The sequence below is a fragment of the Varanus komodoensis genome, unplaced genomic scaffold (genome assembly GCF_004798865.1).
Source record: "Varanus komodoensis strain SLA01 unplaced genomic scaffold, ASM479886v1 scaffold24, whole genome shotgun sequence".
In the NCBI taxonomy this organism is placed as follows: domain Eukaryota; kingdom Metazoa; phylum Chordata; class Lepidosauria; order Squamata; family Varanidae; genus Varanus; species Varanus komodoensis.
The window spans coordinates 8,612,396-8,684,484 of NW_025335641.1; the positions used below are offsets into that span (position 1 = coordinate 8,612,396).

The 72,089-nt window shown below is 42.9% G+C and overlaps 1 protein-coding gene across 2 annotated transcripts; it reads right to left on the reverse strand.

The window, feature by feature from the left end:
* Positions 1-6,231: 6,231 nt before the first annotated feature.
* PLPPR4 (phospholipid phosphatase related 4) lies at positions 6,232-54,350 on the reverse strand. 2 transcript variants are annotated; one of them, XM_044432501.1, is made up of 7 exons: positions 54,234-54,350; positions 27,235-27,420; positions 23,181-23,310; positions 22,034-22,229; positions 18,854-18,911; positions 16,715-16,888; positions 6,232-7,569 (listed from the first exon to the last, which is right to left on the reverse strand). In XM_044432501.1, exons 1-7 carry the CDS (start codon positions 54,342-54,344, stop codon positions 6,232-6,234), a joined length of 2,193 nt encoding a protein of 730 aa, XP_044288436.1. In that variant the 5' UTR covers positions 54,345-54,350. The 2 variants fall into 2 exon arrangements, with proteins under 2 accessions (XP_044288436.1, XP_044288437.1); XM_044432502.1 differs by lacking the exon at positions 16,715-16,888.
* Positions 54,351-72,089: the final 17,739 nt, after the last annotated feature.

Here is a 72,089-nt window from a genome sequence, read left to right on the forward strand (position 1 = left end):
GAATTCTGTCATTAGGTTGCTTTAAATACAGAGCAAAAGATTGTTTAATTGAGTTTCTTTCTGGACTAAAGCCCATAAAGACCCATTGATGAAAATAATTGGTGACATACATCAGCTTCTAAACGAAGAAAACAGACAAAGCTAAGAACACTAGGCATGTTTACATGTCACAGGAACCCACCCTGCAAACAAGCTATGCAGGCTGAGTGTGCCCTTACAGTGGTCCCATATGTTACCTTGTCAAAGTTCTTGTGCATTTCAGCTGTCAAAAGGAGTTACGTCTATTAGGTAACAGGCAGGAAAATTGACAAGGCAAGACTGCCTATAGCCAAGTTTGCACCCGCTTGCCAAAGCCTGGAGGAGAAACACCAGGAGAGAAAGAGGAAAAGGCAGAAAAGTCGGAGTCATAGATAAAACAGCTGCATGTGTGGAATATCTCCCACAAAAGCAAGGTCATGCTGTCTTGTTGAAATTGCCACTATCCTGCTTCCAGTTAACCATTTCCTGAATCTCCAGCAAGTCCAGATGGGGAAGATACTGGCTTCGTACCTCTTCATAGCTTCCTTTCTGTTGGAAATACTCACATATATTTACAGGCAGGGCAATAAATGGAGAAATTTGCAAATCTGGATTTTTGGCAATAAAAATATAAATTTGCACAATTTAAGTCACTTCTCCCATCCTCCCACCCCATTCTGCTCCCCTGGTATTACTTTCCCCCCAAACCTTGGCCACTGTACACAAATTTGCCCACATGAAGCCTTGCCTTGTTCATTTCCTTGTATATTACCTACCACACTTTTCTCGCTATGGTAGATGAAACGTGCAAGGACATATTGGACAACCACAAGTGTGCACTTGCTAAAAATTACCTGCACCAAAAAAATTATGAGGACTTTTGTGCAATGTTCTGGGACTATTTTTTTTAAAAGGTGGTGAACAAGTTTCAGTCCTGTCAAAGTGCTGTTTTGGACATCAGTTTTTACTGAGGAAGCTGAAGGTTGCACTGGCTAGATCAAGAACAGTGGAAAGTGCTTTTGCTGATCCCAGCAAACCATGATAAAATTGCTCTTCTGGGTTCAGACAATATGACATCCCATCGTGGGTAGGTTAACTGTGAAAACAAGCCATGGGTTGTCATAGTGGCTTGTTCCTGAAAATTAAGCCAGTAACAGAAACCAGAAACCAATCCCTGTGACATGACAACATATTGTGGCTAGTTGTCCATAATAGGTTGTTGTGTTGCATTTTATGAGAGTATGCAGGTCAATTCAACAAAACAGTTCTTATCTTTAGCTAAACTTCCTTGTCTTTTACAGCTGCTGAATTTACATCTGTGTGTCTAAACAAGTCTTTCAACCTGGGCTTCCTGTCCTTCAGTAACTTATGAAATTTTTCCTGATTGCAGTGTTAGCATGTCAAAGACAGATCTGGGTGAGAATTTAGTTCATTTTCTTTTGCAATTCACATGTCTTTATACATTGGATGGAAAGAATTCAAATATCTTTATCTATATATAGACACATAGTAAATGCATATTGCAGAAAGCAAAGCTGACAGGTTTGTCCATCATGGCAGAGGACTTGGAAGCTTTTGAAGCTTTGTGTATTAAACCACATTTGTGGTATGCAATTAAGGTTTATTTATTTAAAACATCTGCAGGCCACCCAATTGCGCTGATACTTTTTTCTGAGAGGATCCTTATTTTTATAGGTGTACAGTGTGGTTCCTACTGTGTATTGGGGCAGCTGCACTAATCAAATTTAGCCAGTGCAATTGGGTGAGAAGCTTGTTTGTTCAAGAACTTACCAAGGATTGCAAATGACTTCATGAAGCCATGGATAGTCTATTATAGAGGGAAATAAGGGGACACAGCGAAAATCTAAACTGCTTTGGGGCACAAAGGATACCTCTCACTACTTCAATGAAGAATTTAATATTTATTTTAATGATATTAGCACAATAAACTCACACAGTAGCATTGATTCTGTACTTATTTAACAAAATACATTTATAGCAATTTACAAATAGTTTTCCTTTTCATTTTAAAACAGTGCATAACATTGTATTAGAACACAATACTTTATATAGAATTCTCATTTTAAAACATATTTTGTATTTTACCCAATTTATTTATTTTTTTCTTAGTAAAGCACAGCCTAACAAAGAAATTGGTGCCCATTTTAGCAAGTAAGAAAAACAAAAACCCTAGAAGATGCCACCTGTCCATTTATTTGATTTGTTTGAAATTAAGGTATCAGTGGAATGTAAACAAAGGTTTATTTTACAAAAGGCTCCATAAATGATATAGACACAGAACTCACACAGAGTTCCATTGTATATCTTCATCACATTGTATTTGTTCTTGAACATAATCATGTTTCTGAGAAGCCATTATTAAAAAAGAGTAGCCTTTGGCACTTCTGAGTAAAAAAAGAGTATTCTCAATATTTTATGTAAATAATGTGATTACAATGATTCTGCAAGTGCTTTAAAATCGTTTGTTGTAGTAAATAGGAAAAAGTTTAGATAGGAAAAATAGCACACTGCACTCGAAAGAAGTGCAGTAAATTTCTGAGTCTGAAAGCAACTCATGATACCTTTAATATATGGTAGGTGAACCAAAACAAAGCAAAAAAGTATATTAAAAAATGACTACTTCCACCAAAAACTCTCCCACCCATATGTGCTGTGACAATATAAGCTGCTTCTCTAGAAGGGCTATTTTCTAGTCCTTGCATTATTGCAGTTACATAGCAATCCTGGAGACACTTACCTGGAAGTAAGTCCCATTGAACTCAATGGAACTTACGTCTGAGCAGACCTGCCAAGGATTGTGTTGCTGATGGGCATTTCTTTTTCTTAGGTTAATAACTTATTAACCTCTGTGCTCTCACATTCTATTCTAGACTAGCAGTGACTGAGTCCTACCTATGCTTCAGAAGACCTTTCAACTTGGTCTGCTAAACTAAGCTATCATCCTTCATCAAGCCAAATGTTTCCCCACTATAAAAAGGTGGTAGTGGTAGGAAAAAAAGATAAATACCAAACATTTGCAGATCTGCAACTTTGTTTACAAAAATGCTTGTAAATACTGTAAATGGAAAACAATGCCCCAATCCAGCTAGGGGAATGCTTATCCAGACCTCTAGGCAGATTTGGGATCTGTAGATGCAAGAGGGTATTTGACAGAAAGATCCATTAGCTAGATGCCTGCATCCAGCAATCCGGGCTGCATGCTCGGTTCCTGAGCTGGATTGGGAGTTACATGAGCACAGGGTTGGTGGAACTGGGGAATAATACACCTGGATGTGTCTCTCAAGATACAGCCCTCATTAGCTCAAAGTGGTGTGGGTTAATAGTGCCTTCCCACTGAATGCACCACTAGATGCTCTCCAGACATGGTGCAGTATATTAGCATATGAATGATGACTGCTTGCAAGTGTGGCATGTGGCTAACAATGGATTTCTGAGCTGTTAATCACTGTCTTCTTGTAGGAGGGTGCCCAGGTTCCATTGCACTCATGGCGATATCAAGGATCCTTGGGAGAAATATTGGGAAGGACCTATATTTCAACACCCCGGAGAACCACTGCTACCTGGCAAGACTATGATAGATGGTGTAGTGTCTAACACAGTAAACTCTGGTTTAAATCCTTGCTTTGTGGTTGAACTCTCTGGGGCTCCTTAGGTAAGTCAGTATTTCTTTTCTTCACAGAATTGCTGTGAGGATAAGATGCCACTCTGAGCTACTTGGAAGGAAGGTAGCATAGAAACATGCAAGGGGAGGGGAAGAGTAATTTCAGCCAAACACGCCCTATTTGGGTATAAATATCCAAAAATGTTAGCATCCAAATATTTTGTTAACTGGACTGTGGATCAGGCCACATGTGTCCCAAATGGAAGATGCTCCCCTGACTTCCTGTTGGCTACAGCAAGGGATGCCTGGAGAATCTGAACATGGCCAATGCTGCTATGAACTGACCTATCCACCCTCCCTGGTCACTGTACAGATTGCAAACAAAGTTATTCAACAAGTTTCACACTTCCCAAATGTCCTAAAGCAGGTCTTCACTCCAAAAAAAGTTTAAAAACATGGTTTAAAATATGTATCCATAAAGAAAATATATGTAAAAATGTGAATTTTGAGAGAAATGTTTAGAAATGTATATTTTAATACCTATATAAATTTGAATTTCTGCAGGGTTTAACAATATGAAGAACATAGGAACAGGGCAGGATAAACCCAGAACTGAACATGGAGAGCAACCAGAACTAGGGAAAGATAAATTTGTCCATCCCTAGATGTCACTACCACTAAGCAACCGCAGAGAAAGCTGTATCTCTTTCAAAATATGGTTTGGTATTCTTGCCAGTTGCAAACTAGTCACCTTCCTTAAAAAAAAGTCTCAGTGGCTTCCCACATCCTCAAGGTGAATCCATGGGAAGGAAAAATATTTCAGATGCCTACCTGAAAATTATATTTAATGAGCTATTCATTGAAAGTAGCTTGTTATTCAGTGCAGCATTTGTACATTAATTTGACTGTTATAAACAATTCAGAAATGTAAAATAAAGACTACCCAGTGAACATGCTATGGGTAATATAGTGGCCATTATGTCCCAAGCCAAACAACTAAGGCAAACATGTCCTGATATGAGCTTCAGTGTGGAGCTTTTCATCAGTGTTTTTCCCATGTGATAGGACCAGCCTGACCTTTGGTCCAAGGTAACAAGCCTCCAGAGACTACCAGGTAGCCAGCTACCAGGTGTCTCCATCACTGCTGCCACCTTCATCAGGGTTACCATCTGCCATCTGGGATATTAAGCATTCAAGAAAGCTACTCCACAGTGCAGGAATGTAAGAGTAAAATACCGTGCTTGCTTAATATCACTTTGCTCTGAGGGCAAAAGACTCATCTAAGATGGGTTGTGGCAACATGCACATCAAGGGACTGCATTCCTATCATTTCATTTCTGCCTTCGTCACTGATAGATGTTTTACCTGTCCAAAGGAGGACAAGATAAGTATGATATGATTGCCTTCTGTTCTCCAATCATGCTCCCTAGTTAATCCCAGAAGCATAAAATGCACTTCTGGAAGGACGAGAAAGGAGGGTCCTTCCAGTCTAGCCTCATCTAGGAAGTTCCAATTCTTAAGGCATACCTGCTAATTGATTAGGCAGTCTCACTTGTAATATTATTTTCCTCTTTACAACTCAGTTGCAATTCTTAACATGAAACACTAATTTGTAAATGTGAAAATTAAAAAAGAAAAGATCTGCAATGAGACAAATTGAGAAATTGTTTACAAAAATGAAGAATATGTTGAATTAATGCTGTAAAAGATATCTACTAAGAAACAACAACAACAACAACACAATATTTAAACTAGTCCCAAGTTAGCTCACTAAGAAGCAACCCCTGTGTTTGTAGCACCTGTAATGAAACAAAGTTTGGATAGAAGAAAAAATAACCAGGAGAGAGAATGATTCTATTTTCATGAGACATCATCCACTTTTTGTTTTGTTCTAGTCAACATTTCAAAGAACTACACAAAACCTTTGCAATCTTTTAAAGTGAAAGTTTCACTATAATAAAGCTGCCAATGTTTTTCTATTCTAAATGAATGCAGCCAGCATTGCATTTTCAGTAATATTACTTGGAAAGGAGTTACACATCAAAATGTCATGTGTCTGTAGAGAGGAACAGTTTAGAGTTTGTAATTTTTCTAAAAATGTAAAGTTAGAATCAGCACCGACTTGTATTAAATTTTGGTGCAAAACCTGCAAAGGTGAAGTACAACACCGGTACAGCTTTTACTTTAAAAAAAGCCCCAAAATCATCCACCTCCCATTTGTCCTTGGACAAATATAGATCAAAAAGTTGGCACATTCTGGAAATAAGGTGTCGATATATTTAAGATTGCTGTTTTTGTTGACAATCGTTCCCACTGGAGAACCATTTTGAGTCTGGAGAAAAAAAAACCCAACCCCATAAGGAGATATCCCATTCATTAGGTTCTTATATTGTGCTTTTCCCCCCTGCAACATGAAATCCACAAATTCATGCACAATCACTACACATCAGCAACATCCATAAACGGTCAGGCTGATGGTCGATATTTTGGCACATCAAGAATATTTCGGCATCAGCTCAAAAAATGAAAAAGAGAGCACAAAGCTTGTAACAAAGGGTATCGATTGCCTGGTTCAGCTGATGGACCAGCCCTCACTCTTTGTAAGCTCTCGTGGGAGAAGTTCCCTTGTAGAAGATGTTCCTGGTGTTCTCTGGGCTGCTGCCCCGTTCAGGGATTAAAATGATGTTACCTTTTCTCCGAAGTGTTGAATCGCGACTGGAGGAAATGGACAGAGTCTCCGAGCCAATCTCACTACCTTCCACAGGGGTGACCCTGATTGTGGTTATCCCATGATGGTGGTGCTCCGTGTTATCAAGGTTACTTCTTTTTCTGTCTCCTGATCCATAACTGTCTTTCAAAGACTCACAACTCTCAGAGTCTCTGTTGAGATCATTGAGCTCATAGGTTTGACGAAGGCTTCCTTTCTCAGGTGCTTTCCATTTCCATGAGCCACTCCCTTCCCCCTCTGATGGCATCTGAATGATGGGCCTATTGTTTTCTGGGTGGGCCTCCACTCTTACAATGCCACTTGGCTCGTGATCTGTCAAGGTTTTGTAACGGATTGATCCAGTACAGGTGACCGTGCTCCCATCAGAGCTCTTCGGGCTGCCCTGAAGGACACCTTGTTGTTTTGACATGGCTATGACCTGCATGATCCTTGGCTGGCTGTTGCTTCTGCATCCAACAGTCTTCTCGGCGGCTTTCAGCCACTTGGCACGAGCTGAGCTTGTTTTTGGAGATGTATTCACATTCTCCTGTGTCTCTTCGGGAATATGCACTAGTTGTGAAGAACCTGGCCGTGACTGAATAGAAACCCGTGGGCCACCAGAAAGGCCCGCACTATTACAGCCTGGCATACTACCAGGCTGAAGTTTCAGGTACTGATTGGGAGGGCCATGGTGATCTCCATTAACTCCCACTCTTGATGGTTCAGAGCTTGATCTCATTTCAATAGCTCTAGGTGGTGACTGTCCAGAATCTGTCTCTATAACCTGCAAAGACAACTTCCGACTTTCGTTCTTGTTCTTCCACTGGGAAAGTAGCTGCTTCGAACGGGCCGAATCCATGGATGCATGAATTGTTGTGTTCCGTCGAGCTGACTCTTCCACTGCAGGTGTGTTGGCTCTTGGCAATGTGTTGCTGAAGGTGACCATGTTCTCCTTTCCCATTGGACTTCGCGGTGTTATAATCTCCACATCAGCATTTGTTCTTTTGAGGTTAGTCAGGGAGCCAGTGTCTCTGTTGTTCCTTGTCAAGATACTCTCAGCATGATGAGTTGAGATGGCATTGTTGCTGCTACCATTTTTCCCTGGTAAAATCTGACTAGCATCTTGACTCAGGTCAGTCAAAGACCTTAATGGTTCTCGGTGTGGGTTTGGATGAAACAGGTTGTCTTCACTTGGCAGAAAGTTCCCCACAGCATAAAAACCCTGTTAGTGGGAGAAAAAACAGGACTCTGTTATGGAAAACAAGTGTTCCTAGGCTTTCTGACTATGGACAGCTCGTTTCTTATGCTTGTTGCTGCAGGTGCAGCCTGGTGTCATTGTATCTATTCCCGTTTTTTAATGTGGTATGACTCAGGACAACCCTCCCAATGAGAAGCTGAATCCTTCACTGCCTGTTGTAGGATCTTGAAGAATGGAAAAGCAGGTTGCTTACCTGTAACTGATGTTCGAGTGGCCATCTGTGCATCACACATATGGGTGCTGCGCCTGCACAGTGCTTAAGGCCGGAAAGATTAGAAAGCTAACAGTTTTTGGCCAGAAACGCCGCTCCCCTCCCCCTCCATACTATAAATAGAGCGGAGTGTCTGCCATTTTCTCAGTCTTTGTAAAACCGAATGTTCGCCCCCTCTCGGGAGAAAGATATATTACCAAAAAAAAAAAAAAAAAAAATTATTGCAGACCATGACTATCAATAAGACATGGTACCGACAGAAAGCATCCACTCACCGACACCAAGTGGGGCAGGCGGGTGGGTTGTGTGAATGCACAGATGGCCACTCGAAGAACATCAGTTACAGGATAGCAACCTGCTTTTCTTTGTCATGGCCTCTGTGCATCACACATATGGGTGGCTAGCAAGCTTACCAGACTCGGAGGAGGGCAGTGTTGTCAGTGAAGGATAGCGGAAAGGACTGCTCTGCCAAAGGAACAATCCTGTCTGGCATGCACATCAAGACGATAATGCTTGGCAAAAGTACATGGAGCAGCCCAAGTTGCAGCTCAGCAGATGTCCTGAATTGGGATTCCCGCGGCAAAGGCAGATGAAGCCGCTACTGCTCTCGTGGAGTGACCCCTTGGAGCGACAAGTAAGTCCATCTTGGCAAGTTGATATGCCAAAACAATAGTTTGTACAATCCATTTTGAAGGTCTCTGCAATGTGACCGGAGAGCCCTTGTCTTGTTCAGAATATTTCATGAAGAGTCGATTAGAACGCCAAAAAGACTCTGTGCGTAATCTGTAGAAAGCCAAGCAATGCTGCACATCGAGGGTATGTAGTGATCTTTCAATCGGGTTAAATGGTGATGGAAAAAAAGCAGGTAAGATGATCTCTTGATTCATATGGAACAGAGTAGCTACTTTAGGTAAAAATGTTGAATCCATCCAAAGAACCACCTTTTCTTTATGGAAATTCAAATACGGTGGATCTACTCGAAGAGCACAAAGTTCACTAGCTCTCCGAGCCGACGTGATGGCTATGAGAAAGGCCGTCTTCCAGGATATGAGACGTAAGTCAATAGTCGCCAAAGGTTCAAAGGGAGCTCTGGTAAGTGCCTGAAGTACAACTGAGAGACTCCAAGTAAGCATGACAGGGCAAATTGATGGGTGAAGATTATGCAGTCCTTTGATGAATCATCTAACTATTGGTTGTGAGAAGACCGATGAACCTTGTATCACCCCACGGTAATGTGAAATCGCAGCTGCATAAACCTTTAAAGACGAAGGTTTAAGTCCCGAACAATGTAGTTCTAATAGAAACTGTAATATGTTCTCTATAGAAACCAATTCAGGAGCAAATGAATGGGATTCAGTGAAAGATGAGAATCGATGCGACTTCACTGCATAAGATCTCCGTGTTGACGGTCGTAGAGCAGATTCAAGAATCCTCTGAATATCTGGATCAGGAATGCCCAATCCCGAGGTAACTCCCATTGGGTCCGAGGAAGTAAGCAGCGCCTTGGTTCTGTAAATGGGAGTTTCAGGTGCTCGAGATGTTGTCGGTATCGAGTCGGTATCGAGGGTCAGCGGATCCGCCACGCTGTGAGGTTCAGAGAAGCTAGATCTGGGTGACGAACTGCTCCGTCTTGTTGCATTATTAGATGTGGTATTGATGGGAGATGAAGAAAGGTGTTGTCTGACAGCTGTAGAAGAGTGGAGAACCACGGTTGATGGGGCCACCAGGGAGTAATCAAAATTCCCGTGGCGTTGTCGTGGGCAATCTTCGATACTACTTTCGTTAAGAGTGGAATCGGAGGGAAAGCATAAAAGTTGATGCTGCCCCATGGGATCATAAGGGCATCTCCTGCTGATTCCGGTCTGATGCCTGCCCTGGAGCAGAACATTTCGCATACCCTGTTCGCATGGGTAGCGAACAAGTCCATGTCTGGGTGTCCCCATCAACGGAAAAGCTGATTGCAAATCTGTCGATCCAACTCCCACTCGTGAGTTGTCGACATTTGCCTGCTCAACATGTCGGCTTCTTCATTGTCAGTACCAGCTAGATGAACCGCCAGAAGAGTTATGTCCCTCGGGATGCACCAGTCCCAAATCCTCATCGACAGCCGAGCCAGGGCGGCCGATTTCGTTCTGTCCTGTTTGTTCACATAGAACACAGCAGCTATGCTGTTGGATGCGATCTGAACTACTTGTCGCCGAAGCGTATCCTCGAAAGATCGAAGAGCTTTGAAGATCACTAACAGTTCGAGAAAATTGATGTGTCTGGTTGATTCCTGTTGGTCCCAAGTGCCCTGAGTGCGAAGTCCTGCACATAGAGCACCCCAATCGATCAACAATGCATCGGTGTAAAGAGTCGGTTGGTTGAGGCGGTCGAAATGGGACACCCACATTCAAGTTGTCTGGTATTGTGCACCATGTCAAAGAATGTAGAACAGACAGTGGGAGTCGGATTGGTTTGTTAGGTGACTCCCGCTGTGGATGAAACATTCTGTTGAAGCACAGCTGAAGAGGTCATAGTCGAAGTCTGGCATATGGAACGATGGCAACTGAAGCAGCCATATGGCCCAGAAGCTTTTGAACAGAAAAAGCAGGTACAGTCCGGTCTTGTCGAATCCGATGAATCCATGAGCAAAGACTGTCTTGGCGATTCGGAGGAAGAAAAGCCCTCACTAGGGTAGAATCGAGATGAACTCCAATGAAGTCGATCACCTGCGCGGGAACAAGGGACAATTTTTCATGATTAATACGCAGTCCCAGATCATCCAGCAGAGCATAAGTTGTATCGACGGCTGAAAGAAGACCATCCTGGGTCTGGGAAACTATTAGCCAGTCGTCTAGGTAAGGGTATACTTGGATACCCTGAAGCTGAAGGTGCGCGCACACTGGAGCCATGCATTTTGTGAATACTCGTGGAGCAGTGGCTAATCCAAATGAGAGGACATTAAATTCGAATATGTCGGACCCGACAGTGAAGTGTAAGAGATGCCTATGACAAGGATGAATAGAGATGTGAATGTAGGCATCTCTCAAGTCCAGGGAGGTGAACCAATCCTCTCTCTTCACCAACGGAAGGATATTTGAAGGGTGGTCATCCGAAATTTCTTGGGTTTGATAAACCTATTAATATCTCGCAAGTCCAGGATTGGATGGAGACCACCATCCTGTTTAGGGACTGTAAAATATCTTGAATAGAATCCTTGAAGTCCCTCAGAACAAGAGATGTGATGAATCGCTCCTTTATGAAGTAGTTGGCGAACTTCGTCTAGTAACACCGGCAAGCGTGGTGTAAATCGAATCGGGCTTGACGGAGGAACGATGTCGAATTCTATTCTGTATCCGAGCTGGATGATGGATAAAACCCACCGATCAGATGTGATGGACTCCCAAATGGGGAGTCGGCTTTGCAGCCGATCCCCAAATGGGAGGGAGAAGGATGGGAGATGGAGAGGAGGAGAGGTTCACTGGGCCCGTCAGCGCTGACGCTTGTCTGAGTCAAAGCGGCGACGGCCTTGCTGGAACCGTTGCTGCGGCTGTTGTTTTCGACGCTGCTGGCACTGTTGAAATTGCTGCCTGGGTGGGAACTGCTGGCGGTACGATGGACAAGACCAGGACCACTTACGTCTCGGCTGGGTCGGAATTTCCATTCAACGCGCTGTCATCCATGACTCATGGATGGGTTTTAACTTATGGTCTGTCCTGGCATGGTATAGTCCTGATCCCTCAAGCAGCATCTCGTCAATCTGCCACTTCATCTCCTCTGGGAAATTACAGCTTCTGAGCCATGCATGTCGACGGAGAGAGATGGCACTGACAAGAGCTCTGGAATTGGTGTCGACATGATGCCGCGCTGTTGAAAGCTGCTGGATGGCAACTTGCATGGCTTCTTTGATGAAGACCTTGGCCAAGCCTCCCTGATGGTCGAGCAGAGAAGCGGCGATGTTGTCGAGCTTCTGCATTATAAAATATTGATATCTGGCAAGCGTCGCCTCGTAGTTTGAAATACGAAGGCCGAGTCCACAGGCCGCATAGACTTGGTGTGCCAGCATATCAATTTTTCTGCCCTCCTTATCACGAGGAGCTGTGTGGCCCCTCAATTCTCTGCCCTGGGATGACTCAACAACTACCGAGTTCAGTTTTGGATGGTGCAGGAGGAATGGTATATCCTGCTCCCGAACTTGGTACATCGCTTCATAGTGCCGTGATGTGGCCTGTGGCTGGGCTGGCAGGTCCCAGGGCTGAACCATCGCCTGTCGGAATGTGGCTATCAGGGGCAGCACAATGGCTGCTGACTGCTCGCCCCTAACGTAAAATTTGTCAGTGCTAGGATCGGCCTGATGTTGTGCCTCGATCTCTAGCGACCGAACAAGTCTCGACATCAATTCCCCAAAGGTGATGTGGGGCTCCTCTGGAGATCCTGGGCCTTGCAATGTGATGGCCACATCCGGGGAAGTAGAGTCTGCCTCCAACTCGTCCAAATCGGCCTCATAGCGGTAAGGTCCGCTTGATGAGGAGTTCCCTGGCGATGTGGGGTGTCTCTGCTCCGCACATCCAGATGTGGACGGGGCCTCTCTCAGAACCGGTGGTGATAGACGGTCCCGTGTTAATGGGTAGAATCTGAAAGAATGGTAGTCCTCCCAACCCGTGTAACTTCCATAATGGGGTTGGTCCCATTCCTCCATATGTTGGTCAGCAGAACGACGCCGGTACCGTGGCGGAGAAACAGAAGATTCCGTGGCTGGTCTAGAGGGCGGCATCGGCGTGGGCGAGTGAACTCTCGGTGGGGAGCCATGGATTTCCCCATCCGAAATCGACTCACGCAATGGTGCCTCAGGTTGTTCGGGAGATGCACTTTCCGCACGTGCAACCCGTCTAGGGGACCCTGGCAGAGTAACCTGCATAGCAGATTGTAGGGTCAGTCCTGATGGGGTCAGGACCGTTGCAGCTGCCAGGACCGAGGGCACTGATGAACCCGAGTCACGATGTTTAGTGTGGCTGGGTTTCTTCGCCTTGTGGGCTGTCTTTTCTGCTTTGTCCTTTCTTGCCTTTCTGTGGCTGGAGGACTTATCCGAGCTGCCATGTTTTCTCTTCTCCCTTTGTTTACGAGGGAGAGAAGGGAGTTGTCCCAGGGCGCGGTGGAGGCGTGGCCGAGGCAGAGGTAGGGTTCTGTAGAGGCGCGGCCGAGGCAGAACCAGATTTTGTAACCAACTGGTCTGACTGCGTAAGGGCCTGGTCCCAAAGCAGCTTTCGCAGGCAGTTTTCCCAATTTTTCTGGGCCTGCTTAGTAAAGGCCAAGCAGTGGACACTCTTGTCCGTTCTGTGCCCCTCGCCTAAGCAAAGGAGACACAGATCGTGCGGGTCAGCAGGGGACTTTTTAGACCCACACTTGGCACATTTACGAAACGCTGCTCGCTGCGCCATCGGAAAATGGAAAGGGAGAAGATAGTGAAGAGGGAAAGATAATCTTTTTGTTTTTTGTTTTTTTTCGAAAGAAGAACGAGAGAGATAATCGAACAGGGGAGAAAAAACTTGGAACTACAGGAGAACGATTAACAAGAACAGGGAACAAAGGGATCAATAATGTGAGAGCGAAGAGGCACAAGGCACAGCGAACGGCGGTCGCAAAAGACTGAGAAAATGGCAGACACTCTGCTCTATTTATAGTATGGAGAGGGAGGGGAGCAGAGTTTCCCGCCAAAAACCGTTAGCTTTCTAATCTTTCCGGCCTTAGGCACTGCGCAGGCGCAGCACCCATATGTGTGATGTACAGAGGCCACGACGAAGAACAAATTTTCCAGCACCCAGAAGAGCCAAAGAAGGACATGGGGATGGTGCAGAAAGCCGTTTTCAAGGAACCCAGCCTAATTTAGTCTGGCTGCAGTGGTCTTGTCTAAAACTAAGGGGAAAGAAGCGGTAGCCAGAGTCAAAACAGAAGTCAGCTTTGAATGGGGTAGGAGGAATTGGGACGTTGTATTGTTTAGAGCTGTTCCTCTAGGCCAGTGGTGGCGAACCCATGGCACGCGTGCCACAGTGGGCACGCAGAGTCCTCCCTGTCGGCACATGAGCCAAGTCATTCCAGCATCCAAGCATCAGATAACAGTGCACATAAGGGCCATGCGCATGCTTGGAAAGGAGTAGCAGTGGCAGGCGATGACGTCACAAGCCACAACTCAGTAGCTGCGACTCGCCCAAGCTTTTGCATGGCCAGTCAGTGTACTGCCAAGGATATATATGCAAGTATATTTGCTTGGACTTGCTATGAGTTGTTTTTTTCTAAACTAAAACCTCAGTATTCAGGTCTGATTGCAGTGTTGGCACTTTGCGATAAATAAGCAGGTTTTGGGTTGCAGTTTGGGCACTTGGTCTCTAACAGGTTCGCCATCACTGCTCTAGGCAATGTAGAAAAAGGGCACAGGAATAGCAATTCTTAGGGTTTCTCTATCCATTCCTGTCTTTTTTGGCAGCTGGTAAAAAGGGCCTGTTTTCCATTTCTTTTAAGAACACCAGAGCCCTCCTATTGTTCATACATATTGTTTCCATGTGTACATAGACAAGGGAAACACTGCAATTATTCAGTGACTACTGGTGCAAAAACTAACACGAGAAGCCATCCAATTCACTTTGGGTTCAAATATGCCTTGAGAGATGAGCACAGGTGTGCCTGAAAATGAAAGAATCTTCTAGAAAAGGTTATGCTCAAACCTTGCTCAAAAGCATGCTCAAACCTTGGGCATGTCCAGTGGGATATTAAAAATTCCCCTCCTACCTTTTTCTTTGAGCAGCTGGCATCACACATTAATTTGAAACACTACTTTCAAAAGTCACTTGCATGTGGCATGTAGGGTATTCGGATGCATTTTATGCAAATGACATCATCATCAACAAAAACAAACATGGAGCTTGGCCACTATGGTGGGAACTCTGCTCTGTGTAAGTTAGAGGGCTTAGAATAATCTCTGATTCCTGTGCATTACAACTGCTGTTCCAACAGGATTTACGGAATAAAGTGACTTAAAAGATTGGAATCACATGAAATGAAAAGTAAAAATCTGCTAGAAATAGCATAGTTAACTATTTAAATAAGTGGTCAGATTATGCAGTCTCACAATTTATCAGTAAATATGTTAAGACAACATCCATTCAAGAAAAGTGAACAATGTGACCAACTATACATTTAAAGAATTCTCAAATGATGCTTTTATATATATAGGAATATTGATATTTTCTATTACTTTCAGCTTTGTTTGGGAGCAACTCCTGCCTTCTGTATTTTATTTGACAGCCACACAGCCCGATTTACTGATCCCTGCCTCAACCTGATTAGTTTTCTGTTCAAAGGTTATGCCCTTTCTGTTGCTGAACAGCCATGTAATGCAATATCTTGGTGAGAGACAAATTCATCAGTTTTAAATCAGTTTGTGTGGAGCCTCCACAGGGGTTTGAATTTCAGTCTATTTGCACATTCATGGTCCATTAAAAAGCACAGCACATTGCATTTTTTTTCCTGCTGGGAGTTTGGAGTGGGAGCTGTATTCTAAAGCCTTAAGAATATCATGGGATTTTTCAGGTTCATCACACATGTACTCTGAAAGGGCTTATTTTGGATAATGCCATCTACTAATTAGACCCCTACTCGTAAATGGCTTGGGGTCAAGTTGGCTGAAGGACAGTCTCATCTCATGTACATCTTCCCAGACTCTAAGACTTTCTGTAGTGGCCCTTCTTAGGAGACCCCAAAGGGGTAAATGGCCACTAGGGAAGAGGGCCTTTTCTACTGTGGCACCCCAGGGAAGCTCACTTGCCTCCAATGTTGTGTTCTTCCCAGAGGCATTTTAGTCCTTAGGTTCTTGCTGTTTTAAATCTCTATTTTATTTTCAAAATGCAATACTCTAGGTTTTATTTTGGTGTGCATGTGTGTGTGTGTGCGCGCGTGCCGGGGGCAGGGAGGGTCAAACTTTTATATTGTGTTTTATCATGTTATATTTTATGGATTTAATTACTGTGAACTGTCTAGAGCTTTGGTTATTGGACAGTATAGAAAAGAAATACAAAAATAAATTAATAGGAAGAGGGAAAAAAGGCCACTGATGACCAACCCATCCCTTTGCCACAGTCAAATAGTTCTACTTCCTCCCAACCCAAGAAGGTGAGGCTGACGGGAAAGAAAGCAGAGTTCTCCGTGCCCCTTCCCTGATGGAATAGGAACTCCGCCTCTACTGGAGTCTGGCTCAGGCTAGAACTTGGCGCAGTGGTCCAGGGTCCCACTCAGCAGAATGAGGCTTGCTCCCGAACTCAGCGAGGCTGGCTTATCACCTTTGGAAGTGAAGGAGGAAATATGACCACCTGAAGAGCCTCCTGCCCCAGTAGAAACATTGGCCTGAGGGCAGATGTGATGCTCCACAGGTGGTTCCCAGGGCTGCATTTTGTGCAGTCCCTACTGAGCAGTTTCGTAGGTTCCAAAATGTGCTTATTACAATAGTGACCCACCTCTCCTCCAAGGAGCTTAATGGATCTGCTGTCCCTGCCCCATTTTAGCCTCACAGCAACTCCCTAAGGTAGACCAAGCTGAGGGGTCACAACTACTTCATGAGTTTTATGGCTGGACAGACACTTATATGCAGCCCACTGCATCATACAAGTCCTAAAGATACAATTTAGTTTACATCACATTTGTTTCAGTGGCTCTTCTCTAATAGGATTAACAGTTAGGACCCATTGAAATTCTTACCCCAACAGTTTATTAACTCACTTCTTTGTTTTGAGTATCACACCGAGCATGATCTATTATACATCCAAAAGCAATACAAATGTTTTTATTATAAGGCATAATAATGGCATAATACCACCCCCACCCCCCCAAAACTCCCAAACCCTAAGAGTTTCTGAGCAGTATGCTTACCAAGTAAAGGGCAATTCCACCCCCAATTAAAAATCCACAATAAACATCGACTGGATGGTTTTTATACTGGGTGATGCGCGTCAGTCCACATATAATCCCACAGATGATAAAAGCGAATACTAGAAGTGGTTTCAGAAGTTTAGAGGAGTCAGTCAATGTAGAATTGAAGTACATCTTTAAAAGAAACACATTAAAAGAATTTACTAAAAAGTACCAGATATAGAATGCTTTCCTTTCCTTTCTTTTTTCCTTAATGTGGCAGTAAGAAAATCAAACATGGCATTAGGCAGTTGGTCTAAGTTGTCAGGATGACCGGGGTGGCCAATGTTTACAACCTTGATGGCTGCGTGAGGCGTCGAGCATGAATGGGGGAGAGTGTGTGTATGTGTACGCACACACACACGCACACACAGAGCAGCTCTTCCCCAGGAGCACATGCTGACTGTGGTATGGTGGTTGGCTATGAAGGAGGGCTCCTTTTCAGTGATGGCAGCCAAGTTGTGGAATGTCGTTTGCCAGGCCAGATACTGGCCTGGCATCTACAGTGTGGGCTTTGTGGCACCAGGCAAAGCCAATTTTCCCAGGGTTTTTAGCCTTTGATTTTAAAAATTGTGTTAAGGCACAATCCTAAGCATTTTTAGACAGAACCATGTCCCGGCTTTGCCAGCTATCAGTGGTGCTTATGCCTGGGAGAAAATAAAGGCCTGTTTACTGGAAAAGATAACAGTGTAGGTACCCGGTAAACCTTCTTGAGGTGGGTATTCTATAAATGAGGAGCTACAACCAAGAAGACCTCTTCTCTTAGTTTTTGTCAGTTCAGCAAATAGTAGGAAGAGACAGGGCAAAACTAGACTAATGTAGCATACAAAAGGTTGCACTATATGAGTTCAGAATTATCACCTGTAAAACTGCAATATATTCCCCCCCCCCCACATACCTTTTTTAGGATATGGTCAGAAAATAAACCCATCAATAAAATTTATTAAGAAGTTATTAAGTCATACCTCTTGGACTAGAGTCTGTAATACTATTGAGAAAGTTGGGAATATTTAGGGCACAATCCTATGGAAATCTAGACAGGGTCTTGACAGCCTTAGAATTATTTTCAGTCCCGCTTCCACCTTGGGAACTTGTTCTGAGGTCGGAGCTGAAATTCTGAACTCAGAGCATTCTCCCTCTTTCCTCCAAGCCGGCCTGCAGGATGCTGTGCTGGCTATGGCTCTGAGGTCCTAAATGTGACCTTCAAAGTAGCCTTTGGAGGGTGAGGATGAGGGTGGGAGTGGAGAAGACAGACTCTGCCAGCATGGTCAGCATTCTGGTCACTCCTTGACCTCTTCTCCTTCCACTCTGGGGCAAAACCCTAAATCAGTCAGGGCAGGGCAGGAGAAGCACAGAGACAACCTTTGCCTCTGCACTGCTTCGAACATCCATAGGATGTCTGTAATCCTCCCATGTTTGGAGGGTTATGAACAGCTTCATTGAATTGCCCTGTTAAATGCCATGCATAGCCACAAATTACCCATGCTTATTTATGTATTAGATGCAGATCAAAATGAATCTAGGACTGAGGATGCAATCCTATGCTACACTTACCTGGGAGTAAGCACCTCAATGAATGCAGTGTAGCTTATTTCTAAGTAAATTGTATAAGATTGTACTTTGAAAGATCCAAAATGTCTCATTCTGAACTTTCACTTTGGACTCCAGGGGCTTCATAAAATTAAAGGTTTCCATAAACAGAAAGAGGGTTCTCAGTAATTTTTACACATTAGTTTGTTCTCTGATTGCATACATACATTTTCAAACATAATTCAGTTTCTTTCATTGGTGCAGAAGGAGGATAAATCTAAGAGATTAGCATCAGTGTGAATTAGCTGTGTATCAATACGCTGTTTTTAAAAGTCTTTCATTCATTCATTCGGAAAGCAGAAACCATTTCATAAAAGAGGTGGTTTCTACAAATTTCCCCTCAATTTCCAATTTTTCCATTTCAGGTCTCTGAAAAATATGGTGAAAAGAGGAAGGTTTTGCTCATACCCAGCTGGACTTTACATTTTTATTCTTTATCAGCCTGCTTTGCAGCCAACATAAATGACATTCTGACTTTTCCCATTATTACGAAGAGGCTTAATTACTCACCGAAACATACACAGCTGCAAAAGCGGCCAGGGTGGCGTGTTGTGAAGGAAATGACTTTCTGCAAAGGAAGGGCACTCAAATTAAATTTCTCACTTAAAAATACATTCTGCTCAAGCTGGTTTAAAAATAACCAAAGCACTGGGTGGTCCAGTACAGCAGTCATGTTTAACTTACAAGCTGTAATTAGAGAAGTGATTATTACATTATTGAGTTTATTTTTTAAAAAAGAAATCCTTTTAATATTTTGGAGAGAATCATTGCTAAATCCCACATTAGCAAATATTAACAAATAATATATTTTGATAGCAGTGATTAAACTTGTGATCTCAAATAATCTGATGGTTTTTTAAAATAATGAACAGAAATTCTACATTTATACAAGAGAAAGAGTGCAGCACAATGGTCTAGGAACAGGTTATGAACTGGAAGGCATTGATTTTAGCAGTCATTTCAAAAAATCATTTATCTATCAATTAAAATGTTGAATGCACTGCCTCCCAATGGCCTGCAATGATTTTCTATCTGTGATCTGTTCCCCACATGGAGAGGGAGTTTCAGCTAATGGTCACAGTATGGTTGGCTTGAGTGTGCACATCTTGGTCTGCACCATCACCATCACCCATTTATCTGGCTTCTTTCCTCTTCCAAGGAAACTAAGGTGACAGACATGGTCCTCCTCTACCCCATTTTAGCATCACAACAAGAACCCCACCAGGCAGGGGAAGCTGAGAGTAAGTGACTGGTTCAAAGTCAGCTAGTAAGCTTCATGGCCAACTGGGTACTAGAATCTGGATCTCCAGGTCCCCAGACCAACATGCTAATCATCACATCATATATTTAAGGGTTTCATCATTGTTTTCAAAGAAAAGGCAAGTTCTTGGCATAAACTATGGGAAAATATCAGAAGCAGGCACAGGGGATGTCTCTCCACATCCAAGGCCAAGTTCACACATGCACGTGTATCACTTGATTTCTTCACATTCGATTACTCAGCACTGGATTATTCACAGCTGAGTATGTGAATAGAGTCACATATTAGGAAGAAATATGGAAATTCTATATCTTGGAGTTCTTATGGCCCCTTCGAACACACACACAAGTCACTGCTTGATGCTATGCCGATCAACTGATAAATCTGCACGCACGGATCAATCATAACAGAACTCTGGACAGAATTTGCAGCCAGTGGGCCAAAATAACTATATTCTTTCTGCAAATATTTGTAGATAAGATATGACAGAAAGGGGTACGATCCCTGAATGCTAGCCAATTATATAGGATTATTTGATACTGTGGGAACCGCTTCAGTATTCCAGTTCAAAACATCTGTATAATGCTATACAGGTCATTTGAAACACAGATGGAAACCCAAGAAACACAGTGCCATGGCTTGGGAAGCTGGACCGCAGTGTGGAAGGACAGGCCCCACACTTGCCCTTTGAGGCTTGATCTACAGTGCTGCCAGGGACAGAAACAGATTTCAGTAGCACATCACTGACCTGGGACCTCTAGTGGGTGATGAACACCTGAAAAGCAGTCCGGCTATTTCTGGGGGACAAATGGTGCCTTGCCCTTCTCCCACTCATCCCTTTTTGTATTTAGTTTCTGTCTCTTTGAAGTAACATTTTAATACCTCCTTTCTCTAAGAAGCACACCAAAGGGTATTGTTATCAAGTAAGTTTCTGAGATACCAAGGTCTGGTTTCTAAGGCACCTGACTATTAAACAGACACAATGCTGGGGAAAAAGACAACAACCATGAATGGCATATGGAAAGGCAGTAGAATCTGTGGAATATGGAAAATATAAACAGAAAATAGATGTGTGGAAGTGTGCCTCTTTTGATCGTCAAGGCATTATTCTGCATGGCATCAGGGATTTGAAATTAAGTTCTCAGGCTTTTATTTTAGGAACATTTTTGGTGCTCAACTTTCCTGATAATTCATGAAACCCTTGCCCAGTTTGTGCAAGTACTCTCATTTGTAGATCCTGCTTTCCTGCAGCTATAATCCCCAGTACTATTTTTTAATGAACATACAGAAAGACATTTCCATCTCCTTTGCAAATTCCAGGCACGCATCTTTTTCAAACGATGACTGTCTGTGTGTTTTGGGAGATGGAGTGAGAGTGAAAAAAAACTGTGTAGCTTCCTGTGATTGTTAACATGGCATGTTTTGAAGAAAGATCATTTGGACAAGCTTATAGAACAGACATATCTTTGAACACTTTTTCAAATCACACATTTTTGGCGACAGAAGGAACAGAGCTTGCTCCTCACATGTTTCAAGATCCTTGCCAGCTGTAGCCAGTTTACTTGGTACAAGTCTGAGGAACTGAACTGTTCAGCCATTTTTGGGTTGTTCTTAGTTTCTGCATAGGTAACAGTTTGTCCCAGAAGAACCTAAGCTTTAATGGAACCCAGTGAGAAGCAAATCCACTTCTATTGATGTACAAATCAATAGGTATAACTCATACAGGTGTAATCATGCAAATATTAACACATAGCTGGGCCAGAAACAGAACCCTCTTTTCTAGAAATCAGCAAGTATGCCTTCTTGAAATGTCACTGACACTAACCAGGCACCATTCCAGAGAAAGCTACTTGGCACTTGACAGATAAAAGCAGCTTGAACAAAGGGCAATTCACACCAACCCACCCCATCCTCCTCTTCTATCTCTGGAATAACATCCCATCCTCCTCCCCTCTTTTGGAGCATCTTCCTTCTAGTTCGGTATGCAAGCGAGAAAGATCACACCATTGTAAATTTTTTACTTCTCTAACTCATTAGAAAGTGTTAACTGTGTTATTTGTAACCCTTTAATGATCAATGTATAAAAGGGCCAACTGAGGACTGCTTAGGAGTGCCATCTGGAATGACTTGTTGGCAGCCGGTTATTTCCAAGAATAAATCTTTTAAAAGGAAAGAAAACCTTCCCCTGTTGGTTATTTTGGGCATACACACACCAGAACACGGACCATTTGGTCAACAGTATTGTCAACACTTTACCCTTTTGTCTTTCTTATTCTGCCTCTGAACGCTACAAAGACAAGTTCCAGTCTTACAAACACTTAGAGATGTTATGCATAAATGTATCTCCAAAGCTGTGGATAAAAAGAGATGGCAACACATTCTCAACAAAAGAACATACATTCTTTTTAAAGTATCTTTTTGTGTCTAACCTTCCATCATTGATGACCATGGGATCAGAACCTGAGCAAATATCTTCCACAATGTAAGAATTTTCTGAGCAGGATACATTGAGGGATGTATAGTTAGGTTTGCAGACAGTAAGGAAATACGGTGTTTGATATCCAGTTGACAGCTGTATGATATCTGTGATCAGAGCAGTGGCGCAAAGGCCAAACACATGGACACCTAGAAGTGGAGCAGAAGAAGGGTTACGTGTTTGGCTAAAGAGAGAGGGTGCTTTATTCTAGCCTACAAACTCGATTTGGTCTGCTTTCAAAATGTGCATTTTTAGGAGGTGCTTAGTAGTTTATTAAGAGCAATTCTCCCATCCCTTAATTTTAAATATTTTTTATGATTTAGCTGTGCTTTCAGATCTGTGCTGCTCTTACTATTAGATCAAGCACCCCAGTGCAGTTCTCCCCAGATGCTTTTACTACAACTTCCATAATCTCTGACCATTGTCAGGCTGATGGGATTAGAACCCAGAACATTTGGAGAATGTTCCAAGTTGGGGAAGGCTGTGCTAGATGATGCCGGCTTTATCATTCAAGCTGACTATTCATGAAGGGAGAAGCTTGTATAGTAAAGTGCACTTCTCTTTCTAGGTCCATCTGCAAACATCTGTGCCTAGATGCCAGAGTGCCTTCCTTCCTTGAGAACACAAAAACCAGTCATCTCTGCTCGAGTCAATATTGGAGCATCCAATTCAGAGCAGATATGTAGCTACAGGTTGGTATTTTGATCTTAAGTGCAAAATGTTCAATGATTTGGAAACCTCCTAAGCTAGGAAGCAATGTAGCACATGCAAAATAGATCCAGCAGTATACTCAAAACTAGATTTTGGGGCTTAGGTTGTTTTGGCCTTCAGACTTGATGGTTTAAGTTAAGCATCATGCTTGCTAAAGTCTGCCACAGAGGTTTCTTTCTTCCTCCTCCAGTATGGTGCTCAGCATTGCCTGAAAATACCCCCTGGGGCAGATTTTGAAGGTACACCACAGGCTGTAGTGCAAGGGCCAGGGAGTCACAGTCTGACACATCTAGGATCTGCAAGCCAGCACACCTCTGCAGGATGCCAGGTTGGAGAAGGCTGAATTAAACCCAGGAATTCTTCGACAAAAGGCATTAGCCCAAACCCACCAACAAATCGGACGGCTCTCCGGAGGAAGGAGTTGAAATTGCAGCCCCCTGCGTTGATATTGGCCTCGGCTCCGATTCTGCTCCGGCGTTTTGAAAGGCAGCAGTAGAGAATACCTTCACCCACCATAATCTGCAATGACAAAGGAAGGATGCAGGATAACGCTGGCGGGTCTGTGACCAGGGCATGACTTGATCTGAAGGACTTGTATATAATCAAAAAGGGAACAAACATCATTTGTGTGTTAACATTGCTTCGTGGAGATCTCTTCATTCAACTTTCCCGGACAGAGCATATACTCAGTTTTTATTATCTGGAAGCTCTTTGTTTGCTAGGGAGACATTCTGAACTGTTGGCTGAGAGACCGGCTTGCCTAGGATCTGATCCAACCATCTGATGCTGCCTTGTGGATTCTTGGATTGTAAAATAGGACATGAACTATTTTATTAAATATGAACCAACAGATGAACTGAGCTAAAGTCTACATATGACTACAATTCCCAGCATGCACAGATTTTCTCTCCTGTAGCAGTAGTTTAGGGTGCAATCCTATGCATTTTTGGAGAGAGAAAAAAGTCTGATAATTCCTAGCACTGCAGAAGTTGTTGCTTGTCTAAACACATACAAGACTGTGTCTTTAGTCTCATAACTCTGGGATGGTTTGCTTTGAGAGATGGCAACATGCCCAATACTTACCAGGGCTACAAGTACCTGCACATTTACCTATAGTAAGTTTCACTGAAATTGCCATGACTTAGTTCTGAGCAGACAAATTATGGACTGAGCTGTAATTACATCTGTAAGCAGTGTGGGAATATGGGCTCAGATTTGCCTTGGCCAAAGCTACAGTCTAGCAAGTGCTTCAGATTTTGAAAGGCCTTCTTTGGATGCAGTAATCAGGCTGAGCTGAAACAATCTGCCTCACTTTGTATTAGGTTAGGGAATGCCAAAGACACCTCTTGTTTTTGGCCATTTTCAACATGAGTTGCACACGTCTCCACATTGTCACCCCAGTGCTGTTGTGCTCTGCTCTATTTTCCGTCTTGGCTCTCAGTGTTTCCAACCTTGTTTGTGCTCACTGGCAATAAAATGGATTAGCTACGGTGACTGACCTGATTTTGTTAATAATATAATGCCATATCTAGTGCATGGTAATATCACAGATGCCCAGAAACAAAAACATGTGGGTTGCTAAGGAAAGCATCCGCTGCCAGGGGACAAGAAGGGGCACTGAACAGCAATGGAATGATGTGAATATTGAAAAGTTGAGGATTTCCTCGCTAGTCTAGGAAGCTGTTTGCACTGAATAAATTTTAAGGCAAATTTTATTTATCGTAAAATTAACAGCAACTTACAAAATAGCAATAAAGTAAAAATAGGGAAAAACCCTGAAAGCCACTGTGGATTACTCCTGTGTCCATAAGCCAGCCAGCCAGCCAGGCCTGCTTCCATGATGCACCATTCCATTCTTTCAGTTATCCAGGCCCACTGCCAAGAACCAGTCAGCATTCCATGGCTACCAGGCATCCTCAGTTTTCACTGGGCTGTTCCGGGATGTCTCCTTCTCACCTTATGATTTTTTTCCCCTACAGATGTTTTGCACTTCTGTAAATCTTGGGATCTCTTTGCTTATGTTACTAAAACAGCAGCACTCCCATGTAAGATGGAGGTAGCAAAACCACATGACTCCCTGTTGTATGTTGGTGGTGCCATTTTAGTTTACAGAAGCAACAGTACTCGCACCTGAACTTAAAAACTAAAGGAATTGTATGAAGTTCTTCTAGCTGTAACCTCTTCTGGGAGCAGCTGATCTAGGTCCATAAGAACAGTTGTGACCTGGTTATTAAAAAATAAAAAGGGGAATAAAGGGAATATGTTATTCAGGTACTGCTGCCTGCTTTCACACATTGCTTTTTGGGCTATATTCTAGTCCACCTAAAATGCTCCATTTAAAGGATCCTACACTTAACTTGCTCCAGAACAATTTAATCTTCCTCTGGGTGTTGTGAACTGTAAAAGAACTCAGGACCCACACATGGCATGTTCAGCCCTTGACAAAAGCAACTCCCAGAAGGTATACAATGAGTCATTGTTGATTTAACTGCACAAATGGAAAATTCATATCATATGATATTAAAATACATTTCAGCGCTAGTCAGCAAGTGATGTGTATGCATGAACCAGCCCTCATTCACTTAAAGCTGGCTCTTTTAGTTGGAAATTTGATCACAAAGAAGTGAACATGAGTCACCTAATTTATGAAGTATTATTATATATTGAGAGCCAGTGTGGTGTAGCGGTTAAGAGCGTGGGACTGAGACGACCTAGGTTCTAGTCCCCACTCAGCCACGGAGCCAACTGGGCGACTTTGAGCCAGTCATAGACTCTCAGCCCAACCTACCTCACAGGGTTGTTATTGTGGGGATAAGATGGAGGAGGAGAATGATGCAAGCTGCCTTGAGCCCTTTGTAGGAAAAAGGCAGGATATAAATCGGAAAATAAATACATAAAATAAAAGAAGCTGTTTCTGAAGTATTTTAAGTTTAAAGCCTCGGAAGTGAAAACAAAACAAACAGAATCATTCAAAGATCTTGCTTAAAGTTTAAATTAATAATTGTGGAAATCATTGCGACGCTGCTGATAGAGCAGACCTCCTGGTATGCAATGAAGTGAGGACAGTGGTACGACATACTTGCTAGACCCTTAACCCCCTCCCAGCTGCATTGTGTGCTGGGGGAATGGATTTTTCTTACTTCCCCTACAGCAAGAAAAAGGCAGTGAAGGTTGTGTAATTCCATGAGAACATATGGGGGACTTAAAGCCATTGTCAAAAATAGCATCTAACACTATAATCTGTCTCAGTTTAGCCATTATGATGATGAGGCGTTGATTAACAGTAACTACCGGGATATTAAATTAACATTTTCATTTTGCAGAGTTCTCAGTTGCTTTTGGCAATTCTGCCTGCACGCACCTCTCAGAAGAGGTAGATTTTTCTGTTACGGAAAAGCTATTTAATAAACACACCGTATCTCAGCACACCTCCTTGTTGACATTGACTTCTGATGGACAAGAACAAAGGCAGTCCTATTGAGGAACACTGCAGGAGTTCATAGCGCAACCTATTCCAACTAGATACCTCCTGGTTGGTTTGTCCTACAACTCCCATCAATGTTACCAAGTATGGCTAATGCTAAGGGATGATGGGAGTCATAGGCAGAGGGCTCTGAACCAGATCTAGAGATTTTTTTTCCAAACCACGCTGAAGTTCCATACCATTTTTGTATATTGCCTCAGTCTCTTCCTCTGTCAAATATAAATACTGAGGTTTTAATTTAAGCTGAAGCATAACATTGGAACAAATGAAGAAACAATAGAAAGAGTACCCCTAAGCATGTGCACTGTACAGTTCTGTCATTAGGGGCACTACTAAATATTGAAAGCATCTGGGGTTCATGCCCAAAGGACCCCCCCCCCAGCATAATTTTTCACATGCCAATTTGTATATGCTCTAAGGTGGATCCTGTCTCTTAAGGACATCCTGGCTTCAATAAAGGGATTATGTCGCTAAGGAAGAGGAGGAAATTTGACTTCAAGAAAAAATTCAGGCAGGAAGATTCACGGGGCGAAGGCTGCAGGAGGTGAAGCACAAGTAGGCACAAACCTCCAGCTAATCCAAGGGATCAGATGCAACAGAGATAATCAGGGCCCCGGTATCTTTATTTCAGCATGGGCAACAGGATGGTGAGGCAGGTGGGCTCCCAAAAATTCAGGGATCTAAATGAATGATTTAGGGGTTCAGCCGTAGTGACCACCCCCTAACACAACCTCTGCCTCTTATCACTAAGGCAATGCAGTGCAAAGCTGATACTGCAGAGAGAAAGGGGAGAAGCCAGTGGAGTGAAATGCACTTAAGGAAAAATGACAGCTTTGCTTTGAAATTAACCACCTGCTTCTGCATGGATCTGCCTGTGCACTATAGTCACTGTTGCCTTTTTTCTACTGTCAAGGGAACATCGCAAGGCATTAAGAGAAGTGAGATCTTGTAAAACTCACCGTAATAGCAGGTGCAGCGAAAGCCAAACTAAGCAACATTAAAAAAGGGACAGCTTCCTGTGAAGGTTCGATGTATGGCATACTCAGACTCCTGTCATAGCAGCTGAATCCAGCATGAACTGGCTTGAAGACATCAGTAAGCTCAAGGAAATAGAGGCTCACAACGGAAGATGCCAGAATGGGCAGCTGGGAAGGAAAAATGAAAAAGAGCTGTTAAAAGCGATGCATTCACTTTGGCTCAGATCTGCAAGTCTATCTAGAATTCAGGTCACAAAAATCCTTTCCACTTAACATGCTGTGCTAATAGGTTTCCATACTGACCCAAACTCTAAAAAAACGCTGGAAAATCACTGCCATTAAGGCCATATTATTCAGGACCCAGGAATAGGGTTTCTTGTCTGGTTCCAACTTTACAACTTGCCTCAGTGCTGGATGTCTTCCAGTGGTGAGCCTAAGTCACAGATTTGTCTGTACACTGGAATGGATGGATGGAATCCATGCTGCTGAAACTATCAACTGGAGTGACATTTCCACGTTGCAAGCACCCAACTATTACCTGGTTTTACTCAATGTCAGTGCCAGGATTGCGATTTCATTGCACCTGCGATTTCAATGGCAAAATAGTGAACCATTGCATTATGTATTCCTTCGACATCTGCCCCAATCTGGAACAGGCCTGTACGAGTGCCTTAGGTGGAGCAGGTAACTATGGATACTCCGCATTTTGTCCCATTTCCATGGTAATCAGCCACATTCATTCACATTTTATCATCTCCTCCCACTGGAATGGGCAAAAATATTTTTTTATTATAAAAAGTAATTTGCCTCTCTCAGCTACATTGGCTGTGGCTTGAAGTCCAGCCCCTATTCAAAGTGCTAGTGCTAACATTCAAAGCCGTAATCAGCTTGGGCACAGGATATCTAAAAGTTTACTTCATCCCATATGTACCTACCCAGACCCTGAGATCATCTTCAGAGGTCCTTCTCTGGGCACTGCTTCCAAAGGAAGTGAAGCAGGTAGCTACCAGAAGGAGGGCCTTTTTGGTTGTGGCACCCCACTTGTGGAGTACACCAAAGAAGTGTACCGGGCACCTACTTTATATTCTTTCTGGTGCCAGCTGAAGACCTTTTTTTTACTTTCCCAGTATTCTAGCAATTTATATTTTAATACTGCATTTTATTCTCAACCACTGGCATGCTTCTAAGCTGATTCAGTTGCAATTGCTATTGTGGTTTTGTTGTTCAAAAGTAATTTCTGTTTGTGTCCATGTATGTGTATGTGTAACTATTGTTAACTGCTCAGAGAGCCTTGTCTATGGGGTGTATGTAAATGAATGAATGAAATGAATGAATGAATGTTTTTAAAATTATACCTAGAAATGTCTCATAGAGTTATAGAAATGTCTCATAGAGTTATAGAGTATAGAAATGTCTTATAGAAATGTCTTATAGAGTATAGAAATGTCTTATATTAAATGTCAATAGAGCAAAGCACAAATTAGAGATTCCCCCTGACCTGATAGAACAGTCAATTTCCCATAGGAAATGATGCAAACAGGTAACTTTTCTGATACATTTAATCCTGGAAAGTCTAGGAACCACTGCCCCACTTTGAGAATACCTGCTAAACTGCTACAGGTTACTGTAGCAATCTACAATCCTTTCTACCTCCAATCTGGCAAGGGCTATCCTCAGACTGATTAACTCCTACTCTGCCAAATCACAGATGAATCCTTTTGGCTGCTTTCTGAGAATAAGTCACAGACCGCCCCCTGTGCCCTCTGCCCCCAGTTGAAATGTGGTTCAGCCAACACACCCTGTGCCTGGGACCCCTAATCATGAACATCATAAGTTATGATGGATCAAACCATTCAGTCTTAGAGAGCGACCCTGACTGCTCTTTAGAAAGGGAGATCCTGAAGATGAAACTCAAATACTTTGGCCACCTAATGAGAAGGAAGGACTCCCTGGAGAAGAGCCTAATGCTGGGAACAATTGACGGCAAAAGAAGAAGGGGACGGCAGAGAATGAGGTGGCTAGATGGAGTCACTGAAGCAGCCGGTGTGAGCTTAGGTGAACTCCAGGGGATGGTGGAGGACAGGAAGGCCTGGAGGAATGTTGTCTATGGGGTCACGATGGGTCAGTTGTGACTTTGCGACTAGCAACAACAAATAGCCACAACAGGGCTACTGAGAAACAAGAAGGAAATATCAGCTGTTTGGGGAATACCATCCTTTGCAGAAAGAGAAAAATACTTAGAAAAAAGAACTTAAGGGGGTTAGCCCCCCAAAAAACAGATGAACTGGGAGTGAGTCTGCTAAGTGGCCACAGAAATGCTGAGTATCTGTTGGCGTGTGAGTGCAGAAGTGGAAAATTGTGGGGGAGAAAATGAATTGGAGTGTTCTGGATAAAGACCACTCTTCCGAACATTCGTAGCAGTCTTCTGTAACTTGGTGCCTTCTTAATGCTTGCTAGGCATACTGGCAGCTACAGTCCGACATACAGCCAGTGGTTCTGGAATGGTCACAGTGTTGGACTGGGACTCAAGAGATCCAAGTTCTGGTTCCCAGTCAGCCACAGAGCTGAGTGACATTGGGTTGGTTCTGTACTCTCGGCCTAACCTACCTCGAAGGGCTGTTGTTTGGATAAAATGGAGAAGAAAAGCGCTTTGTCAGTTTCCTTGGGTCCCTTGCAAGAGGATGAATGGCAGGGTACTTACCTAATGTGATGTAATAATAATACCTGGAGGGCACCAGTTTCCTTTAAGTATTTCAAGCAAGATAAACATACTTAAAATTAATGTCTCGCCACAGTTGATTTATACATTACAAAATAATGTTTTAGATAATCTCCAAGCATGTTTTCAAATATTTATGCAGTTTATTGGAGTGGGAAGTCTCTTCCCTGTTTTTCATTGAACAGACTGCAGTTGCTAATTAAAGAAGGTAGAATTAATTTTATAGATCTTCGATATCATTAAGCTTATCTATTATTCTACACTCATCTAGTGCTAGCTGGCAGCATATTCCGCTTCAGTGATTGCTGGAGTCTGTCTGTGGACCACCACTGATGAGTTATTTGGCACTTCTTGCATTGCTGGAGCAAACACTTGATCCTTTACTGAAAGCCATGCCAACCATTGCTGTTTATCAAAGTCTTTGGCATGTAGTTAAGTCAATATTCAGGTCAGAGATGAATAGAATGAGGAACTAGAATACTCTCTGCAGTCTGATCGATGGATGGTCTCCTTCACTTCCACGTGTACAATTTCTTTAGATTTAAAAATGAGAGTGATCCAAACAAAAATGGATTTATCATGAATCTTGTACAATAAAGTGGCTCATTAAGAAGAAGCTAGCTAGCTCAGATAGATGCCGCCAATGCAATAAGGACAATGTCTCACTGAGATGACTGATGTGAGCCTGATCCAGAGAGGTTTCTTTTGGGTTGAAAATCATGGCTCATTTTGTTCTTGAAAAATCTGTGATGATACTAGATATCCATGCTTTTGAATTACACCCTTGAGGTGTGCGGATTAACAAATGGATAGCAAGAAGTGATACTAAAAGGTTCTTAGTAGATACTAAACAGTTGCAAAGAGACTGCTAGCTTGGAGGAAAAACTTCTACCACCTATTACTTAATGGTCCGAAGATTGCATGTCTCTTGTTACATTTAAGTATTTCTGTTACATCTGTTGGGAGTTATATGCATGCTTCTTTAGATATATGGACTGCTTCTATTAAGGTACATATTCAAAATGTGTTGTGTTCTTTTTTCTTGATATCAAAGGCAATGTGAATGAGAACGGTGTATTGCAAAGTTTGATTATCTCTCTCCCCCCCCCCCCTTTTTGGGCATTGTTATTTTTGGGTTGCAAACAAAATGCCTTTGAAGAATTGTAATACTGCATGTGGAGCAGCTGGGGTTGTTTTATATATATACATATATAGACTAAGTAGCTTGTTGGTTTTCCCTCCCCCTTTTTAGGGGAAATGGGATCAGTGAGTTTACTCTGGCTATTGTTTAGTAAATATGCCATTGAGTTGGATATATTTTCAGTGCAATCTTATGCATAAAGTACATGTGTCCCACTGAGTTCAATGAGATTTATTCTGGCTAAGTGTGTATAGGACTGCAACCAAATGATCTAATGATCATTAACAATGATCTAATAAGTGACATCCCTTTGGAAGAATTTATCTTCGGTGAGATTTGGTTGCAGTCCTATACACACTTAGCCGGAATAAATCTCATTGAAGTCAGTGGGACACATGTAGAACAGGACTACTTCCTTTGCCCTGTTTTGGTAGTCAGGAATCCTATTAACAAAACAATTCCCTTGAAAATTCAGCACCTGGGACACAAACATGAACAGTTTAAGAGCAGCATGTAGCCATTAGCAATAATACTTTGTAGCATAAGTTTCAGCCACTACATGTATTACTTTAAATAATTCTTGAAGCTATCTTTGAAATTAAACAGAAAACAAAACAAAAAAAAAATGTTATATGAACCTTAAACAATGAAGAGTAGAAAACATTTGAAATTTGCCAGGATTTATAATTTGCCCTTTGGCGTTGTTATACAGAATCTTAAATTAGATGTGAATTTTTATTTTAAAATGTGTGTGCTTTGATACTTTGATGTGTGTGATTTGGGATCTCCTCCTAAGTTGGATTCAAAACACAAACGCCAAATACTACTAAACACAAAACGAGCTCCATGTTGTTGTCTAAGAAGTGGGACCCTCGAACTGTGCATCAAGACATTGGTGTGGCCCTCTTGAATGCTTTCAAATGCTCTTAAAGCCTACACAAACTGGCTATTTTTGAACCCGATGTGAAGCCAGTGCCGCAAGCTCATCCCACTACTTTCCCTGTCAGCTACAACGGTTTCATACCTAATGTTTGTTTTGCTTTATAATGACTCAGCCATGATGGCTGTCCCAGCATAATGGATCCGTAAGGCTAAAAGGGGGTTGATAAATGTGCACAGATGAATCATTCCATGCCTTCCACACCACATCATTTGTCTCCCTCTATCTGTTTTTACAGAATGCCCAGTATGCTGCACCTGATTTAATGATCGCTGCTGTTGCACGGCACAATGTCCAGAACTGTCATGATTCCATGCAAAATCACACTTCGCTTGCTGTGACAGTGCAATGAAAATAAATTAAATAGCAAGCAAGCTCTGGGCCGAAATGGCTGCTTCACTTTACTTAACAGGAGATCCAGCAGTTTTCCCCACACAAATCTGGAGACAATGCGTTGTGTGCGGAACACACTACATTTTCTCAGGCCTTTTTCTTAGTAAATAAAAATAAAAAGTCCAAGGGAAAACACATGTACATTCAACAAACTAAAACTTACAAGTAGCTACTTGAACTCAGTATATTTGGTGTACTGCTGAAAGCAGGAGTTTTTTCATTGCAAGCATTCAGTTCAAACACCCTAAGCATGCTAAGCATCATCACATTGCCTACGCGCACTGTGTTCATTGCAAAGTAGATTTCCTTTTTTCTGGTGTCAGACCAGAATGTTAAGGACAGGTAAAAATGAGAAGTGGGTTCACATGGTGGAGAGAGTGAGAATTTAACAGCTAACTCTTGTTCTTGTTTGAAATTTCTAGTTGCGAAATAAGAGAAACCTGGACCCAGTGGGATCATGCAAAAGGTACTCACTGGTTTCTAAGTATTCAGAGAAGACAGTAAAAGCATGTCTACTCAGGAGTGACTTCATCTGCGTTCAATGGGTCTTCCTTCCAGGTCAGTTTGCATGGGGTTTCAGCTTACATTTGTGATCCTAACTTCATTGATTGGGAAGAAGTTATGGGGGAAACAGTGGCCCTTCTTCCCAGTGAAAGTAGTTGAAAATGATCAGCAGTCTTAATCAGTGTCCCTAACACTGGAATTGTTTAGAGTTCTTAGAGTTTTCCTCAAGTGCAGCACTAAATATAGAACAAGCTTCATGATGGTAAAACCAAGGGAAGTACCATTTGAAAGCAGGACAGCTCCAGCATCAAAAATATAAAACCAGAAATGATTCTGCCACAAGACGTGTGTGACTTCTGCTCATTCTGCTGTCCAGCTGCTAAGTACTGATGAGCAAGAGCAAGAGCAAGGTCCCCGCTGGCTGTCCCTCCTCTATGGCTCTTTCTCTTTAAACCAGACTTGGACTGGCCACCTCCAAATAGAGGGCTGTTCTTTGGTAACTCTCCAAAGTAGAGGGCTGTCTTCTACCAAGTAGGCCACTTGGACATCCTACAATAGGAACCCTATAATCCTTTGGGGAGTCACGGAGGGGTTGCTAGGTGGACTTCCATTTTGCCTCTGCAGAGGGTTTGTTGGAGAAATCGCAACAAGTTCTTCTAGTTGATGTGAAGTGTTTGATAAGGAATAAGAGAATGCTGATGTGAAATTGAATAGCCCAATCCTGGATATTAAACTATTCTTTCTCTGGGGGATAATTTTAGGCAGCTAGGAAAGATCAGGACTAGGCCTCTTTTATGCCCTAAGATCTTGCCAGAAAACGATACAAACAAGCCATGAAAACCCAGATAAAACTGTCCAAGGCTGGTAATAAAATAGGAAGAACTTAGGTGTTAGAGTGGAATTATAATCAGAAGCTGGCTTGATTATAAGGTTATTTGACTGGGATAGAGGTTTAGGGAATTTGACCTGATGGAAAAGGAATCCACTTGCTAAAGGCTAGTAGCAACAGCAATCTATTTTGAGTCCTAAAGAATTGTCACTAAGCAGTCTTTTGAAAACCCTTATGTAAATATTAGCAATCCATTATGACAAATTATCCCTGCAATCAATTACTTGTTTCATAGTTCATCTGATCTAGTGCTGATAACCATCCCAAACCTTTATAACACCTATAAGGAATCTTTAAAGCATTCTAACCAAACAGGTGGCAGTGAAAAAAAAGTCAGATTGTAGAATGTAGAGTTCTATTAGCAGAGAGTTCCCTAGGCTGAGAAATAGAAGTATTTGCTAGAAATAAGAAAGCTGAAGAAACAGTTTCCCCACAGGTGGCGGTAATATTGGGGAAAAGAAATCCCTACAGGGGCATCCACCGTTGGTAACTACTGAAAAACCTTCACAGAGCATAACATAGCGTGGTGTGTCGGTTCAAGTACTGGACTAGGACTGGGAAAACGCAGGTTCAAATCCCCACCTAATCACAAGGCCTTCCTGGTGTCCCTGGGCCAGTCACATTATTTCTTCCCAGTTACTTTTTTATTAAATTTTAAAACAGTACTAAAAACATCAATCATTACAAACATTGGAACTATTGAGCCAGTCCCTTACTACATATCTTTTAACATTCTGTAATCATGTTCAGATCCATTTATGGAATCTTAAAAAAAAAATTTAGATCTAAACCAAGTCCCGTTTCTCCAGCCAATTAAAAAAAAAAAAATTCCAAATTTGATAGAAGTCACTATCTTCTTTCTCCTTCTGCGGTAAGATCAGTCCATCCATTTCTTACAGAGTCCCATTTTTCTTGACCAATATTAAAAGAAAGACTCCAAATTTGATAAAAGTCAGTATCTTCTTTCTTCTTCGACAGTAGCTTCAATCTAACCAACTCTACACAATTCCAGAGCTTTTCATTTTTCTAATATTAAACAGATAAATGCCTCATTATAATAGTTACAAATACAATCAAATACATTTTTTGTTTACTAGTATTTACCAGTCTAATATCCACTAAAAAGGAAAGTGAAAGAGAAGAAAAGTTCCAAGCTTAAACAAGAACTAAAGACTTTTAACCCAATTTATGTTCACATGTCTAACATCCATTTAGCATCTTTAAGGACATCTTATCTAATCTATTTGATGACAACAATTATCTATAATATCTTTTAAACAAATTTTCTTTAAGCTAATTTATTAAAGTTTCATCTAGCTTACACTTCACTTAATCAGATACAATTAACTCCTTATAAGAGTCCAGCTCCTTACAATCTTTAATATATTTCGCTTGTGAAAAGAAATCTATTTAGTACAGCTCCTCCTACTCCCATAATAGTCATTTTCTAGTATAGCAATTCAAAGACAAAAGAGTCATGCAACTTAGCTTTTGAACATTCATTTTTAAGATAAAAAAAGAAAAAAGAATCTCTCTTTTTCCCTTATATCACCCATAAAGGAGAAAAAAAAAGAAAGAAAAGAAGAAGGAAAAAAAGGGACTCCACTCCTATTCTTCTCCTTCTTAGTTCAGTTTGAATCTTATCTTATAATCTCTTCATAATTCAACACATTTAAATGTAGAGACGCTTCCACAGTTAAAATCATATACCTTAGCCTTTCCATACCACAATAAACATGCCAACCCCTTTATACCATTCCTTTTTAAGACAACACATTATCTCATTTCTTTTTTACACCTCTGCCCCACCGTTTTTGTTTTAATAGGCTTTGTTGAAAATCAATATTTTTAAACTTTACATCTCCAGCCCATCTTTCTCCCCTTGGTGTTACTTGTTGAAAATCAACCCACTTCAAAGTCTGTATTTCAATCTTCACTATTTCTTGCTTTATCTTCAGTAATTGTAGCATTTGTTGTAGGTCAGTATTTATTCCCAATGGCTGTGTTTTTTGCTGCAAATCAACCTTCACTGTTTCTTCTTCCTCAGAATCAATTTTAGTTAATTCAGGATTCATCCATCCTCCAAAAAAAATATTCCTTCCTTTAATGGCCAAATTTGTTTCTCTTTATCCACAGTTTCAAATTTTTCAAATTTTTCATATACTTGTTGCATTTCTTGTATATTCTGTTCAGTTTTGGATTCTACATCAATCACTATCTCCTTAAAAGAGGCATCAAGCTTATCAAAGCACTTTTTTTTTTTGTTCAACTGAGAAGATTTCCTGTTGTCTCAACATCACCTCATGGGATATTTGTAAAGTTGTTAAAGATTCTTGTATTTCCAAAAAAATTCTCTTCAGCTCTTCCATCGTTGCAATAATTCCAATAGCCACAGAGTGGCAGCCAAGGTCAGTTCCACTTTTCTTTTCTCTAGATCACTAGCGGTCAGAAGGTTGGCAACTTGCCAAATACTTTGGCAATGGTTCCAGAAATGCAGGAGAGGAAATGGAGATTCTTTTCCTTCCTCTTTTCTCTTTTTTTTCTTTTTTAAATGCCAATTAACAACAGATATAGTTTTTCCACAAGTAGTGCAAAAGGAAAATAGGAATGCGCACCCAAACAGTCATCACATTAAAGAAGAAAGCATCCGACAATGTAAAAAATATCCTGGCGAGTGTCCAGCTGATCTTGGCAGAAGTCCAAACAGATATCCAAAATGATCGGTGGAAGCTTTGAACTTCTATCACGTAACTGCACCTTAAAAATTTAAACTAATTTTACACCCTTAGGGAGGTTAGAGGAAAAAGTCTTTTTCTTCGGCTTCAACTTGGACAAAAGCCTCAGCACTCTTTCATCTCAGTCGCTGCCTAAACATCCGGAGGGTTTTTCTTTTCTTAATGCCAAGTTATAAACAAATGCAGCTTTTCCACGGGTAATATTGCGAAAGAAATAAAAAATATTCACTCAGCAGTTCCATTGCTTATCTGGCTAATAAAAATCCTAAGCTAATCTTCGAAGATGTCGAGAACTTGAAGGGGCTGAAACCACCCCCTGTGTTACTCGGTTGAGAAGTACCTGAATTGCTCTCAGCAGATATGAGATTGCCATCTCATATCAAGCCAAAAGCGTGCCCAGGTAATCTGTCTTCACCTCGACAGGGCTTAGATGAGTCTCCCACAATTCGCTGCCGAGTAATACCGGCGTGATAACAGAACTCCGTTAATCACATCCGTCTCATTCTGACACCATCTTGGAATCCCAGTCACATTATTTCTCATGTTCACCTACCTCAAGCAATCGTTGTGAGAATTAAAATGGGAACAGGGAGAACCTTGCCATGCCACCATGAGCTCCTTGAAAGAAAGACAGGGTAAAATGTCCGTCGGTGTAGTTTGTGATTCCATTCATAGTTGAATGAACAAGAGTCTTGAGAAACTATTGGGGCCTGAAAGTGACCAAAGTTTACAAGACACTTCCTTTTCTTTATCAAACATTTTTCAACATGGGCCAAAAATGTCCTTTTCTGGCACAAAATCTCCCACTGCATTTATATTATAGATATTATTTATTTATTTAAAAGTTTTATATGCCGTCCCTTATGCATGGCATCTCAGGACAGCTTACAATCATTAAAACAGACACAATAAAACAATATCTCAATATAATAAATAACAAATAACCAAAAATATAAGTTAAGTAAGTTAAATAAAAAGTGACTGTTGAACATTAAAATTCATTTTTAAAATAACAATTAAATAAAAAGGTTTTAACCTGATGCCGAAAAGAATATAAACTCAGTGCCAGGCGAACCTCTCCAGGAAGCACATTCCACAATCTGTGCGCCACTGCAGAGAAGGCCCTCCTCTGAGTAGATGTCCTTTTAACCTTCTTCAGGGAGGGTTCTCAGAGCAGGGCCTCTCCTGCAGATCTTAAGGGGTGTGAGGTCATATAAGGAATTCCTTCAGGTATCCTGGTCCCAAGCCGTTTAGGGTTTTATAGGTCAAAATCAGCACCATGAATTGGGCCCGGATTTCAACTGGAAGCCAGTGGAGCTGACAGAGGACCAGCGTTACATGAGAATCATGACCAGTCCCCATTAGCAACCTGACTGCTCTATATTAGAAGAGATTTATGTATTAAAAACACCAAGATCCATGGGGCTGCAGCAATCAGGCAGGGTTTCAGACCCTGCAATCCTACACATGTCCATGTGGACATTAGTTGTACACTTAAGTGTGTGTTGGATTACACTGTGAACTTCTGTAATCCCTCCTGCTTGTGAAAGGTATGAAAGGAGGGAGATGAGAGGGCAACATGGACTGTGATGGAGAACAGCCTCCCAACATAATAGTCTGGAGACCCTGGGAACACACAATGGTTGCAGTGGGCTGCAACTGAACACACCTATATTTTTTGTAAGTGGGGAGGGGGTCACAAAAAACATCTCTTTTTCATTAAAAAATCTCTTCTCCATTCTTTAAATCAATCTGTTTTTTCTATACTAAGGATTTTTTTTCCTAATCTATGAATGTTTGAGATGAACAGCTAAGATAGGGAGTATAAATTTATTATCAGACTTTAAGGGCCAGAGGAATATTCATGGAGCAGAGCACCACTGCTTGACTCTTTCCCTCCATGTCCTTAAAGGCCTGGAGATGGAGAGTCCATGCTGCTTTACCATACTCGGCATCTGGCATCAGCATCCATGTAGCCCAGCATTTTCATTCGGACAATGGCTGGACAGGTTGGCCAACCAGGGTTGCAAAGTTGTAATTATCACACCTTGCTGATCTCCAGCACCCAATAATCAGAACTTCTGCTGCCTTAAAGCACATGGACTTCAATCCTACTTTCAGAGCTATGGAGTCTGTGATGGACAGCACAATCCATACCAGTAGTGTGGAAGAGGGAATTCCGGAAAACACAGTTGATAAATGCAGCAAAATGAGTTAGATGAGGTGGGAGTTGAAACATAGAAACATAGAAAACAGAGCGAGTCAGAAGGGGCCTCCCGGGCCATCTAGTCTGACCTCCGGCACCAGCTGGCTCCACTCACGACATGCCCACCATATGGACGTCCAGCCTATCCTTGAACACCCGCACCGATGGGGCCTCAACCACCTCTCGTGGAAGCCCATTCCACACCTTCAAAGTTGGATGAAGATAAAGTGTTCTGAGTTGGTAGAGCGGACAATGCCACTGAAGTCAGTGCAGGGAGTGATGCCATTTTTGAATGTTTTCTTGAGCAACATCCACTGCTAGTGTAGAAAACGAAAATACTTCTTCTAGCCCTGTCTACTCTCTTCCATGCTCATTTTCAACTTCCGGGGAGTATTTTGTCTTTGTACCAGGGAACATATATCACTCACAATATGAAAGGGTTCAAGAGCATTCTACCACTGGAATCCTAACTCTAACCCTATCTCTTATCCCGTTTGTTGCAAGGAAAGAACTAAGTTTGCTTGTTTTTCCTTCTGAAAAACCTTTACAAACATCTCTCAAAATTACAATGATCCTCTACTAGAACCTGCGACAAAAGGGCAATTGCATGTCTAAGGTAAGCCTTTCTGTTTCCCTTCACAGAAATGCCATTGGCTTGGGCAGTGGCAGGCAAATCTTGTACAGGTATGTTGTCTTTAATGCCTCATTATGAGGCATCCAGCAGACAGGGGAATTTCAGATATAGAAAGAGACTAGCTTTAATATTTGACCTAGCTTTAAGAAGGCTATATAGGTATACACTGTAAGTATTTCAAGTTTGCATATTTAATGAGTTATCACTCTTAGAAGAATTGAACCAGTTCCTACGCGGACCACCAAGATAGCACCATGTTGCAGGCACATTATGTGAATTCTAGACGTGGTTTTGAATATAGTAGATGTTTCAAGTGCATAAAAGTAAGTATATCACATCACCTAGTAGATTAAGTCCAAGTGGCACCTTTATGCTGAATGCTTTAACTTTGTGCGTTGCAGTCCAAAAGGCTGTGACAAGGTTGTGGCATGAAGAACAGTTGTGAACTGCCAACCAAGAGGAACTGCATCACCAAAAGCAGAACAAAGGGGAACCTCACTTTACATAAAACTGGCATTTCAACATTTAGAAAGAAGTACTATAATTTAGATAGAAATAGAGAACTATGAGCAGGTGGCCTATGTGCCTTGCCCAGGAGCTAATTAGAGATGGGTAGCATCAGTGCTCAGCTCTTTTTGATGGTTCTTTATCTTGAAACCAGACTGCACAGTTCTTCAAACTAAAGGGTGCTTTCAAAATAGAGGTGAGTTCTTTTGCAGTGCTTCAAACAGAGGACTGTCTTAAGAAAAAGAGGACAAATGGCCATGCTATTTGCACATGGGTAACGTGAGATCCTACACCTAGCCAAATATATTTCCTGAAGGTCCAAGACTTTTGTGAAAATGTCTGTATCCTCCATGATCCATACATTTATAACATTTCTATCCTATCCTTTGCATAAGCCTCAGGACAGCTTACAAAGTACACTAATATATATATGCTATTTGAAATAAAAACAGTGGTCAGTACATCTTTGAGCTATTTTCTCCAAGATGCTAACAATGCTAATGAAATTCATCTGTTAATTCCTGCAGAAGATATTTCTCAAAAGTCCCAGCAAGTGCAAGAAGAGAAGGAGATGAATGCTTGACATGAACTCCAGTGCAGGATGGTTCTCAGTGTTCAAGAGCTATTTATTGGCAGAGCTAGAACTCAGTTTTGCCAAGGTTGCCTTAATGCATTTTTCTGCCTGAGGCAAAGAACAAGATGGTGTTCCCCTTGTGATCCTTGTACAAAAAATGATTGGCAGATGAATCAGTTTTTCTGTTGAAAGAAAGTAAGTAGTAAGTTAATTTACAGGGCAGCCTCTGTTCCTGTATCTTGCCACCACCTCTTAGCATCAACCACTGAACCCATTACTTTATACTGCCTAACTATAGGGTCAGTCCTGACCTTTGTATCCCATTTAAAAGATCACAGCTGGAAGGTCCAGGAAAGCTTCTGCAGGAGGCACTGGCAAGCATCTCTAGTAGAACCAGACTGATGGGGAACATCAGATGTTCCCTGTTGAAAGCCACCTTTGCTCCTTCTGTGACCCACTAATAAGCGCAGCACAGTGAGGACTGCCTTTCCTCTCAGTAGCCATGAGAAGGGTCCTTTCTCACCGATGCCAAATGTGCTTCTTTTGCATTAGAAGACTGGGTAGCAAACACTGCATCTGCATATGCCCAATAGGAAATGCTTCCTGGGAAACTATGGATATCCTCCAAGGCTGAATTAAACTTTTGTGGCCCATTCCTTTAATGTGTTCTCCAATGACCCTGGCCCAGTGCTGAGAGGAAGTGGTGACTCATTCCTGGGGTCAAGCTAAGCTTCAGAGACATTAGTAAAGTAGCAAGGCTTCCCTGGAAGTTTCCACCATAGCACTGCACTGGTTGGAGAAACACAGGAGGAGTGAGATGTCTTGGCATTTCTTCTGATGCTCAGTATGCCACCAAGAATGTTCCCCTTCTCCACTATGCTTGTAAGGCTCCAAAAAAGTTATGCCCCAGGGGTGGAACCCTCAAGGACCAGTCCCTGGCCCTTCTGAACTGGGGCCTACTGCCACAGACCCCTTGTCCTATCCATGGGATCCCCAGAAGGTTCCACTGTCCCCACTTCTTCCCTCTGGCAAACAGGGCAGAACTGAGAAGCTGGATTCTCCTACCTCCAACTTTTAGTCTCCAGGAACAGCAAGATCAGACTTTAACAGCCAGACACAGCTGAGGAGTGGGGTTGGGGAGTGGTGCTTCAAGTACATTTCTTCTGGCCTAAGACCCTGTTGCTCCTAGCTAATGCTTGTATGCCCTGTCAGTTCTCTAGCTGAATTGCTGCTTCAGGACTGCTGTCCAAGGTCCTGAAATTTACTCTGCTGCAGAATATGATGCAGCCATCTCTCTCCTGCTGTACCTCCTTGCCTGAGCTGAAACCAAGAGCAGATGATGAAGCATGAGAAGCAGTGGAAGGAGAGGAGAGAAACCTGGGTGGCCAAAGCCTTGCTGCTCCACTTTGCTCCCCTAATAGAGGCTGGATGGGGACTTGCAGGCAACTAGCCCAAGATGAATCAGGTGAGCTGTTGGGAGAGGTAGCAGGGCCCTGACCACCTTATAGAAGAGCCCTTGGGTCTCTGGTCTAGGAAACCTGGGCATGGGATCAGCAGTAATACAGCCTCCCACAAACTGTGTCCTTCTGATGGGAATTATGGGAACTGCGGTCCAAGAGGGATGGACATCAGGCTGGGGAGGGCTCAGTTTGTCTCATCTTGATCTAGTAGTAATGCTACTTACAGAAGCAATTTCAATGTGTTACTGTCAGCAAAAACAAACACCCAAAGTCCCATTAGTTCCATCATACTAGTTTGAAAGAATTTCATCAGTCTCATTTGTATTTAAGACTCTTTTTTTCCAAGGAGGTAGAAGGGTTTGGCAAATACTTATACTCATAAAGAAACAGCTAGTAGCTGGGCACTTTTTTATTTTAGCATAAATGCAGGATATAAAATAAATGCTCCACTCCTGAGTATTGATCCAGGTCCTCATTTATGTGGAGGAGCTCTATACACGTATATTAGCATGTGCACAAGCCCCTTTCATGCTGTCGAAACATAACCACCTTTCCTCATTTGTTCAATGCACTGGGGGTGTTTTTATTTATTACATTTCTATACCCCTCACAGATGAAGCTCTCTGGATGGTTTACAGTGTTATGTGAACCTCTGGATAATGTTCTGACTTCCCTTACTAAATGATACTTCTGAACTTGAATAGGGTGGAGCCTTCCAGATATCCCTCCCCCTTTGCCATGCTAGAAGCTGAAGTCCAAAGATATCTGGGGAGGGCTAGGCTGGAGAAGATGCTCTGACTATATTCAGGCATTTACTCACACTTTAGATGGGTTCAGACAGAATGACAAGCCATGGTGCTTGAAGCCCCATCGGTGAGGGTGTTCAAGGATAGGCTAGACATGCACGTGGTAGGCATGTCGTAAGCAGAGCCGGCTGGAGCTGGGGGTCAGACTAGATGGCCCAGGAGAACCCTTCTGACTTACTCTGATTCTATGTTTCTTTTTAACTTTGTTGGTCTATCATGTTGTCTGAACCCAGTTGTAGTATTTCACCATAGTAAGTTTGGCCTTAGCAGTCATGATAAGAAACAACAGTTTGTTCTATGTTATCTCTGTCATGGCTTGTCATGTTGAATAAACCTGGGATCATGGTTTCCACGGTTCTGGTATGAAATTACCACAGAGTCCTCAGGAAAAAGTGGCAACTGCACGAACCGCTCTAGCCATCCTGCCTCTATGTGCAGACCAATAAAGAGGAAGTAGGCATCATTGGAGTGAAGTAACTTGGGATTGAATTTCAGGCATGGTGCTTGATGGGATACATGCCAATGAGGAGAAGGACTGAACTGGGAGGATGGAAACCATGATAACCTTGAAACCACTGGACTGGCTGTGGGTAGATCATGGTAAAAAAGCATGACCCATGCAGGGCTGCTTCTCATGCTGTGTGAACCCAGCTAGTATCTGAGCTAAGTACCCTTCCCCTGAGCCTGCACACACTGACTAGCCCCACCCCCCCTTCTAGCCACCTCTGCTTTCTGTGCAGATGCCACAGGGGGCCTGCTCAGCATGCACAGCACCAGGTGCAACTACACAACAAGGCTTTGTTCTCACACATTGAGAGTGGTCGCCATGTGAACAAAATACCTGACGTTTCTCAATGAAATTAAATCGGTCAAGTCAGAATGCAAGCTAGCAGCTGACAGCAAAAGGCTCCTGCCAAATCCTACCAGCGGCAGCTTGAAAAGCTTCGGAAATAGAGTTGCCCACCTTCTGCAACTGTTTCCTGGTCCTGTGCACCTATTATGACTTTGCCCCTTCCCCAAATTGGTCCTGATGCAGAGTAGCTCTGCATCCATGACCAGGTAACAGTCCTGCGCTCTCTACAATCAAGCCTAGCAGACGCTGGCAAGGTTTTTTCCCCCCACAGCTGACTCAGACCTAGAGGATACAGTGTTAAGAGGCATCATCAGAGTGTACGGTGCTTTAGAGAGGACAGAATTCAGTCTTACCATCTAAAATGTGACAGAGGAGGATCCAAAAAGGAAGGGAAGGCAGGGGATAAACTGAAAGAATGTGTGACTATTCAGTTCACACACACCTAAAGCACAGTCCTAGGGCTAGCAAAGGCTGTCTGGCTGGCCATAGGAAAGTCAGGGACCTCAGGCAATCCTTCCTAGGTCACAGAAGAGGCTCTGTGGGGTCCTCTGCTGGCTACCGAACCAAAGGTGGAAGCCCATCTATGGAGCAGGTGTGTGTGGAGGCAGGCCATTCTGTAGAGCAGGGAGAGGAGGGGCAAGGAGGCACTATTCTGCAAAAAATGCGGGGAGTGCCTCAGCCCCTCCACCCTCTGTGCAGGGACAAAGGGTACGAAGGGCCCAAATTAGCTGTCTCTGCCCTTTGCAGGGCAAGAAAAGCATGGGGGCACGTCTGGCTCGCCCTGCTCAATGGGATGCTGGTAACCTTCTGAGTTTGGAGGATCATAAACAGCTGCATAGGATGGTGCCCTAATCACATCCACTTGTTGGATGGTCTGTTATGAGGATGCACTCTCTGTATGCTCAGAGACCATCCACACAAGGCTATCTGCAATTCGTATTGGTTGGTCAAGTGTTTGTGGGGACTGAAACATATATACTTTTACAAAACAGCCTCACTGTATGTTCTCTTAGCTCTTTTTCGTTTTTTGTTTTAAATTCTTTTTATTTTGGTAAGATTTATGGAGCCCTGTTGTGCTGTTTTTATGGACTGCTGTAAAATTTCCAGAGAGCTTTGCTGATTGGGCAGACTAGAAATGAAATTATTATTATTAATAATAATTATAAACATTAAGGCACCACCAGAAAGTTGGATGAAATATCACAACAAGAGTTGTCCCATGAGTCATAACAACCACAACCTTCAGTTATGGTATCCAACAGTGCTAAGCACGGGAGAAAGAATGCTGCTCAGAGCTGGTCTTGACAATGTAAGGGTTAAACATATAATTTCCATCCCCCCCCCCCCCGCTCTGCTCTTGTGTATTTCGGAAAATAATCTGTGTCCTTGCAACTTTCCATGCAACATGTAAGAACTAAATCCCACTCCATCTGGAGGATAAAAGGCAGGCTTCTGCATAATGCAGTCACGGAACCTTTACCCCTCACTGTTATATGGCATCATGAGAATCCCTATGAAGAATCCATTTCCTTTTCAGAAGAACAAGAATAATCCAAGTAGGGTATGTAGTCCGAAGGCTGGATGATCCTGCCAACATTATGAAATAAAGAAACTGTTCCCTTTTGCAGAAGCACAACCCACCCACACCCACCCACCTCCGTAACCTGTATATTTCATTCCACAAAGACATGCATTCACTAATGGCATGCAAAAACATCAATGAGCGAGATATCTCAGTGGGAAGCAACAGACTAGAAGAATGGAAGGGCATAAAGAACAGCGGGGTGTGGTGGGGATTATCAAAGGAAAGCCATTAATTAAGGAGCTGGTGATATTTTTGTGTAACTTCAAGGGATGACCTGATATCATTTTGTGCACAATGGGAGTAAGAAAGATGAAAACAACCATTCATGTCACAATGGACTATCCAAAGCAAGATTCCCGCCAAGTTCATATAAATAATATGTTTTCAATATCTGCATTTCCTCCCTTGTATCTCCGTCAGTGCGATTAAGCTGTGAAAGTGATAGTCAGAGGAGCATCTGTCTCAGAGGTCAGTGGCAACAGCCTCTGTGCGAGTGGCTTTTAAAAAAGGGTAGTCAGATTCATGGAGGATGAGGCTGCCCGTCGCTATTAGTCATGATGGGCATATGGTTCCGGAGGCAAGATCCTCCTGATAACCAGTTCCAGGGGAACAACCACGGGAGAACATGGCTGTCCACATGTCCTGCTTCTGGACTTTCCAAGAGGCACCTGATTGGACACCATGGGAAACCAGGTGCAAGACTAGACAGGCCTTTGGTCTGATCCAACACAGCTTTCTGTATGTTCTTAAGCCTGAAGAGCAATTCCTTTTTCCTGGGAAATCCAAGGAGACTGTAGCTCTTGAGGAGGCCAGGATGCTGAAGAATCCTTGGCATCTTGACCAAACTACAGTTCCCAGAATTCTTGTGGGCAAGGTGGGAAGAGTTAGAACATTTCAGGCATAGTCCTATGCATGTTTAGATGGGGGAAATGCTCTACAACTGCCAGCATCTCCCATCCAACAGTGGGTGTGATCTTTGGTGTGTTTAGAAAGAAAAAAGTCCTCCGAATCCCATTGCTAGCCAGGGAATGCTGGGATTTGTAGGGGTTTTTCCCCTTTAATCAGGCATAGGATTGCAGCCATAATTTCCTTAATTTGCTCTGGTTATTACAGCTAGCTTGGAAAGATTGTTAATGAATATTATCTTATAGTATTGTGATGTTACAATTTGGTTTATTCATGTGCATTGGTATCTGTGAAGGTGGACAGTGGTCTAAAATATTTTGAATAATTAATTAATAAAATAACATCTGTACACGTTGTAACATAGGCATGCCTTGGGACTTCATGGCAGTGAGAATAAACATTTTGTGACTCTCTAAGCGAAAGTTTCTGAACCAAAAGTAAAACATTTCATGATTAAAATTCAGCACTAAGTTAAGCATAGTGAAGGACCCATTGCTTTCAGTGGAAAATTCCAAGCAAGTTTAAGAAAGCTGGTTTAACTCTTAAGTCTGCAAGATGGAAGAGTGAGAGTGTCAAGGCTTAAACTGAGTTTGGCCTACGTCTTGATCTCTGCTTTCATTGCCAGGACTCAATCTATCTTTGTAAAGTAACAAGGCAATCAAAATCTGTCAGTTCTTTTTACTGAAGAATCTGGAAGTACTTCAGAGCAGAACAAAATGGCCAGTTTTGAATAAGGAAAGGTTTTCTTTTAAGAACGCATATCCATGAACTCCCGACTACAAATCTGGGCTTGGAACAAATTAGCAAGGCCATTATTTGGGTGTATCAGTGACTCTCCCATGGGACACGAACAGGAACCGAGAGGATGGGCCGCAGTGGGGGTTCATTCACGTCTTCGCTGAACTTTGGAGAAGTGGCATGGAAGTCTCTTTGCTTGGCTTGGGACATCAAGGGAAGAGTGACTCCTTGGAAGAGAAAGAACAGACAAATGGAATTGGATGCCTGGGAAGTGAACTGACTTGTTTTTCCCATAATCAGATAGTGGGATCTGCCTCCTGGGGAGAAGCCACATTGAAGCTAAACTGTTTTGAGATGGGATTGGTGACATTAAGTTGGCCAATAGCACCCACCTCAGACAACCTGGCAAGAGGTTTGGAAGAGGCTTGCTCCAGGGATCCCCAAGGTACCTGGAATACAGAAACACTGAAGGAATGCCAGATATATTCAGACATTGCTGTAACAGGATTCTCCCAGTCCTGACAAACCGCAAGTTGGCCACTTGCACATTGCCAAAAGGGTCCAAAGAAGACTCAGATATGCTTCATATTTGAAGAGACTAATTGTCATATATAAACGCACACTCAAATCATTTTTAATAATGCAAATAGAAATTTGTAGTGGGGATGATGGCAGCCAGGCGATCTGAATGTTTGCCTTTGTATGGGCTGTTCTTGGCTTTCCTTTCCTAGGTTTCTTTATCTTGCAATATGATTCAGACTGGATAGTCTTTCAAACAGAGGACACTTTCAAAAGAGTACAATCTTCTGGCAGCCCTTCCAACTAGGGCTGCTGTAGAAAAAAGAAAACCTGGCCAGCCTTTAAGGTCCAGCTCTTCTTTTTGATGGGCATGTTTTTGTGTATTTTTAACTAGACTTGCATTGGGCACCCTTCTAATGGAGGATGATCCTTTGGAAGCCCTTCAAATAGACTGATCTCTGAGAAAGAGGGCACAGCACTACCCTGTTCCAGAATCAGCACATACTGACCTCCTTATGTAGAAGGACGAGATATACCTACCTACATACATATTCATTTACTTGCTCCAGATGAAGCCATCCCCTGACTAGCTGCATTTCGGACATACTTACAGAAGTGAGCTCCCAACAGGTTTTGATAATGCAGCAAATGCCAAAAGAGACCAAAATTGGTAGGGTGAATCCATTCACATGAATTCCTGTCATGAATATGTCTGTGTATTAATTCATTACCCATCTTCTCTGTAAACACTGCAGAGGGTCAAAGTGTTGTGCCTTTCCACTCTATTTACTCTGTCCTTCCTCTATGAATATAAACCGAATGTTTCCCTCACCTGATTTTTGCATTCCCTTTGAATTTCCTTAGCCTTGTTGTCAGGCCTATGTAGGTGGTGACAGCAGATAATTAAGCTAGCTAGTCTCCTAACGTTTAATTTCCCTTTCCTTAGACACACTCTGTCTTTAAGCTTAATGCCATCAGGAGAGGGCTCACCCACAAAGATGCCACAAGCCAGCTCCTATCTGCTGTCACAGGATCCATCTAACTGCTTTAGCAGAGTTCAGCTATCTCAAAAGCTGATGCACAGGTGAGGCAAGTCTTTGGGTTTTGCAGATCTTGACTGAACCCAGGAGAAACCCAGAAATTGTTCAGATCCTACCCAGATCCTTTGCCCAACAACCCACATATTTACAATTGAGTAGCCAATTGGGTAGCCTCTGACATCAGGGCCAGATGACAGAAGAATATTGTCTCTTGTAAATCAATATTTCCACATTTCTCTCTAGCACCCCTGAGTCCACCTTGTCCACTCACAGAGATTCCAAAGCAGTCCTCCCGGCTGGATTCAGGCTTTTGATGCCTCTTGGGCAATAAACTCTCAGTGTCTCTATCTTGTCTGGTTCAATACGAGAGGCTGGTAAATAAGTGAGCTGCAATGGCAAAGAAGAGAAAGCAATCTAGGGACTCTTTTCAGTAGGCCCTGCTGGGGTATGAGCCTTGGGCTAGTGACCAACCATGCCCTCCCTTGGTGTCAGTCCTGAGAACTGCCTTATCAGAACCAGCTGCCCTGCAAACACAAGATCAAGTCAGTGTCCCAGGGATGCTGAAATGGTGGGCTGGCTATCTGGGCTTTGGCTCGCTATGAAAACTGTTGTTAACGCAAAGAATGCAGTTAAATCATGGTTGTTTTCCTTAGACCAGTAAAGGCAGTTGGTGTCCAACTAGAACTGGGCTGAAATGCCTTCCTCCCAGTGATCTGCTGTGTGGTACTGGTGCTGATGACTAAAACCAGAAACAAGTTATTTACTCCACTTAATGTAGCAGTGATCGCGTTCCCTGTTTCTTGCGCACATTTCCCCTCTTTTGTTTCCTTTTTAAATGCAAAAGACACCAGGGCAGAAAGGTAACCAATTTCATTGGCTACCAGACACAGCTGGCACGGCAGCTAGCAACATCGGGGACCATGATCGCTACCACTGCCAAAAAGTCCACAAAAGCTTCTGGGGCAGGAATTCATGAATGACTTCTCCTCTCTGAAGGCCTCATTCCAACTGGAAAAAAGTTGTCCTGAGAAACTTTTTGGGCATTCCTCTAATCACAACCAGGACTCTTGAGAGTTTAAGCTATGACTGTCCCAAACTCATTTTGATATATTGACTTAATTCCAGAGAATGTACATACCGCTTTTCATTTTAAAAATCACCCAAAGTGGTTTATGAGCTAAAACCATGATAAATTACATGAAATCCATCCTCAAAACAATAAAAAATGACAAAACCAATAAAATTTCATTAAAATAACCAGGTATAGCTGGCAATACTACCAGTGATGGCAATGTCTCAGTAAGAAAGCATGCCTTCAAATCATTCATTCATTTCCTTTCTATACCGCCCAATAGCTGAAGCTCTCTGGGCAGTCAGCAGCAATTTAAATAATTCAGTCATTGCTGGAAATGCCCCATGTTTGGACCCCATGTGATCTCAGAGGGCAAATTATTCCACATGGTAGGTGCCATAACGGGGAAGGCCTTCTTCTATACCATGGCCAAATGAACATCAGTGGGTTCTAGTGAGGTTCAGAAACCCTCCCACCCAGCATGTAGAGATCAGGGTGGTCCCTGTGGGAGAAAGCAGCCTCTCAGATGCTTTGGTTGCCCAGTTTTAACCCTTCCCCAGCTACGACCAGCTCCATCATCATAGCTCCTTGCTGTTCTAGCCCACACCATTTTTCCTTTTTGAAATCCCCAGATATTTCTGACAAAGACCTTGCCAACCTGTGACCCATTCTTGACAGGGGGGCGGATCAGTTCAATTTGATTTTCCAAGAATGATCTATGATTCTCTAACCTTTACGGTAGGAAGTCTAATTTCCTGTTTACCTTACAGGATAAAAGTCTTGTTCTCCCAGAGAATGTCAACACCATCCTGTGTGAGCTGTGCCACTTCATGGCATCGCATCACTGAAGGTTCTGCCCATGAAAGAGTCCCAGCACATGCACAAAATAACATTCTCTTCCTTTCTCTGTGCTTGCAATGGTGTTACGTTTAGCTACCTTGTTATGCTCTTACCTCTGCCTAGCAGCTCTTTGTTTGCCTTGACAAATCTACAAAGCCTTATTCGATGTTCAAACATGTTATGTTTGATATAATATTTAGGTAGGAATTAGGAATCTCTTGGTTTAAATAATTCTGCATATTCAGAACAAGTCTGCTGACTTGTTTCTTTCCATGGGTCCTTGAGAAGCTCCATCTACCAGAATTGTGGGCCAGCCCTACCCTGAGACAATTGCCTCAGGCAGAAGATTTCAGGTGTCATAAAAGAACAGCAAATTATTAGTTATTTGGTCAGTTTTTTTTCACCCAGAGTCAGGGCTGCTGTGCAAAACAGTATGGTCAAGGGGGAGGCTGGTGAGCCCCATGTCCATGGGACTCCTTAGCCATTACAGCTTTTATTCTGAGCTTCACAGTAGCTGTCCCTGGTGCTGAACACCATCCCCAAAAGAGATTCATTACCATGGAGCACCATGGATTGTTCCTATAATGATCCAAATAAAGATCCTGCAATGCATAAGTACTGCCACTGACACCAGTTTCCCTTGAGTATGGTCAGGCACCTACCAAGGCACATGCCCCAGCAGCAGCCCACTGACTGACAAAGCTTCCTGGATATGCTCCTCTTCCTCACCTTTGCAACCTGATTCTTCATCTGCTTCTTGCTCTCCCCCAGCTAATTGTGGCAGTGAGAAGAGGGTACTGTTGATGTTACTTCCAACTTTCACTGGCTGTCTGCTTGGCAAGCAAGCATGGGTAGCAATTATGAGAAAATGGATGAGGGGCAATAGATATTGGCATGCCAATACCCATAAGAAGGAAAACTCACCGAAAAAATGGGTTTTTTCAGGGTTTCTTGCCCAAAGGCTCCCCAAAAGCTAGAACCGGCACTGCCAAGAGCTGTAAATGTCTAGAGTTATCCAAACTAGGAAAATCCAACCAAGAGAATCCCAGATAAAGGGAAAAGTTTACTTCCCAAAATAACTCAAGAGCATTGCACTGTTGAAAGGCCCAGAAAAGAATGTTCTCTTCCTTGCATACAAGTACATTATTGACTTTTACATTTTTTTAGCAAAGAAAGTGGTATGTAAAAGTTAATAAAACATGCATTGACTAAGATTGACTTCCCTTATGTTCTCTCATTCACTGTCAGCTTTGTGCAATGTGCCAAGCTAAACCACATGTGCATTTGCATTTTTTTTCTTTGCCTCCCACTCTCCAACCCCCACTGGCTGGCTGCTTTCTTCTGCCGGCTTTCGTGAAATAACAGCCAGCAGACTGTTTCATTCCCTTCATTGTGCAGTGTAGCGAAGTCTTAATATTTGGCTTTCCTGTTGGTATACAATTCTGTGAGCTATGCCTTGAGCAAAAATGAAGTCATGGTTGTCAAAAGCCACCTTACAGCAATTCCATGTCAGTTTCCCTGGAGTACAGATGGCTTTATATACGCACTGATTAAAAAAAGAAGAACAAATCCACATCTTTTCTCCTTGCCCCTGTAATGTCTAAAGAACCTAAACGCTTTGCATGATGTCTATTCTCCCAGAGTTTCTCTGCTGCCATTTGTGGGGGCACAGAAACTTGAAGTACAGTGCTATCATATTCTCTCTGCCATTTGTCCATGGTATCACCTAGTCTGGCCCTCAAGCAGGACTTGCATCCCATGACTCTTCGGATCGTGTTGCTCAGCTCTCAGTAGCATCTTTTGAAGGCTATTCTGAGATCAGCAACCAAGTACGCTCAGCAAAGCACAGCTAATATGAAATACCTGAGTACGTGAGAAAAACTACCCAATGTCTCAGAATGGCTCCCAACACTGCCATTCAGCTTAAAGACCAAGACAGCAATGGCTGATGATCTCTGTTCAGTGGCTAGACCACCCTGTTTCCTGAAGGAAGGCCAATGGGATCTGATTATTCACAAAAGCAAGCATCCCTAGATCTGGGCTCTCTTGGGAGCACCTGTCAGTGATGGAAGCATCAGGACTATCGGTCTCCATTTTGGAAGCACATGGTGCCCAAAATGTGCAGAACTGTTCTTCCCATTACATGGATTTGTCATGGAAGAGACAAAATGGGCCTGCTTAGAACATTTTACTACACTTTTTGGAATCCCACATGCGGCAACCCCCCCCCCCCCCGTTTTCTTCCTTTCATGCTTATGGGAAACATCCTTTGCTAATACACCCGGGAGTAATTTCTAGTAAGCTCAATGTGGCTTATATCAGAGTAGACATGCAGAAGATTTCACTATGCATTGGCCAGAATGGGCATTTTTATTCAAACTTTTATTCATTCATTTATGTAAAACATTGGTATGCTGCCTATTGCACCATAGCATCTCTAGGTGGCTCACAATCACGCAGTTAGAACCATTATAAAACGACATTTCTCTGCCTGCCCTCCTGCAGGACTTGAGGTCTTCCCTAAGGAGGTCTGTGCTTTAGTGTACATAGTTTGAATGCTCTTTTACCAAACAACAACAACACAGTGAAATAAAGCACCAATCTAAGGTTCATTTCAATACTTTTGTCCTCTTCCTCCCCTTATTACAGTCCTTCCTTGAACTAGGCTATATGCCATATGGTCATAGATGCTTGCCAGATGGTATGAAATGGCTATGAGTGTTCATGGAAAGAGTCATTCTAATGTGTCTTCACAGAACCCACCCATGGAAGTCATGATGGGATAGGCCAGGCTCATTGCATGTTTAGTCCAACTAGTTCTGTGTCGCCTTGTGCACGGTCCCTGTAGCAACACAGGCTGAAACATCTTCCAGTGCTGCTTCTTTCCTGAGCCCTGCTCACCATCATATGGGATCCTGCTTTTGGCCCTCAGCTGCTAAGAAACATGATGCAAGTGCCTGCATGTTGGGCTGCCAGAAGAAGTGAAGATGAATGGAGCAGTAAGGAGCTACTAAGAACTAGGCAGCCGTAAAAGAGTGTTAGTTTTTAATGAGAAAAGCAGCACCAAACACTTGCTCAACCTCTTTGCTTTTCTGAAAATACAGCACAGCTTTGGCAACATATGAAAAGCACAACAACAATCCATGCACAGACGTTTATACCCAGACATGTTCCATGGATGTACATAGGCTAACAATAATCCAACATGGGTTGATTACCAAGCCATTAAGGCAGCTACCATTTATTCCCCACCTCCGTTCTCTGAAGATGCCATGATTTAAATTTTCTCTGCTGAAAATACATGCCCAACACGCACACGCGCACACACGACATAAATCCCTTTTTCGATACAAAATTGGGATGATCCTGTGCACGTGATCTGATCTCATGAAGCTGCCTCTTCCATTTGCAAAATTCCTGTCAATCTTTTCTCTTTCTTTTTTTTAAGGAAAGATTACTTCCACACACACACGCAGAAAGGCTTTGTTTTTCCAAGGTACTTTTTTAAACTTCGCCACCATCACCATTCATACTGCTCGTGGCAGCTGTGTTTGCCCTAGCGCAGCTTGCTGAGCTCGCCAAGGAAACAACCTTCTGCAAGAGCCAAAGAGAAGCAAAAACAGATTCCTCCCCTCTGCCCCCCCTCACGTGATTAAAGATGAGATCAGTATGCCCAATTCCCAGGCCCACTGGACGGCATCCACGTCCGAGCGGAACAGCCACCGCAGCTCAGCAGTGCGTGGATCTTACGCACACCCACACTCGCCGTGCGCGGCTGGCCCTTGGCTCGCTCCACCAGGGGAGCCTAGCAGCGCCAGGCAAATCCGGCAGGGAGGGAGGGAGGGAGAGGCCGAGGAGGTCGCCCCCGGCGCGGTTCGCCTCCCCGCGCCCCAGCCCTGCCCTGCCCTGCCCGGACTCACCTCCACGAAATAAAAGCAAGGCAAGAGCGTGACGCTTTCCTTGGTGGCCGCTTTGCTCTTCGGCCTCTCCTTCGCAGACATGCTGGCGGCGGCGGCGGCGGCGGCGGGCATGAGGTGCACGGGCGGCGGCGCGAGAGGCAGCGAGCTGGCCGCGGCGGGGGCGCTCCCGGGCAGCCTCCCTCCTCTCAGGCTGCCCCAGTGCCTGGCGCTGATGTCACATCCCCCCGGGGCCCCCTCTCGGTGGGGAAGGAGCGCGCAGCCCAGGACCTCCTCCTCTCGCGCAGGCGGCGGCGGCAGCAGCAGCAGGAAGCCCGGCTGCTGCTGCCCGCCGCCCGCCCGGCCTCCCCTCCCGCTCTCGGCCAGCAGGCGCCGGCTCTCCTCCTGCTCCAAAGCGGCGGCGATCAGAGCCTCCTCCTGGCCCCCGCCGCCACCGCGGTCGCCTCCGGCATAGAGCCCGTGCCTGCAGCGAGCAGCCGCCGTCGCTCTCGCCAGCCGGCTTCTTCGTGCAATATTCATAGATCTGACGTCAAGGAACCTGCTCCATGCAAAAATAAGGGGGAAGGGGCCCGCTTGCCTACATGATGAGGCCGGAGGAGGAGGAGGAGGCACCGAGAGCGAGAGGCAGCCACCTTAACTCCTTCGCGCCGGATCCTCGACGCGTGATTGCCGAAGATTTGGGGAAGGCGAAGGAGGGAGGAGCGCTGCACGTAGATCGGCGGGGAGGGGGGCGTGAGCGAGCGAAAGACGACAGGCCGTTTCGCACGTTACGTGTTTGCATGCTTTGGTGCGCGCCTCAGGCGTGTGCATGGTAACGCAAACCAGGGATGGGCAACTGGTGGTTCTCCAGTTGTTTTGCCCTGCGGCTCCCGTAATCCTTCACCATTGGCTAGCACCGGTGGGAGTTGTAAGCCAAGCCGTTTGGAGGGCCATAAATTGCGCACTATTATGGATGCTGAAGTGATGGGGGCACATTATCACACGCAGCACCTGACCTGGGAGAAGACAGGTGCAAATCGGGATGGCCTAGCAGATTGCTGGATGATCTGAAGTAGAGCCGGGGGGGGGGGGTTATAATTGTAACTTTACACTTAAATCCCGCCTTTCTTGCCCTGGCAAAGAGCCTAAGGCAGCTTAGAAGGTCTTCCTCTTCTCTATTTTATCCTCACAGCAACATCCCTGTGAGGTAGGTTATGCTGAGATGCAGCGACTGGCCCAAAGTCTCCCAGTGAGCTTTATGGCCGTGTAGGAACTAGAACCCTGGATCTCCCAAGCCTCAGCCCACAGTGTACCCACGTGGGCTCTCAGTGTGGTCTAACTCTATAAAGCAACAAAAAATTAACCCCCCTGCCCCCCGCTGAAATGAGAATGGCCTGGGTCCAAGCAGTTGTGGAGTTCTTAATGCAGAACTGAGCTCCATTCAGTTTTGGCACTTGGAACAAAGCCCTGGACTCAAATCCTTCTTAATCAATGTCTTTTGCATCAGCCTCTGATTGGTAAATCTTCTGTGTCTAAAGAGTGAGAGTATGAGTGACACTAAACACTCAGAATAGTTAAAAGAAAGCTCTGCCTAGAAAACACGCAAAGCTTATAATTCCAGATGGTTACTATGGCATTTTTAAGGCCACAGAGGAGAGGAGATGGATTATGTAAACTGCCTGGGGTTCCTTGCAGGAGAAAAGGTGGGAAGTAAATATAATAAGTAAATAAATAAATAGCGAGGAAATTAAATTCTCTGTGTGCTCAAACATAATCTCTATCATTCAGCAAGTAGATTAGCACTGAACAGCTGAAAATGCTATTTCACTAGGGGTGTGGCAAAGGAGTTTCAGTGGAAGGGGAGTAGGATTCAAAGGCTTTATCGTGAACATTTCTTGTGCTGTTAAATCATCTCTGATTTATAGCGATTCTGTCAATGTATGCCTTCAAAATACTATGCCCTCAACTGCCTCCTGTTCAGCTCTTGTAAACTCAAGGCAGCGGCTTCCTTTATGGAATCAGTCCATCTCATATCTGGTCTTCCTCTTCTTTGTCTGCCTTCAATTTTCCCTAGCAGTATTGTTTTTCCTCTAGTGAATATTGACTTCTTATGATGTGCCCAAAGTATGATAACTTAAGTTTCATAATTTTTGCTTCCAGGAGAAGTTGGATCTGATCAAGGACCTGCCTCTCTAGGATATTTGCAAAGCTTTCCTCCAGCACCATGTTTTGAATGCACTTAACTTTCTTCACTGTCCAGCTTTCATACCCATACATCATATTTGGGAATACAGTAATGTGGCTGATCTTGACTTTAGTCTCCAGTGAAATGTTCTTACACCTGATGACCTCTTCCGGTTCCTTCACTGCTGCCCTTCCCAGTCTCATTTTACTTCTGATTTCTTAGCCACAGTCTCTCTTTGAATTGATGCTCGACCCAGGGTATGCAAAATCTTTCACAATGTCACTTGTGCCAACATATTTCCAGTGGCTGACATACTATATTTCTTGTCTTTGCATGCCTCTTTCATTTTGGAATCCAGCTTGAACATCAGGTATTTCTAATTCTATATAGGGTAAGATTAGGCATTGCTACACCTTGAGCATTAATTTGTTTGCATGGGGGAAAGTGCAGTGGCTCTGTAGTTGTTGCAGTACTTAGCATCTCCTCTTTTGGGGACTGGAATGTATAGTGAATGTTTCCATGCTGTGGGCCATTGTTTTCTTTTCCATATTTGTTAGCATGTTCATCTTAGGATTTCAACTGATTCAGTTTCTGCAACTTGGAATAGTTCTGTTGGTACCCTATCTACTCTGAATGCTTTGTTCCTTCCAAATATTTTCAGAGCAGCTTTCCTTTCACATTCTAATAGTGCAGGTTTCTCCTCTTATGATTCCACTTCAAAGCAATCTATTTCCCGTTTATTTCTTCTTTTCAGTTCTGTATATTGGTTCCATCTTCTTTTTATTTTCTCCTGGTTAGATAGTATGTCTCCTGTTGGTCTTCAGCATCCCTAATCTAGGTTTGTATTTCCCTCTGATTTCTTGCATCTTCTGGAAGAGGTTTCTTGTTTATCTTCTTTTGTTTTATTTTTTTTTTACTGGCCATTGTAATCATTCTTATAATCTCCATGTGATCGTTGCTGAAAGGTTTCATTCAGGATTCTGTCCCTATTTCTGTCATCTTTTGCTGCTTGTCCGACTTTAACAATTGTGTTCTTCTGTCATCCATCTAGCCCTGTTCTGTTCTTTCTTTGCTACAGTAAATGTGCTTCTGCATTCTTCCCCAATAATGCCTCTGGTTTCAGTCCACAGTTCTTCTGGTTCATGGTCAGTTGAATTCAGTACTGCAAATCTGTTTGTTCTGTCAACTTGAGATTCTCAGCAATGTAATTTAACTTGTATTCTGGCACGATGCTTCTATTAGTGATCTTTTTCAGCTTCACCTTATTTTAACTATTAAGAGTTAATGGTGACTGCCAGAATCTGCTCCTGGTCTTGTTTTGGCAACAAAAGTACAGCTTCTCATTCTATCATTTCCAGTTATGTAGTCTACTGACTTCTGCATTGGCCATTTGGTGATTTCCATGTGCACGATCATCTGATTGTTTGCCTGAAGTGTGTATTTGGGATAAACTGATGGTTGGTCTCACAGAATTCATTGAGTTGTTTTCCTGTTTCATTTCTGACCCTAGGCCAAATTCTCCTACAACATTTGGTTCTGCTTTGCTTCCTACTGTCTAGTCCCAGTCACCTATGATTATTATCATGTCTGGTTTTGGGGTGTGAACAATTTCCTCTTAGTCAGTTCTACAACAGTTTTTAATTTCTTCTTCAGCATCTGTTGTTGGAGTATTGACTTAAACAATGGTTATGTTTACGGGTTTTCCATGAATTCTGATTGATAAAATTCAGTCAGTGTTTGCATGACATCCCCTTACTGCCTATGTGATATTTTACCTCATTAGACCCACTCCATTTCTTCTGAGTTTATTGTTTCCAGAATAAAACATCTTGTTTTTCACTGACTGAAAATGTCCCATTCCAGTCTACTCTTGTTCACTCATGCCAAGCACTGCAATGTTTAACTGTTCCATTTATTGCTTTACTGTTTCCATTTTGCCTTGATTCGCAATTCCCATATTCCATGTTCCAGTCATACCTGTTGTGCAACATCAGACTTTTCTGCATATTAGCCACTATATTTCCTTTCAGCTTTGATCTAGGTGCACCATTAGTGACCTTGCTATTTGTACGTGTCCTTTGCTATTCCTCAGTAGCTACTTGAGTGCTTTCCAACCTGAGAGTCTCATCTTCTGGCACAATTTCTTTTTTCTTTCTGGTCTCTCAGCTTTGACCATACTGCCTTGGATGACCCTGCTAGGAGACTAGACTAGTGAGAAAGCCTGGCCCTGAAGGCATTGCTCTTGACTCCTCCAACACTCTAACACCCCCTCCCCAAATTCAGGTGTGCATCAAGAGGGGGATTTAGATCTTGCTGCCATGTATGTCTTCTATTCAGTTTCCCTCTTGTGATAGCATTAGACCCTAGTTCAAAGAAGATTTGTAGCAGAGTTTAATATATGCACCTGCCTGGAGAACAACTCCTACACCAGGGATGGAGAATCTTCTGGGAAAACTTGGAGAACTGGATTGGAGCCCCAAAAGGACCGAATTTGGCACTTGAGCCTGAGGTTTTGCACTCCTGTCCTAATCAGAGATGTAGTCTTATCTTTGATAATGCAGACCGAAGAAGGGATTTTAAAAAGTGTACCTACACAACAACACACCCTCAGAGACATCTTTCCCCTCTCTCAAAATATTATTAAATTTATCAATATTAGACCCTCCAGATGAATTTGCAAAACCTGCTATAGCAAATTTGGTAGGAATTGGGAGATGTACGGTGCTCCCACTATAATTTTTGCTAAGCTTGTCAAATCATTTCAGCCTCTTTCACAATTCCAGTTCGTCTTTCCTGAATAGAACATCACCCCCACTCTCCCCCACCCCCACACACCTCGAATTCTATGTTTGGTGAACTTTGGTACCAGCTCTAAAATGGAGTTGTTGAATTTTCCTCCAAATGAATATTCATTTTTAAAGCTTGTTTATACTTTAAAAAGAAAAAAGAGGCAAACTATTTTCCTTTTAGGAAACATTTTAGGGGTTAAACTGACATCGGAGGTTTGTTGTTAACTAAGATTTTTTCATCTTCCAAGTTGATTATTTCAGGCTTGATTTTAACAGAATCTTATTTGATTTTTTTGTTTGTTTAGTTGCTAAGTCATTTCCGACCCTTCACGACCCCGTGGACAACGTTCCTCCAGGCTCTTCTGTCCTCCACCATCCCTCGAAGTCCATCCAAGCCCACACCAACCACCCCATCCAGCCACCTCAACCTCTGCCCTCCCCTTCTCCTTTTGCCTTCAATTGTTCCCAGCATCAGGGTCTTCTTCAATGAGTCCTGTCTTCTCATTAGGTAGCCAAAGTATTTGAGTTTCATCTTCAGTATCTGACTTTCTAAAGAACAGTCAGGATTGATTTCATGTAAGTGTAAGCTATCGTGGGAGCAATTTATTGGGTGATGGTAGAGGAAGTAAGGCAAAAATAAATAATATTAAAGATACAATGTGACCGTTTAGGCCAGGTATGGGCAACTTGTAGCTCCTCAGACATTTTGGCCTACAACTTCCTGAGCATTAACCATTATACCAGTTGTGAAGGATCACAGGAGCTATAGGTCACCACATCTGATACATTTTCCAGATGTGTTGCATTACAGCTTCCACTGTCCCTAGATAGTCCATCATGTTGGGAAGGCACTCATCTGGAGGGATAAAAGTTACCTGTTCCTACTGTAGGTTAAAATTCAGCAAACGTCTTTCCATCTGGTCATGCTAACCAGCATTGTAACTTTGCACCAGACATACCAGTCTTTGCATTTTAATAGGCTGATTAGATGTGGGTGTGTTAGCTCGACCAGTTCTCTTGCTGTAATAAGAGCTCTCAGTTGCAACTAATGAAAATTGACCCTTTTTTAATGGAGGAAAGAACTCAGCCTTGCTCCTATGATGGACATGGAGTTATGCACTAAGGCATCTGGCATTATTCCTGCTAGAATCCTGAAGGAAACTGACTTTATGATGAGTAATTGTTTCCATGGTGAATTGTGTTATTTTGGGAGAATAATGTTGTGCAGAAACACTGGAAGCTGCCATTGAAACTGAAGAAGTTGACGCTGCCAAAATCTGGTATATAAATGTGCACTGATCTCTAGGTACACATCTACATTTATAACTATCACTATAATTAGGAAATTACATTTTGTTTCATGTTTACATAACACATTTTAGACGTTCCGTGCATATATAGTCACTCAGTAATTCTTCCAACAGCATAGTAAGGACTTATGAATTTCCTTGGTAAATCAGACCAAAATCTAGTCCAGTCTTCAGTTCCAAAGCAGCCAACCAGAAAAACCAATAGAAAGGAGAGGCCGGCAAAAAGGTCTTCCCTATTTGTCGTTTGTAATACTTAATTATAGAATCAAAGAGCTGGATGGGGCCAGCCTCCTGTTTGGTGTAAGAAATCTAGAGACAGAGCAAGGCCAACTGGCAGGTGTTCAGCCCTTGAAACCTCCAGTGAGGAACAGCTTGCCAGCTCTCAGGGTAATTGGTTTTATAGTTAAACTTCTGATTTCAATACAGGTTACCAGTGTTATCCTACTGAATTTTATTTTCCTGCAACTCAAGCCTATCTAATCCTGCCCTCAGGAGCAGCAGAGAATAGGCCTTCGTCCAGTTTTGAAGGAGAGCTTTTCAGGTTTCTGAAGGCCATCATGTTCCTTCAGTCTTCTTCAGGTCATACATACTCAGTGCCTTCAGTCTTCCCCCTCAGGATTTCTCTTCCATCCCAGCGAACTCTTGTAATGATTGCATGGCCAAGAACTTTTCTAATTATTGTTATTATTTTCAATGCCTATATGCTAACAGCCAATATCTCATTTCATGGTAGATGGCATACTTTGACATAATCAGTTGCCCAGCTCCACAGCCAATCCTGGGTTACAGCATGCAGTGTTCATTTGATCAGATGGCAGTATCCAAAAATAGCCTCTTAAGGAAAAATGCATATTATACTGACACAAGGATGCTATCAAAAACATGTCCCCATAAGGTTTAGACAAACTTAACTGTGTTGTACTGTTATTACATCCTGCATTTCCATTCCATCAGTTGGGATGGGGAAAAATTGGCCAGCTTTCATTGTAATGTAAATGTACCTAATTTCACACTTTTGAAGAAATATGTTAAGTAAAACTCAGTTATGCTTCTATATTCACCATGTTCCAAATTTTGAGTAGACTGTGGTCAGAGAACCAGCTCAGACTTGGAACCGTGGTTCTGGGAGGCCATAGGATTTTTTGGCTTCTGAGTTGGGAATCTATGCTCTGACACCTCATCCCTTGCAGCCAGTGTGGAAGGCACCATGCCGGCTGCTTCTCCCGGGTAGGGGATGACCTCAGAGAGTGGTCAGGGGGGGTTCTAGTGGATGGGACAGGAAGGCGATTGCAGGTGGCAATGTACTCTATCCTCTGCTCCAGCCCCTCCAAAGGATTCCAGCTAGCAGGCTGAGGTATCTGAGTTTATCACATTAATATGATAATCCTCTCATGACAGAAGGAAAAGCTGCATTATGGGGGTCACAGCCTGCTTTGTACAAACAGCATTGAGGTTGAATTTTCCAGTTTTATCTCATTGTTGTAATGCACATGTTATTCTTGAAAAGTGCAATGGGTCCCAGTTGGACGCAAGGCATCACTTATTTTACAGTCCCTTAACAAAGCAGGCATTCATGCAGGAATTACTTCAATTCTTCAAGTATAAACCTAGGATTTATTTATGTTTTGGAGCAGGACCAGGAGCAGGAGCAGGAGGATCATCATCATCATCATCATCATCATCATCATCTTTGAAAAACCTGCCCATTCATTTTTAAATGAATAGCCTTCAATTTGGCAGGGGCAGGGGAAGGAAAAGCCAGTGCCATTTCTAGAACATTTGTTCCTGTAAACACCTTGTCCAAACAATGTTGCAGCATGCCACTAGACCAGACAGTCTAGGTGAAATTAACAAGGAAGCCCCTTCAGACCCTGAGCGATATGTGAAAATGGCATTTCTGAGCAGAATTGGGGAGCGATCGTTATTAATTATTAATCCTTACATTAGCTTTTAGCACCTTTATTCCCCACCCCTCATTCCCTTGGAAGTATATTTTTCTTCTTAACAGGAAAATGATTCCCCACTTTCATCCACACTTTCGACCTCAAGAGAAGAAGATAGGATTCAACTGAATATGGAAGACATTCCATGTGGGACATATTGAGAATACACAGCCGAGCTCTCCAGAGAGTACAAGAAAGGTGAAATGTGCCTTCAAGTTGCAACAGCACTAAGTGATTGTTTCTCCTGTTTTTGGTAATTTCCCATTTGCTCTACAAAGCTGTCTCCCTATAGTCCCTGCATATGTAGGTCAATGTTTTAAAGCAACAGTCGCATATAAATAATTTTATTTGGAGTAGGTTATGCAGTTTGCTCAAGAAACGAAATGCTCAGGCCTGCTGACATACAACATTTCCAGGCCAAAAATAGGGTAATGGTACAGTTCTCTGCCCCCCACAACTGCTGTCTCCCCTGCTTATCCACTGGTCACCATTTCAGTGCCTGAAAAAGGCAGTGAGTTAACCTGTACAGTTGTAGCTAGTTCCTGGAGACAAAGGACAGACAGACAGACGGATATTTCGGGTGGAATCACCAGCAGTTGTCCACAGGGGATATGTGCCTCTGGCAGGTTTGAGTTCTTCCTGTCTCTGTGTTCAGTGGAACGACTGTGATTGGATGCTCCTGTGCACTCTGCATATGTGCTAAGACAACCTTGCTCTACTGCATCTATCCTTATCCTGAGGTCATCGTCAGAGGCCCTATTCTGAATGCCCCACATACTGAGATTTGCAGGTTACTCGTGAGCCAGCCTTTTCAGCAGTTCACTCCTGCCAGTGTGTTGAATGTCAGTCTTGGATTGGTTTGCCTGGTGCCCTCTCTTTTGACCTTCGGTGCCAAGCAAAACCTTTCTTAGCCTCTGGAGTATTTTAGTTTAGCTTATGTTTTTATCATTCAGCTACATATCCCTAATCCAGTGACCTTCGTATGAGTTGGACTACAACTCCAAGCATTTCTGACATCAGCTTGCTGGGGCTGATGGGAGATGAAGTCCAATTCTAAAACATCTGGAGGACAACAGGTAGAAGGCTAGTCTAGGACTAAGCTATATGATAACTAGTAAGTCTAATAAATTAGGGACACAAAGTCTATGGGGCTGCTCATAACCCCCCAAGCTTGGGGATTATGGGCATCATATGCAGGGCGCACTTAGGTGATCAATTTCAGCCATCTATGCATGGAAGGAGGCTGAGGCACTGCCTGGATCCATCATACTTTGGTAGCACCCATTTCCTTTCTGCCCACCACCAGAGCACCCCCAAAATCCCTTCACTGAGGTTGCACTTGCCACCATGGAGACGCAGCTGACATGGTTCTTTCGATGTTGGCTGCAAGGGCTGGGGAGCAGGATCTCACTATGGAGACCCAACTATGAGGTCGCAGTGACCTTCCCATCTTGTAGCTCAGGACCCAAGCAATTCTAGGTTTATCTAAACACTGTGTAGTAGCCATAGGACTCTGTCCATAAATAATCATGGAATGAAAACTTTATAAATGCCCTAGAGAAGATCTACGCCCTCCCTGTTGGAGACAACCATTGCACATAAAGAGTAAGGTGCGTAGGACCAAAGAAGAACCTTGAAAGGTGGTGAACTTTCCCTTGCTAGAGGTTTCCAAGCAGAAACTGGATGGCCCTTTTAGGCTGTAATGCAGTAGCAGCTTTCCTTCACCACCAAGAGGTTGGATTACATGACATTAACATGTTTTCTATTTCTCCTCTTATTCTTCACTGCCATGAAAGGAGTTTCCTTGCTGTTGTCTTCTTTCAGCTTCCCCCAAATTGGAGGATTGATGCCCATTGCTTAACACAGGAAGTCCTGGGCAGTTCTCTCTGTGATCGATCACTCATTCTCCTTCTTGCTGATTATTCAATCCATCTTTTGTTTTTAAACAGAAATGATTTATCCTATCAGTCACTTTAAATTAGGAAGATATTTTGCAACATGTTAAAAGGGAATGTAATGTTTTGTGAAAATAGTGAATAGTGAAATGCAGGATTTACCCCTGATACTGCAGAGGACTGCTCAATATACTAGGAACTGCCAAGGATTGCAAAATTTTACTAGAGTGTATGAACACAAAATCCTGAAGAGTCAGTCAAGGGTTTTTGTTTTGCACATAGTAACAATTTAGCAGTACAATTCTCTTGTGCTTTATTAGGATTTTAAATATGATTTACTGGGACATCATCCAGAAAGAGCATATTATTGAAGCATGGCGGGTAACATTCTCTGGTTCAGAAATACCAGCAAGCCCCCCACACCCACAAAAATAGAATTCTCAGAATTGTGCCATGTTCTTACGGGAATCAGGGGTTTGCTCACACCAAGTCTTGATCCAATGCAGCAAAATGATGGATTCCAAATCGGAAGTGCAAATCCTTCCAGTATTTACTTCCTGTATACTGTAGCATCACATTCCCATCAGAGGTCAATGCAGAGTTGTTTGAAAGTACCACTTAAACCACTGAAAGAAAGGTACAACCAGTAACATAGTCTGACATTGTCAGACCAAAAAACCCAAACCAAACCAAACCAAACCGAGTTGGTGAGACTTCGTCTTGAAGAACTCAAACATGCAGAAAACTATATCAGTTTATGTGTTGATTAACCTTTACTAGCAATTTAGCTCACATGTTCATCTTGGACTATGTGTATATTGCATGTCAGCTCTCTGGTGAGGTAAAGCTTACACAGCTGTGGAAGCCTGACCTCTTTCAGAAGTTGTTGGGTGCTATCCTCACCTTTCCTAATGACTGATCATGCTAGCTGGCACTGATGGGAATAGGAATTCTGCAACATCTGGAGAGCATGAGTTGCCGTTCCAGCCATAGCAGATTTGATATCTGTATGGGTGAGACTCAAGCCATTCCTGATAGACATAATTTCAAATGCTTTCCAGTGGATGCACATAAGCCTCTGAGTTCAGGGGCTTATGGGCATGTGAAAAGAGCCAGTTTGGTGTTGCAGTCAGAGTGCTGAACTGGGACCCAGGAGATCCTATGTTCTAGGCCCCACTCAGCCATGAAGCCCATGGGGTGATTTTGGGCCAGCCACTGCTTCTCAGCCTAAACTCCCTAACGAAGTTCCTGTGAAGGTAAAGATGGAGCAGAGAAGAACTTTGTAAGCCACCTGGGTTCCTTGCAACAGGAAGAAAGTCAAGATATAAATGCAGTAGAATAAAACAGATTCGGATTAAGATTAGGACTAAGAATATTTGCCCCCTTAATTACTTTTTTTCAGTTGAAGGGAATGATAATACATTACAAAAGAAAATAAATTCTTAATTTCAAGGTAGTCTAATTCCCAGTATACTGTAGTGCACTTTTCAAGGGGCACTTTACTCCCTGCAAGAGTCTTCTTTTTGAAAATTATGGCAAATTTTTTCACATAGAATTTAGATTGAAAAAAAAAATAAAATGACAATGCTTAGAAAGGGTCAGAATCATGGAACTGTCAAGATCTTTCTCTTCCTTTGCTCTGTCTAGTTGTCAATTCTGTATACCAGTAGATCTCAAGGGGAGAACTACCATGAGTCACATTATTTAAAAGGATGTAAGCATTTACATTTTCTGTTTACATTTTTAGGCAAACACTATTTTTTCTTGTAAATGTTCCAGCTGAGCAACTGTTATCATTCACATACAAATACTAATGATTCCAGATGAATTTTGTCAATGGACCAAAATGGACACATTTCCTGCCTTACAGAGATCAGTTGCAACTTGCCGCTACACACAGGTCACAGAATTCAATAGTGTATCTGAAAGTCTTGCGAGGTTCACAAGATTTGTCCTGGATTGTCAGGTTATTCTTCCAGGTGTTGCCTTGAACCAGGGCTGCCTTCTTTCTTCAAGGGTGAACTGGAAAGTTTATTGCCATTGCAATCCTATACATGTTGCTCAGAAATAAACTCCACTGAGATGAATCAGGGTCCTTCCCAGCAGGTTTATCCTAGGATTCCGGCACAGGATTGCAACCAGCTAAAGAAGAGCAGCCGGCCGTCGCACCAAGGGTGATGCAGCATGTGAACTGCGCTTCAGTCTCAGAAAAGGCACCCCTCCTCTGCTTACTGTGAGAATGGAAATGGATTGTCTGAGTCTCCGTTTCAAAGGGCTCCTGGCTTGTGATGCTTCTCGCAGAATAGGAGCTGCTAATACCCTGGAAGGCAGCAAGACCAAACGACAGGAAAAGGGTGGTTGCCTTTGACAGGCATAATGAATTTCAGCCACTTCAGTACTGGCTTCCATGTCAGTTCATCAAAGCCGGAGCGCTCCTCTCCGAGTCCAAGTTGGACATACTGCAGTGCCTGATTTCTTTATCTTCAAATGTGCAGGCAGCAGAATAGCCTGACAGGTGTTAGCTTGCTAAGCAGCTAACAACATTAAAGTGCAGGCCAACGCCAACATTACAATTGCAAGTATGGGGGCTGGGGGGCGGGGGCGGCGGGTGGTAGCAGAGTGAGCTCTTATAGTCAGGTGGCAAAATCAGTCTCGAAATACCTGCAAAAGAGGATAGTTTTTGCCTGGCACCAAAATGAAAGTAGTTATGGCACCAGACAGATCTCTTTAGGAAGCCTGTTTCAAAAGTGAGGGGCAGCCACCAAGAAGGCCCTTCTCTTAATTGCCGTCTCCATTACTTCTTTTATGGCTCTACTACTTTATTATTGAGAAGTACATCCTGCCATGGTTCTTCCCACCTTCAAAATTTTTATGTTGACAACAGTGGCAACTGACTCTGTACATCAAAATAAACATTTTCCCCACCCACAAGGTGGAGAGCCAGGTATGTAATAGTTTCTCCCTCCACAGTTCTAGTGCTTTAAATCCTTGATGTCACCCACCTTCTGTTTTTATATTTCATATTTTTCCTCCTCCATTCAACCCCACCTCCTCTCTCTCTCTCTCTCTCTCTCTCTGTGTGTGTGTGTGTGTGTGTTTCAGCTGCTCATATTTTTTCATTCCTCTTCTCCCGCTTTCACATCCTCGCTCTTCCACATCAGCAGCTCTCGTCAATCAGTGTTTCCTTTGTCCTTTCCACATGGCCTTTTCTCTCCTGCTATCCCTTCTCTTGTTCTACCCTGGCTTCACCCCTGCATGCAAGTTGACTGCCCATTGCCGGCAGACACTCTTTTTTCCAAAAAGAAAAAACTCTTTTCATTTACTAATTGACATTGTAAGAGGAAACCGGGTGACCCACTTTGGAAAAAAGGGAGGAATTGCATCGCGCTACCACTGCTTCCCGATCACCACCTGAGACTCTTACTATGCTCATCTTACCCTTTAAATATTAACCATGGCTAGCATGTAACTGACAATTGTAACACAGTTTTGCACTTTTAATGCAGAGGAAAGTGCTGCTGGAGGAGCTGTCCAAGGTAGGCATTTCTAAACCTAGCTGATTATTCGATTTCTATCTCTTTCCCCCTTCCCAAGTTCTTTAATTCAAACTGAAGGAAGCCAAACAATTTACAGCAAACAATTTCTTGGCCCAGGAAATGCTCTTTGGGTGCCTCAGCTGAGCTGCAACCTGCTAATGGAAACAGCGATAACAATCTGAGATCCATACAGGGACTCTAGTAGGGTGAAAATAGCTAGGTCAGAAGGGTCTTCTGCAAACGAGAGTAAGGTGTAGGCTTTCAACTGGGAATGTGCTCTCCACCAAATTACAAGCAGAAGTCATGAAGTTCATGCAGTTTCTTCCAGGAGTCAGAATTACAAAGGAAATGTTGAAGATTCATCTTCAGCAGTTCAGCCATCATGTGAAGTGAACATAAGGTTTTTGTTTGTTTGTTTGTTTTTTGTTTGTATCTTCAGAGTATTTGCTTTGGGGCCATTTTCTTGTCCTACTAAACATCAACAACTACTTGAAAGGTTAACTGCTTTAGGATGCCACTTAAATAGATATCTAATAGATGTTACTATGAGAGAGCTGCGTGTAGGGCAATGACATCTGTCACCCACAACCTGTTCTGTATTGCTAAATAGAACAACAATGCTGAACCAAGGATAATTAAGATGGCCCTCACCAATTTCCAAACATTTTTGTCATTTTATTTGCTTCTTACATTTATCACTAGTTTTACGTACTTTCCTGTTCCCATAGGCTCTGGACAGTTTATTACAATTTAAAATCAGCAACAATTCAAATTCAGATTAAGAACAACAAATTCAGATTAATTTTAGGGGATATTGAAATGAAAATAAAATGCCATGTCATATTTTCATTTTTGCATTTGCAAACGTTTTATCTTAGAATTCCCTGCACCTGCCATCCTGAGTCCTGATGTTTCAAGTGATAACAAGAGGAACAAACAGGACAATGTCTTCTCATGCATACTGTTCACACCAACCACATGTTTCCAAAATTTTCTAGTCTACCATGAGGACTAGAAAACTTTTTTTTAAATTAATGTAATTGTTTCCAGAATACCAGGTCTTGACATGGGGAAAAATTTTGCCACTCATTTCAGTGCTTTGCAGATGACACTCTTTATTGGGTGTGAGTTGTTTTCCATGCAGTTTCCAATCTGTATTTTCTATTGTACTGTAAAAGATTGTATAATTTAATAAGGTCATAGGTACTGTTATACAAAGTGCCGCAATAAGATGTGTTGTGGCTAATGATCCCTCACAGCACAGCGTGTGAATCACAGCTTCACTCAGTGGAGGTAATTTGCACTAAATCTTTCTCCTCTTTTTAAGAGTAATGATAAAAATTTTTTTATTTGCCTGAAAACATGACATGGGCTTTAGCAGAAAAAATATGTTATGAGTTTTCATTTTACATTGGTGTGGCAGAAGTTAAACAGATGCACCATATTCTTGTTAGGCCAAAACAACAAAAACAACTCCCTTTTGATCTTAAAGCAAAGAGAGAATGCAAATTTTTTCCTCTCTACTCAGTTGTCTTAATGATGAACAGACTTTGATGATACTATCATTGCACTGGGTTATTCTACTGATATTTATTTAGGCAACAATCCTCAGTGCCTCCAGAGCTGCAATTCAGGCGCATGAAGTATGTGTTAATATATACTGATGGATTTCTATCTACTTATTCCTAACATTTCTCACTGACCAGATCAGTCCAATGCAAAATGGGCAATGCCACATCCTTAGCATTTCCTACTTAAAAGTCTTCTCAGGGTTCGTAATATTGCTTTCTTGACTGCTGTGCCTAAGAAGATCTCAATGTTAGGTTCAGGAGTATAAGGGCAAGGCCACCAGATAAGATGCTGAGCTACAACAGGGGATCATTCTCGCACAGCGGTGGCTTGCTCCATACTTGTGACTCCTTCAGTAAAGAAGGATGGGTGGTCCTTTCAGAGGAAGGAAGGGATGGGTGAGGGAGCAGGGCTCTAGATTGCTACAGTTCTCTGACTATCATCACGCCCAACGTCTCATAATTGACTCCTTTGGCATGAATGGGAAACGTGCACAAACTGAATAGCAGCTCAGTGGGATCTTTGCATTTTCCTCCAAATGTGTGTGAATCTCCTCCCTAGAACACCAGAGAGCTGATTCAGTCTACTGAGAAATGTGTGCAAATTGAGGAAAGAGATGAATATGAGCATGTGTGCAATAATTTGAAAATATTTTTTCCACAGACCTGCGTTCATGCTCCCTTCTGGGGCTTCAGACAGGGTGTGCTCACTTGTTTCGCAAACAAAAACAAAATTCTCACACATCCATAGATGGAAGTGGGAGCTGCAGTTTTTTGTTAGGCTGTGGATGGGGCTCCACCATCAAAACAGTGCAATTGTATAGCTGTATTGTTGGCTGCCTGCAGGAGTGATGTACTTCTAGTTGCTGCACTGTTCAATAGAACTGAGTTGCATCTTATTCTTCAGTGCTCTGGATTGTTCAGTTGACTTAAAGCTGCTAACAACTTTTATTTTGCCAAGCTTTCAGAGTGGATTGAAGTTCTGTTTGCCTGGTATGGTATGGTATGGTATGGTATGGTATGGTATGGTATGGTATGGTATGCTATGCTATGCTATGCTATGCTATGCTATGCTATGCTATTGTCTGAACAGTTCTATCCTGGTTTGCACAGCCACAGGAAACAGTTGTTTTATTAGATTTGAACTAAAGGGCTTGTGTTTTGTTTTCTTACCTTTGGCAGGGATGGGGTGGGGTGCAAGGATTTATTTATAAAGAAAAGCAGCATCCAATTTAAAATGAATGGATACCACATCTGCTGAGGCTTTGGTAGAATTTGGTAGAATCAGGTAGAAGGCCTGATGAAGGAAAAAGAGCTGTTACTTCGCTCCACTAATTTCTGAAGAGTACAGACAGACTAAAGGGGCTTTGAAATTTTACAAAATGGTCAGTTCTTTCTATATTCTCCTTGCATGTGAACTTACTTTGGAGATGGTTGAATGGCTTTCAGGTGGCCCTCAGGTAGTCTCCTCTCCAGATACTGGTCAGCTCAGGTCTCTTTGGCTCGGGTAATAGCCAAACATTAAGTATCCTAGGAAAGGGGCACCTCGTACCATTCTCTGGAAATGGGTGATGAACAGGGCTGCCCAAGCCATTCTGTTGTGGGGGCAAAGGACAGGTTGGTGCCCTCTTTTCACTTTGTCCGCCAAACCCAACTGGACTGGCCTTGAATCTCACCTCTTTGCAAACAATGGGGCATCCTCGTTCATGGCCTGGGAAGGCAGTGGGCTCACTTAGAGGGTGCAGAGCAGCTTGCATGGTGCACACTGCTCTCTCCCCTCCCACAGCTTACCAGTGCCACTTCCCTCCCCCCAGCTTCACCTGCCTGAGGTGGCCATCTCACTGTGCCTCATGGTAGGGCCGGTCCTGGTTGCTTTGCTAGGGGCCTCCCCACCCAACAGCTTGCATTACCTCATGCAAGCATCCATGAGGAATGAAGATGGGATGGGATTATGGCATAATTTGGAGGCTGAGGTTTTCTTCCTCCCACCAACTGCACCATTTTACCCCAGGCCTTGCCCTGGTGGCCACACGTCTGCAGTCCTCTTTTGTATGAGCTTCGAAACTCATTCTTCTGCCTGCTTGGACTGAAGCAGCACACAAGATTGTTTCAGGCATTGGAAGGCTTAGAGGAGGGCATCCTTCCCTAAACTGATTTTGCCCTGGTCCTGATAGTCTCAGGAGCTTGGGAAATAGATTCCAGGCTGAAGCTTCATGGGCCCAGGCTTAATAAAATCTCCGGCAATGTCTTTTCCCAAGGATGGCTCAATATAGGTTTGCTTTGTGTGTTAGATGATTCAGTTTTGCATCTCCTGCTCAGTGTGTTGCTTGACCCTTAGAATGCTTTTAAAACTCCAGCCATAACACACTGGCAGCTTGAAGGACTGGGAAGTGATCTTTCAAGGATGAGAGGGAGCAATTTAGCTACCATTTAGCTACATTTCGAGAACATGGTTAGAGAACAGAAATTGTCATGCAAGCTGTTCACAAATGTATTTTATCATCCGGTGCTGCAATGGAAAAATCGATCATCAGTAAAGGGAGACAAAGAGATAACAAAAGACATGAATCACCTTTGGAAACTAAAATAATACCTGTGAGAAAGGAATCGTCTGCCTTTAAAGATTAATAAATTGGCAGATTAAAAAATATGAT

What these genes read in the sequence shown, in the direction of transcription:
- PLPPR4 (XM_044432501.1), bottom strand. Translation starts at nt 54,344, where the DNA reads ATGCCCGCCGCCGCCGCCGCCGCCGCCAGCATGTCTGCGAAGGAGAGG. An exon ending in TCGCTGCACCTGCTATTACG is followed by an intron (nt 23,311 to 27,234) that starts GTGAGTTTTACA and finishes TTGTCATTGCAG; the next exon opens with ATTATGGTGGGTGAAGGTAT. An exon ending in TTGCAGCTGTGTATGTTTCG is followed by an intron (nt 16,889 to 18,853) that starts GTGAGTAATTAA and finishes TTTCTTTTAAAG; the next exon opens with ATGTACTTCAATTCTACATT.